This window comes from Patagioenas fasciata, chromosome 8 (assembly GCF_037038585.1).
Source record: "Patagioenas fasciata isolate bPatFas1 chromosome 8, bPatFas1.hap1, whole genome shotgun sequence".
Classification (NCBI taxonomy): Eukaryota; Metazoa; Chordata; class Aves; order Columbiformes; family Columbidae; genus Patagioenas; species Patagioenas fasciata.
Window position 1 is genome coordinate 2483488 of NC_092527.1, and position 70407 is coordinate 2553894.

Genomic DNA, 70407 nt, shown 5'->3' on the forward strand with positions numbered 1-70407 from the left:
AGGCTCCCCCTCCCCTAGCGGGCGCTCGGCTGCCACACCCAGCTGACATAGAACCTTTGTCACAATGCCCGCTACCGTGGTGAGGATGCGGGCACTCTGCAGGTGACAGGGACCCAGCAGGACTTGCTGTCAGCTCAGCAATTGCTCAGTTCCCCAAAGAAGCCGAATTCTGCAAATTGCTGCTTTTGCTCTTGAAATGATGTCATCAGGTGGGTGTTTTGGTGTAATACACTGAAAACCAGAGCAGAAATGCTGAACTATTCCCATGATATGCATGGTCTCTGCACCAAACACCATGACTCAGCCTAAGTACATCTGCCGCTTGTTCTTCTGTACTGCCAGAAGATTGTGGAAGTACAGTATAAAAACCATCTTTATGGAGAGATCTTTGTGGTTTAGGCTTAGTCTAAGTGTCTCAAGTAGCCGGGGCTTTTGTTTGGGCCTAATCCATAAGGTCTGATGGCTTTCCTCCTCATCTCCAGATGAATGTGGTAGAAAATATAAATCAAAGAAACGTCCTTTGGCCTAGCCTTGCCTTATTTCCTTCTCATCCTGTTCTCTGTCCCAGCCTCTCTCACTAAGCCCTCGTCTGGCTGCATGTCTCTTCTTTCCTCTCTCCTTTTCTCAAACTCTCCTGCTTCCTGGCTTTCGTCTTTCAATTCCTCCGTTTCAGTCCTGCAGCCCCGCACTAGTTTTTCCTCTTACCTGCCTTTGGCCTGCTCCCGTGCCTGTCTCCCTCTGTTCCATATCCTTCTTCCCGACTTGTCTCTTGGAGACTTTTGGCCACTTTGGAGCCAAGTCTGGGGATGTTTTGGAAACTTTTCAGAGGCCTCGCTGGTGACAGGGGGGACAGCAGGCAGTGACAGGCCCGGGGCTGACAGGCTCCCCCTCCCCTAGCGGGCGCTCGGCTGCCACACCCAGCTGACATAGAACCTTTGTCACAATGCCCGCTACCGTGGTGAGGATGCGGGCACTCTGCAGGTGACAGGGACCCAGCAGGACGTGGTGTCAGCTCAGCAATTGCTCAGTTCCCCAAAGAAGCCGAATTCTGCAAATTGCTGCTTTTGCTTTTGAAATGATGTCATCAGGTGGGTGTTTTGGTGTAATACACTGAAAAGCAGAGCAGAAATGCTGAACTATTCCCATGATATGCATGGTCTCTGCACCAAACCACCATGACTCAGCCTAAGTACATCTGCCGCTTGTTCTTCTGTACTGCCAGAAGATTGTGGAAGTACAGTATAAAAACCATCTTTATGGAGAGATCTTTGTGGTTTAGGCTTAGTCTAAGTGTCTCAAGTAGCCGGGGCTTTTGTTTGGGCCTAATCCATAAGGTCTGATGGCTTTCCTCCTCATCTCCAGATGAATGTGGTAGAAAATATAAATCAAAGAAACGTCCTTTGGCCTAGCCTTGCCTTATTTCCTTCTCATCCTGTTCTCTGTCCCAGCCTCTCTCACTAAGCCCTCGTCTGGCTGCATGTCTCTTCTTTCCTCTCTCCTTTTCTCAAACTCTCCTGCTTCCTGGCTTTCGTCTTTCAATTCCTCCGTTTCAGTCCTGCAGCCCCGCACTAGTTTTTCCTCTTACCTCCCTTTGGCCTGCTCCCGTGCCTGTCTCCCTCTGTTCCATATCCTTCTTCCCGACTTGTCTCTTGGAGACTTTTGGCCACTTTGGAGCCAAGTCTGGGGATGTTTTGGAAACTTTTCAGAGGCCTCGCTGGTGACAGGGGGGACAGCAGGCAGTGACAGGCCCGGGGCTGACAGGCTCCCCCTCCCCTAGCGGGTGCTCGGCTGCCACACCCAGCTGACATAGAACCTTTGTCACAATGCCCGCTACCGTGGTGAGGATGCGGGCACTCTGCAGGTGACAGGGACCCAGCAGGACTTGCTGTCAGCTCAGCAATTGCTCAGTTCCCCAAAGAAGCCGAATTCTGCAAATTGCTGCTTTTGCTCTTGAAATGATGTCATCAGGTGGGTGTTTTGGTGTAATACACTGAAAACCAGAGCAGAAATGCTGAACTATTCCCATGATATGCATGGTCTCTGCACCAAACACCATGACTCAGCCTAAGTACATCTGCCGCTTGTTCTTCTGTACTGCCAGAAGATTGTGGAAGTACAGTATAAAAACCATCTTTATGGAGAGATCTTTGTGGTTTAGGCTTAGTCTAAGTGTCTCAAGTAGCCGGGGCTTTTGTTTGGGCCTAATCCATAAGGTCTGATGGCTTTCCTCCTCATCTCAAGATGAATGTGGTAGAAAATATAAATCAAAGAAACGTCCTTTGGCCTAGCCTTGCCTTATTTCCTTCTCATCCTGTTCTCTGTCCCAGCCTCTCTCACTAAGCCCTCGTCTGGCTGCATGTCTCTTCTTTCCTCTCTCCTTTTCTCAAACTCTCCTGCTTCCTGGCTTTCGTCTTTCAATTCCTCCGTTTCAGTCCTGCAGCCCCGCACTAGTTTTTCCTCTTACCTGCCTTTGGCCTGCTCCCGTGCCTGTCTCCCTCTGTTCCATATCCTTCTTCCCGACTTGTCTCTTGGAGACTTTTGGCCACTTTGGAGCCAAGTCTGGGGATGTTTTGGAAACTTTTCAGAGGCCTCGCTGGTGACAGGGGGGACAGCAGGCAGTGACAGGCCCGGGGCTGACAGGCTCCCCCTCCCCTAGCGGGCGCTCGGCTGCCACACCCAGCTGACATAGAACCTTTGTCACAATGCCCGCTACCGTGGTGAGGATGCGGGCACTCTGCAGGTGACAGGGACCCAGCAGGACGTGGTGTCAGCTCAGCAATTGCTCAGTTCCCCAAAGAAGCCGAATTCTGCAAATTGCTGCTTTTGCTCTTGAAATGATGTCATCAGGTGGGTGTTTTGGTGTAATACACTGAAAAGCAGAGCAGAAATGCTGAACTATTCCCATGATATGCATGGTCTCTGCACCAAACCACCATGACTCAGCCTAAGTACATCTGCCGCTTGTTCTTCTGTACTGCCAGAAGATTGTGGAAGTACAGTATAAAAACCATCTTTATGGAGAGATCTTTGTGGTTTAGGCTTAGTCTAAGTGTCTCAAGTAGCCGGGGCTTTTGTTTGGGCCTAATCCATAAGGTCTGATGGCTTTCCTCCTCATCTCCAGATGAATGTGGTAGAAAATATAAATCAAAGAAACGTCCTTTGGCCTAGCCTTGCCTTATTTCCTTCTCATCCTGTTCTCTGTCCCAGCCTCTCTCACTAAGCCCTCGTCTGGCTGCATGTCTCTTCTTTCCTCTCTCCTTTTCTCAAACTCTCCTGCTTCCTGGCTTTCATCTTTCAATTCCTCCGTTTCAGTCCTGCAGCCCCGCACTAGTTTTTCCTCTTACCTCCCTTTGGCCTGCTCCCGTGCCTGTCTCCCTCTGTTCCATATCCTTATTCCCGACTTGTCTCTTGGAGACTTTTGGCCACTTTGGAGCCAAGTCTGGGGATGTTTTGGAAACTTTTCAGAGGCCTCGCTGGTGACAGGGGGGACAGCAGGCAGTGACAGGCCCGGGGCTGACAAGCTCCCCCTCCCCTAGCGGGCGCTCGGCTGCCACACCCAGCTGACATAGAACCTTTGTCACAATGCCCGCTACCGTGGTGAGGATGCGGGCACTCTGCAGGTGACAGGGACCCAGCAGGACTTGCTGTCAGCTCAGCAATTGCTCAGTTCCCCAAAGAAGCCGAATTCTGCAAATTGCTGCTTTTGCTCTTGAAATGATGTCATCAGGTGGGTGTTTTGGTGTAATACACTGAAAACCAGAGCAGAAATGCTGAACTATTCCCATGATATGCATGGTCTCTGCACCAAACCACCATGACTCAGCCTAAGTACATCTGCCGCTTGTTCTTCTGTACTGCCAGAAAATTGTGGAAGTACAGTATAAAAACCATCTTTATGGAGAGATCTTTGTGGTTTAGGCTTAGTCTAAGTGTCTCAAGTAGCCGGGGCTTTTGTTTGGGCCTAATCCATAAGGTCTGATGGCTTTCCTCCTCATCTCCAGATGAATGTGGTAGAAAATATAAATCAAAGAAACGTCCTTTGGCCTAGCCTTGCCTTATTTCCTTCTCATCCTGTTCTCTGTCCCAGCCTCTCTCACTAAGCCCTCGTCTGGCTGCATGTCTCTTCTTTCCTCTCTCCTTTTCTCAAACTCTCCTGCTTCCTGGCTTTCGTCTTTCAATTCCTCCGTTTCAGTCCTGCAGCCCCGCACTAGTTTTTCCTCTTACCTCCCTTTGGCCTGCTCCCGTGCCTGTCTCCCTCTGTTCCATATCCTTCTTCCCGACTTGTCTCTTGGAGACTTTTGGCCACTTTGGAGCCAAGTCTGGGGATGTTTTGGAAACTTTTCAGAGGCCTCGCTGGTGACAGGGGGGACAGCAGGCAGTGACAGGCCCGGGGCTGACAGGCTCCCCCTCCCCTAGCGGGCGCTCGGCTGCCACACCCAGCTGACATAGAACCTTTGTCACAATGCCCGCTACCGTGGTGAGGATGCGGGCACTCTGCAGGTGACAGGGACCCAGCAGGACTTGCTGTCAGCTCAGCAATTGCTCAGTTCCCCAAAGAAGCCGAATTCTGCAAATTGCTGCTTTTGCTCTTGAAATGATGTCATCAGGTGGGTGTTTTGGTGTAATACACTGAAAACCAGAGCAGAAATGCTGAACTATTCCCATGATATGCATGGTCTCTGCACCAAACACCATGACTCAGCCTAAGTACATCTGCCGCTTGTTCTTCTGTACTGCCAGAAGATTGTGGAAGTACAGTATAAAAACCATCTTTATGGAGAGATCTTTGTGGTTTAGGCTTAGTCTAAGTGTCTCAAGTAGCCGGGGCTTTTGTTTGGGCCTAATCCATAAGGTCTGATGGCTTTCCTCCTCATCTCAAGATGAATGTGGTAGAAAATATAAATCAAAGAAACGTCCTTTGGCCTAGCCTTGCCTTATTTCCTTCTCATCCTGTTCTCTGTCCCAGCCTCTCTCACTAAGCCCTCGTCTGGCTGCATGTCTCTTCTTTCCTCTCTCCTTTTCTCAAACTCTCCTGCTTCCTGGCTTTCGTCTTTCAATTCCTCCGTTTCAGTCCTGCAGCCCCGCACTAGTTTTTCCTCTTACCTGCCTTTGGCCTGCTCCCGTGCCTGTCTCCCTCTGTTCCATATCCTTCTTCCCGACTTGTCTCTTGGAGACTTTTGGCCACTTTGGAGCCAAGTCTGGGGATGTTTTGGAAACTTTTCAGAGGCCTCGCTGGTGACAGGGGGGACAGCAGGCAGTGACAGGCCCGGGGCTGACAGGCTCCCCCTCCCCTAGCGGGCGCTCGGCTGCCACACCCAGCTGACATAGAACCTTTGTCACAATGCCCGCTACCGTGGTGAGGATGCGGGCACTCTGCAGGTGACAGGGACCCAGCAGGACGTGGTGTCAGCTCAGCAATTGCTCAGGTCCCCAAAGAAGCCGAATTCTGCAAATTGCTGCTTTTGCTCTTGAAATGATGTCATCAGGTGGGTGTTTTGGTGTAATACACTGAAAACCAGAGCAGAAATGCTGAACTATTCCCATGATATGCATGGTCTCTGCACCAAACACCATGACTCAGCCTAAGTACATCTGCCGCTTGTTCTTCTGTACTGCCAGAAGATTGTGGAAGTACAGTATAAAAACCATCTTTATGGAGAGATCTTTGTGGTTTAGGCTTAGTCTAAGTGTCTCAAGTAGCCGGGGCTTTTGTTTGGGCCTAATCCATAAGGTCTGATGGCTTTCCTCCTCATCTCCAGATGAATGTGGTAGAAAATATAAATCAAAGAAACGTCCTTTGGCCTAGCCTTGCCTTATTTCCTTCTCATCCTGTTCTCTGTCCCAGCCTCTCTCACTAAGCCCTCGTCTGGCTGCATGTCTCTTCTTTCCTCTCTCCTTTTCTCAAACTCTCCTGCTTCCTGGCTTTCGTCTTTCAATTCCTCCATTTCAGTCCTGCAGCCCCGCACTAGTTTTTCCTCTTACCTGCCTTTGGCCTGCTCCCGTGCCTGTCTCCCTCTGTTCCATATCCTTCTTCCCGACTTGTCTCTTGGAGACTTTTGGCCACTTTGGAGCCAAGTCTGGGGATGTTTTGGAAACTTTTCAGAGGCCTCGCTGGTGACAGGGGGGACAGCAGGCAGTGACAGGCCCGGGGCTGACAGGCTCCCCCTCCCCTAGCGGGCGCTCGGCTGCCACACCCAGCTGACATAGAACCTTTGTCACAATGCCCGCTACCGTGGTGAGGATGCGGGCACTCTGCAGGTGACAGGGACCCAGCAGGACTTGCTGTCAGCTCAGCAATTGCTCAGTTCCCCAAAGAAGCCGAATTCTGCAAATTGCTGCTTTTGCTCTTGAAATGATGTCATCAGGTGGGTGTTTTGGTGTAATACACTGAAAAGCAGAGCAGAAATGCTGAACTATTCCCATGATATGCATGGTCTCTGCACCAAACCACCATGACTCAGCCTAAGTACATCTGCCGCTTGTTCTTCTGTACTGCCAGAAGATTGTGGAAGTACAGTATAAAAACCATCTTTATGGAGAGATCTTTGTGGTTTAGGCTTAGTCTAAGTGTCTCAAGTAGCCGGGGCTTTTGTTTGGGCCTAATCCATAAGGTCTGATGGCTTTCCTCCTCATCTCCAGATGAATGTGGTAGAAAATATAAATCAAAGAAACGTCCTTTGGCCTAGCCTTGCCTTATTTCCTTCTCATCCTGTTCTCTGTCCCAGCCTCTCTCACTAAGCCCTCGTCTGGCTGCATGTCTCTTCTTTCCTCTCTCCTTTTCTCAAACTCTCCTGCTTCCTGGCTTTCGTCTTTCAATTCCTCCGTTTCAGTCCTGCAGCCCCGCACTAGTTTTTCCTCTTACCTGCCTTTGGCCTGCTCCCGTGCCTGTCTCCCTCTGTTCCATATCCTTCTTCCCGACTTGTCTCTTGGAGACTTTTGGCCACTTTGGAGCCAAGTCTGGGGATGTTTTGGAAACTTTTCAGAGGCCTCGCTGGTGACAGGGGGGACAGCAGGCAGTGACAGGCCCGGGGCTGACAGGCTCCCCCTCCCCTAGCGGGCGCTCGGCTACCACACCCAGCTGACATAGAACCTTTGTCACAATGCCCGCTACCGTGGTGAGGATGCGGGCACTCTGCAGGTGACAGGGACCCAGCAGGACGTGGTGTCAGCTCAGCAATTGCTCAGTTCCCCAAAGAAGCCGAATTCTGCAAATTGCTGCTTTTGCTCTTGAAATGATGTCATCAGGTGGGTGTTTTGGTGTAATACACTGAAAAGCAGAGCAGAAATGCTGAACTATTCCCATGATATGCATGGTCTCTGCACCAAACCACCATGACTCAGCCTAAGTACATCTGCCGCTTGTTCTTCTGTACTGCCAGAAGATTGTGGAAGTACAGTATAAAAACCATCTTTATGGAGAGATCTTTGTGGTTTAGGCTTAGTCTAAGTGTCTCAAGTAGCCGGGGCTTTTGTTTGGGCCTAATCCATAAGGTCTGATGGCTTTCCTCCTCATCTCCAGATGAATGTGGTAGAAAATATAAATCAAAGAAACGTCCTTTGGCCTAGCCTTGCCTTATTTCCTTCTCATCCTGTTCTCTGTCCCAGCCTCTCTCACTAAGCCCTCGTCTGGCTGCATGTCTCTTCTTTCCTCTCTCCTTTTCTCAAACTCTCCTGCTTCCTGGCTTTCATCTTTCAATTCCTCCGTTTCAGTCCTGCAGCCCCGCACTAGTTTTTCCTCTTACCTCCCTTTGGCCTGCTCCCGTGCCTGTCTCCCTCTGTTCCATATCCTTCTTCCCGACTTGTCTCTTGGAGACTTTTGGCCACTTTGGAGCCAAGTCTGGGGATGTTTTGGAAACTTTTCAGAGGCCTCGCTGGTGACAGGGGGGACAGCAGGCAGTGACAGGCCCGGGGCTGACAAGCTCCCCCTCCCCTAGCGGGCGATCGGCTGCCACACCCAGCTGACATAGAACCTTTGTCACAATGCCCGCTACCGTGGTGAGGATGCGGGCACTCTGCAGGTGACAGGGACCCAGCAGGACTTGCTGTCAGCTCAGCAATTGCTCAGTTCTCCAAAGAAGCCGAATTCTGCAAATTGCTGCTTTTGCTCTTGAAATGATGTAATCAGGTGGGTGTTTTGGTGTAATACACTGAAAACCAGAGCAGAAATGCTGAACTATTCCCATGATATGCATGGTCTCTGCACCAAACCACCATGACTCAGCCTAAGTACATCTGCCGCTTGTTCTTCTGTACTGCCAGAAAATTGTGGAAGTACAGTATAAAAACCATCTTTATGGAGAGATCTTTGTGGTTTAGGCTTAGTCTAAGTGTCTCAAGTAGCCGGGGCTTTTGTTTGGGCCTAATCCATAAGGTCTGATGGCTGTCCTCCTCATCTCCAGATGAATGTGGTAGAAAATATAAATCAAAGAAACGTCCTTTGGCCTAGCCTTGCCTTATTTCCTTCTCATCCTGTTCTCTGTCCCAGCCTCTCTCACTAAGCCCTCGTCTGGCTGCATGTCTCTTCTTTCCTCTCTCCTTTTCTCAAACTCTCCTGCTTCCTGGCTTTCATCTTTCAATTCCTCCGTTTCAGTCCTGCAGCCCCGCACTAGTTTTTCCTCTTACCTCCCTTTGGCCTGCTCCCGTGCCTGTCTCCCTCTGTTCCATATCCTTCTTCCCGACTTGTCTCTTGGAGACTTTTGGCCACTTTGGAGCCAAGTCTGGGGATGTTTTGGAAACTTTTCAGAGGCCTCGCTGGTGACAGGGGGGACAGCAGGCAGTGACAGGCCCGGGGCTGACAGGCTCCCCCTCCCCTAGCGGGCGCTCGGCTGCCACACCCAGCTGACATAGAACCTTTGTCACAATGCCCGCTACCGTGGTGAGGATGCGGGCACTCTGCAGGTGACAGGGACCCAGCAGGACTTGCTGTCAGCTCAGCAATTGCTCAGTTCCCCAAAGAAGCCGAATTCTGCAAATTGCTGCTTTTGCTCTTGAAATGATGTCATCAGGTGGGTGTTTTGGTGTAATACACTGAAAACCAGAGCAGAAATGCTGAACTATTCCCATGATATGCATGGTCTCTGCACCAAACACCATGACTCAGCCTAAGTACATCTGCCGCTTGTTCTTCTGTACTGCCAGAAGATTGTGGAAGTACAGTATAAAAACCATCTTTATGGAGAGATCTTTGTGGTTTAGGCTTAGTCTAAGTGTCTCAAGTAGCCGGGGCTTTTGTTTGGGCCTAATCCATAAGGTCTGATGGCTTTCCTCCTCATCTCAAGATGAATGTGGTAGAAAATATAAATCAAAGAAACGTCCTTTGGCCTAGCCTTGCCTTATTTCCTTCTCATCCTGTTCTCTGTCCCAGCCTCTCTCACTAAGCCCTCGTCTGGCTGCATGTCTCTTCTTTCCTCTCTCCTTTTCTCAAACTCTCCTGCTTCCTGGCTTTCGTCTTTCAATTCCTCCGTTTCAGTCCTGCAGCCCCGCACTAGTTTTTCCTCTTACCTGCCTTTGGCCTGCTCCCGTGCCTGTCTCCCTCTGTTCCATATCCTTCTTCCCGACTTGTCTCTTGGAGACTTTTGGCCACTTTGGAGCCAAGTCTGGGGATGTTTTGGAAACTTTTCAGAGGCCTCGCTGGTGACAGGGGGGACAGCAGGCAGTGACAGGCCCGGGGCTGACAGGCTCCCCCTCCCCTAGCGGGCGCTCGGCTGCCACACCCAGCTGACATAGAACCTTTGTCACAATGCCCGCTACCGTGGTGAGGATGCGGGCACTCTGCAGGTGACAGGGACCCAGCAGGACGTGGTGTCAGCTCAGCAATTGCTCAGTTCCCCAAAGAAGCCGAATTCTGCAAATTGCTGCTTTTGCTCTTGAAATGATGTCATCAGGTGGGTGTTTTGGTGTAATACACTGAAAAGCAGAGCAGAAATGCTGAACTATTCCCATGATATGCATGGTCTCTGCACCAAACCACCATGACTCAGCCTAAGTACATCTGCCGCTTGTTCTTCTGTACTGCCAGAAGATTGTGGAAGTACAGTATAAAAACCATCTTTATGGAGAGATCTTTGTGGTTTAGGCTTAGTCTAAGTGTCTCAAGTAGCCGGGGCTTTTGTTTGGGCCTAATCCATAAGGTCTGATGGCTTTCCTCCTCATCTCCAGATGAATGTGGTAGAAAATATAAATCAAAGAAACGTCCTTTGGCCTAGCCTTGCCTTATTTCCTTCTCATCCTGTTCTCTGTCCCAGCCTCTCTCACTAAGCCCTCGTCTGGCTGCATGTCTCTTCTTTCCTCTCTCCTTTTCTCAAACTCTCCTGCTTCCTGGCTTTCGTCTTTCAATTCCTCCGTTTCAGTCCTGCAGCCCCGCACTAGTTTTTCCTCTTACCTCCCTTTGGCCTGCTCCCGTGCCTGTCTCCCTCTGTTCCATATCCTTCTTCCCGACTTGTCTCTTGGAGACTTTTGGCCACTTTGGAGCCAAGTCTGGGGATGTTTTGGAAACTTTTCAGAGGCCTCGCTGGTGACAGGGGGGACAGCAGGCAGTGACAGGCCCGGGGCTGACAGGCTCCCCCTCCCCTAGCGGGCGCTCGGCTGCCACACCCAGCTGACATAGAACCTTTGTCACAATGCCCGCTACCGTGGTGAGGATGCGGGCACTCTGCAGGTGACAGGGACCCAGCAGGACTTGCTGTCAGCTCAGCAATTGCTCAGTTCCCCAAAGAAGCCGAATTCTGCAAATTGCTGCTTTTGCTCTTGAAATGATGTCATCAGGTGGGTGTTTTGGTGTAATACACTGAAAAGCAGAGCAGAAATGCTGAACTATTCCCATGATATGCATGGTCTCTGCACCAAACCACCATGACTCAGCCTAAGTACATCTGCCGCTTGTTCTTCTGTACTGCCAGAAGATTGTGGAAGTACAGTATAAAAACCATCTTTATGGAGAGATCTTTGTGGTTTAGGCTTAGTCTAAGTGTCTCAAGTAGCCGGGGCTTTTGTTTGGGCCTAATCCATAAGGTCTGATGGCTTTCCTCCTCATCTCCAGATGAATGTGGTAGAAAATATAAATCAAAGAAACGTCCTTTGGCCTAGCCTTGCCTTATTTCCTTCTCATCCTGTTCTCTGTCCCAGCCTCTCTCACTAAGCCCTCGTCTGGCTGCATGTCTCTTCTTTCCTCTCTCCTTTTCTCAAACTCTCCTGCTTCCTGGCTTTCGTCTTTCAATTCCTCCGTTTCAGTCCTGCAGCCCCGCACTAGTTTTTCCTCTTACCTCCCTTTGGCCTGCTCCCGTGCCTGTCTCCCTCTGTTCCATATCCTTCTTCCCGACTTGTCTCTTGGAGACTTTTGGCCACTTTGGAGCCAAGTCTGGGGATGTTTTGGAAACTTTTCAGAGGCCTCGCTGGTGACAGGGGGGACAGCAGGCAGTGACAGGCCCGGGGCTGACAGGCTCCCCCTCCCCTAGCGGGCGCTCGGCTGCCACACCCAGCTGACATAGAACCTTTGTCACAATGCCCGCTACCGTGGTGAGGATGCGGGCACTCTGCAGGTGACAGGGACCCAGCAGGACTTGCTGTCAGCTCAGCAATTGCTCAGTTCCCCAAAGAAGCCGAATTCTGCAAATTGCTGCTTTTGCTCTTGAAATGATGTCATCAGGTGGGTGTTTTGGTGTAATACACTGAAAACCAGAGCAGAAATGCTGAACTATTCCCATGATATGCATGGTCTCTGCACCAAACCACCATGACTCAGCCTAAGTACATCTGCCGCTTGTTCTTCTGTACTGCCAGAAGATTGTGGAAGTACAGTATAAAAACCATCTTTATGGAGAGATCTTTGTGGTTTAGGCTTAGTCTAAGTGTCTCAAGTAGCCGGGGCTTTTGTTTGGGCCTAATCCATAAGGTCTGATGGCTTTCCTCCTCATCTCCAGATGAATGTGGTAGAAAATATAAATCAAAGAAACGTCCTTTGGCCTAGCCTTGCCTTATTTCCTTCTCATCCTGTTCTCTGTCCCAGCCTCTCTCACTAAGCCCTCGTCTGGCTGCATGTCTCTTCTTTCCTCTCTCCTTTTCTCAAACTCTCCTGCTTCCTGGCTTTCGTCTTTCAATTCCTCCGTTTCAGTCCTGCAGCCCCGCACTAGTTTTTCCTCTTACCTGCCTTTGGCCTGCTCCCGTGCCTGTCTCCCTCTGTTCCATATCCTTCTTCCCGACTTGTCTCTTGGAGACTTTTGGCCACTTTGGAGCCAAGTCTGGGGATGTTTTGGAAACTTTTCAGAGGCCTCGCTGGTGACAGGGGGGACAGCAGGCAGTGACAGGCCCGGGGCTGACAGGCTCCCCCTCCCCTAGCGGGCGCTCGGCTGCCACACCCAGCTGACATAGAACCTTTGTCACAATGCCCGCTACCGTGGTGAGGATGCGGGCACTCTGCAGGTGACAGGGACCCAGCAGGACTTGCTGTCAGCTCAGCAATTGCTCAGTTCCCCAAAGAAGCCGAATTCTGCAAATTGCTGCTTTTGCTCTTGAAATGATGTCATCAGGTGGGTGTTTTGGTGTAATACACTGAAAACCAGAGCAGAAATGCTGAACTATTCCCATGATATGCATGGTCTCTGCACCAAACCACCATGACTCAGCCTAAGTACATCTGCCGCTTGTTCTTCTGTACTGCCAGAAGATTGTGGAAGTACAGTATAAAAACCATCTTTATGGAGAGATCTTTGTGGTTTAGGCTTAGTCTAAGTGTCTCAAGTAGCCGGGGCTTTTGTTTGGGCCTAATCCATAAGGTCTGATGGCTTTCCTCCTCATCTCCAGATGAATGTGGTAGAAAATATAAATCAAAGAAACGTCCTTTGGCCTAGCCTTGCCTTATTTCCTTCTCATCCTGTTCTCTGTCCCAGCCTCTCTCACTAAGCCCTCGTCTGGCTGCATGTCTCTTCTTTCCTCTCTCCTTTTCTCAAACTCTCCTGCTTCCTGGCTTTCGTCTTTCAATTCCTCCGTTTCAGTCCTGCAGCCCCGCACTAGTTTTTCCTCTTACCTGCCTTTGGCCTGCTCCCGTGCCTGTCTCCCTCTGTTCCATATCCTTCTTCCCGACTTGTCTCTTGGAGACTTTTGGCCACTTTGGAGCCAAGTCTGGGGATGTTTTGGAAACTTTTCAGAGGCCTCGCTGGTGACAGGGGGGACAGCAGGCAGTGACAGGCCCGGGGCTGACAGGCTCCCCCTCCCCTAGCGGGCGCTCGGCTGCCACACCCAGCTGACATAGAACCTTTGTCACAATGCCCGCTACCGTGGTGAGGATGCGGGCACTCTGCAGGTGACAGGGACCCAGCAGGACGTGGTGTCAGCTCAGCAATTGCTCAGTTCCCCAAAGAAGCCGAATTCTGCAAATTGCTGCTTTTGCTCTTGAAATGATGTCATCAGGTGGGTGTTTTGGTGTAATACACTGAAAAGCAGAGCAGAAATGCTGAACTATTCCCATGATATGCATGGTCTCTGCACCAAACCACCATGACTCAGCCTAAGTACATCTGCCGCTTGTTCTTCTGTACTGCCAGAAGATTGTGGAAGTACAGTATAAAAACCATCTTTATGGAGAGATCTTTGTGGTTTAGGCTTAGTCTAAGTGTCTCAAGTAGCCGGGGCTTTTGTTTGGGCCTAATCCATAAGGTCTGATGGCTTTCCTCCTCATCTCAAGATGAATGTGGTAGAAAATATAAATCAAAGAAACGTCCTTTGGCCTAGCCTTGCCTTATTTCCTTCTCATCCTGTTCTCTGTCCCAGCCTCTCTCACTAAGCCCTCGTCTGGCTGCATGTCTCTTCTTTCCTCTCTCCTTTTCTCAAACTCTCCTGCTTCCTGGCTTTCATCTTTCAATTCCTCCGTTTCAGTCCTGCAGCCCCGCACTAGTTTTTCCTCTTACCTCCCTTTGGCCTGCTCCCGTGCCTGTCTTCCTCTGTTCCATATCCTTCTTCCCGACTTGTCTCTTGGAGACTTTTGGCCACTTTGGAGCCAAGTCTGGGGATGTTTTGGAAACTTTTCAGAGGCCTCGCTGGTGACAGGGGGGACAGCAGGCAGTGACAGGCCCGGGGCTGACAAGCTCCCCCTCCCCTAGCGGGCGATCGGCTGCCACACCCAGCTGACATAGAACCTTTGTCACAATGCCCGCTACCGTGGTGAGGATGCGGGCACTCTGCAGGTGACAGGGACCCAGCAGGACTTGCTGTCAGCTCAGCAATTGCTCAGTTCTCCAAAGAAGCCGAATTCTGCAAATTGCTGCTTTTGCTCTTGAAATGATGTCATCAGGTGGGTGTTTTGGTGTAATACACTGAAAACCAGAGCAGAAATGCTGAACTATTCCCATGATATGCATGGTCTCTGCACCAAACCACCATGACTCAGCCTAAGTACATCTGCCGCTTGTTCTTCTGTACTGCCAGAAAATTGTGGAAGTACAGTATAAAAACCATCTTTATGGAGAGATCTTTGTGGTTTAGGCTTAGTCTAAGTGTCTCAAGTAGCCGGGGCTTTTGTTTGGGCCTAATCCATAAGGTCTGATGGCTGTCCTCCTCATCTCCAGATGAATGTGGTAGAAAATATAAATCAAAGAAACGTCCTTTGGCCTAGCCTTGCCTTATTTCCTTCTCATCCTGTTCTCTGTCCCAGCCTCTCTCACTAAGCCCTCGTCTGGCTGCATGTCTCTTCTTTCCTCTCTCCTTTTCTCAAACTCTCCTGCTTCCTGGCTTTCATCTTTCAATTCCTCCGTTTCAGTCCTGCAGCCCCGCACTAGTTTTTCCTCTTACCTCCCTTTGGCCTGCTCCCATGCCTGTCTCCCTCTGTTCCATATCCTTCTTCCCGACTTGTCTCTTGGAGACTTTTGGCCACTTTGGAGCCAAGTCTGGGGATGTTTTGGAAACTTTTCAGAGGCCTCGCTGGTGACAGGGGGGACAGCAGGCAGTGACAGGCCCGGGGCTGACAGGCTCCTCCTCCCCTAGCGGGCGCTCGGCTGCCACACCCAGCTGACATAGAACCTTTGTCACAATGCCCGCTACCGTGGTGAGGATGCGGGCACTCTGCAGGTGACAGGGACCCAGCAGGACTTGCTGTCAGCTCAGCAATTGCTCAGTTCCCCAAAGAAGCCGAATTCTGCAAATTGCTGCTTTTGCTCTTGAAATGATGTCATCAGGTGGGTGTTTTGGTGTAATACACTGAAAACCAGAGCAGAAATGCTGAACTATTCCCATGATATGCATGGTCTCTGCACCAAACACCATGACTCAGCCTAAGTACATCTGCCGCTTGTTCTTCTCTACTGCCAGAAGATTGTGGAAGTACAGTATAAAAACCATCTTTATGGAGAGATCTTTGTGGTTTAGGCTTAGTCTAAGTGTCTCAAGTAGCCGGGGCTTTTGTTTGGGCCTAATCCATAAGGTCTGATGGCTTTCCTCCTCATCTCCAGATGAATGTGGTAGAAAATATAAATCAAAGAAACGTCCTTTGGCCTAGCCTTGCCTTATTTCCTTCTCATCCTGTTCTCTGTCCCAGCCTCTCTCACTAAGCCCTCGTCTGGCTGCATGTCTCTTCTTTCCTCTCTCCTTTTCTCAAACTCTCCTGCTTCCTGGCTTTCGTCTTTCAATTCCTCCGTTTCAGTCCTGCAGCCCCGCACTAGTTTTTCCTCTTACCTGCCTTTGGCCTGCTCCCGTGCCTGTCTCCCTCTGTTCCATATCCTTCTTCCCGACTTGTCTCTTGGAGACTTTTGGCCACTTTGGAGCCAAGTCTGGGGATGTTTTGGAAACTTTTCAGAGGCCTCGCTGGTGACAGGGGGGACAGCAGGCAGTGACAGGCCCGGGGCTGACAGGCTCCCCCTCCCCTAGCGGGCGCTCGGCTACCACACCCAGCTGACATAGAACCTTTGTCACAATGCCCGCTACCGTGGTGAGGATGCGGGCACTCTGCAGGTGACAGGGACCCAGCAGGACGTGGTGTCAGCTCAGCAATTGCTCAGTTCCCCAAAGAAGCCGAATTCTGCAAATTGCTGCTTTTGCTCTTGAAATGATGTCATCAGGTGGGTGTTTTGGTGTAATACACTGAAAAGCAGAGCAGAAATGCTGAACTATTCCCATGATATGCATGGTCTCTGCACCAAACCACCATGACTCAGCCTAAGTACATCTGCCGCTTGTTCTTCTGTACTGCCAGAAGATTGTGGAAGTACAGTATAAAAACCATCTTTATGGAGAGATCTTTGTGGTTTAGGCTTAGTCTAAGTGTCTCAAGTAGCCGGGGCTTTTGTTTGGGCCTAATCCATAAGGTCTGATGGCTTTCCTCCTCATCTCCAGATGAATGTGGTAGAAAATATAAATCAAAGAAACGTCCTTTGGCCTAGCCTTGCCTTATTTCCTTCTCATCCTGTTCTCTGTCCCAGCCTCTCTCACTAAGCCCTCGTCTGGCTGCATGTCTCTTCTTTCCTCTCTCCTTTTCTCAAACTCTCCTGCTTCCTGGCTTTCATCTTTCAATTCCTCCGTTTCAGTCCTGCAGCCCCGCACTAGTTTTTCCTCTTACCTCCCTTTGGCCTGCTCCCGTGCCTGTCTCCCTCTGTTCCATATCCTTCTTCCCGACTTGTCTCTTGGAGACTTTTGGCCACTTTGGAGCCAAGTCTGGGGATGTTTTGGAAACTTTTCAGAGGCCTCGCTGGTGACAGGGGGGACAGCAGGCAGTGACAGGCCCGGGGCTGACAAGCTCCCCCTCCCCTAGCGGGCGATCGGCTGCCACACCCAGCTGACATAGAACCTTTGTCACAATGCCCGCTACCGTGGTGAGGATGCGGGCACTCTGCAGGTGACAGGGACCCAGCAGGACTTGCTGTCAGCTCAGCAATTGCTCAGTTCTCCAAAGAAGCCGAATTCTGCAAATTGCTGCTTTTGCTCTTGAAATGATGTCATCAGGTGGGTGTTTTGGTGTAATACACTGAAAACCAGAGCAGAAATGCTGAACTATTCCCATGATATGCATGGTCTCTGCACCAAACCACCATGACTCAGCCTAAGTACATCTGCCGCTTGTTCTTCTGTACTGCCAGAAAATTGTGGAAGTACAGTATAAAAACCATCTTTATGGAGAGATCTTTGTGGTTTAGGCTTAGTCTAAGTGTCTCAAGTAGCCGGGGCTTTTGTTTGGGCCTAATCCATAAGGTCTGATGGCTGTCCTCCTCATCTCCAGATGAATGTGGTAGAAAATATAAATCAAAGAAACGTCCTTTGGCCTAGCCTTGCCTTATTTCCTTCTCATCCTGTTCTCTGTCCCAGCCTCTCTCACTAAGCCCTCGTCTGGCTGCATGTCTCTTCTTTCCTCTCTCCTTTTCTCAAACTCTCCTGCTTCCTGGCTTTCATCTTTCAATTCCTCCGTTTCAGTCCTGCAGCCCCGCACTAGTTTTTCCTCTTACCTCCCTTTGGCCTGCTCCCGTGCCTGTCTCCCTCTGTTCCATATCCTTCTTCCCGACTTGTCTCTTGGAGACTTTTGGCCACTTTGGAGCCAAGTCTGGGGATGTTTTGGAAACTTTTCAGAGGCCTCGCTGGTGACAGGGGGGACAGCAGGCAGTGACAGGCCCGGGGCTGACAGGCTCCCCCTCCCCTAGCGGGCGCTCGGCTGCCACACCCAGCTGACATAGAACCTTTGTCACAATGCCCGCTACCGTGGTGAGGATGCGGGCACTCTGCAGGTGACAGGGACCCAGCAGGACTTGCTGTCAGCTCAGCAATTGCTCAGTTCCCCAAAGAAGCCGAATTCTGCAAATTGCTGCTTTTGCTCTTGAAATGATGTCATCAGGTGGGTGTTTTGGTGTAATACACTGAAAACCAGAGCAGAAATGCTGAACTATTCCCATGATATGCATGGTCTCTGCACCAAACACCATGACTCAGCCTAAGTACATCTGCCGCTTGTTCTTCTGTACTGCCAGAAGATTGTGGAAGTACAGTATAAAAACCATCTTTATGGAGAGATCTTTGTGGTTTAGGCTTAGTCTAAGTGTCTCAAGTAGCCGGGGCTTTTGTTTGGGCCTAATCCATAAGGTCTGATGGCTTTCCTCCTCATCTCAAGATGAATGTGGTAGAAAATATAAATCAAAGAAACGTCCTTTGGCCTAGCCTTGCCTTATTTCCTTCTCATCCTGTTCTCTGTCCCAGCCTCTCTCACTAAGCCCTCGTCTGGCTGCATGTCTCTTCTTTCCTCTCTCCTTTTCTCAAACTCTCCTGCTTCCTGGCTTTCGTCTTTCAATTCCTCCGTTTCAGTCCTGCAGCCCCGCACTAGTTTTTCCTCTTACCTGCCTTTGGCCTGCTCCTGTGCCTGTCTCCCTCTGTTCCATATCCTTCTTCCCGACTTGTCTCTTGGAGACTTTTGGCCACTTTGGAGCCAAGTCTGGGGATGTTTTGGAAACTTTTCAGAGGCCTCGCTGGTGACAGGGGGGACAGCAGGCAGTGACAGGCCCGGGGCTGACAGGCTCCCCCTCCCCTAGCGGGCGCTCGGCTGCCACACCCAGCTGACATAGAACCTTTGTCACAATGCCCGCTACCGTGGTGAGGATGCGGGCACTCTGCAGGTGACAGGGACCCAGCAGGACGTGGTGTCAGCTCAGCAATTGCTCAGTTCCCCAAAGAAGCCGAATTCTGCAAATTGCTGCTTTTGCTCTTGAAATGATGTCATCAGGTGGGTGTTTTGGTGTAATACACTGAAAAGCAGAGCAGAAATGCTGAACTATTCCCATGATATGCATGGTCTCTGCACCAAACCACCATGACTCAGCCTAAGTACATCTGCCGCTTGTTCTTCTGTACTGCCAGAAGATTGTGGAAGTACAGTATAAAAACCATCTTTATGGAGAGATCTTTGTGGTTTAGGCTTAGTCTAAGTGTCTCAAGTAGCCGGGGCTTTTGTTTGGGCCTAATCCATAAGGTCTGATGGCTTTCCTCCTCATCTCCAGATGAATGTGGTAGAAAATATAAATCAAAGAAACGTCCTTTGGCCTAGCCTTGCCTTATTTCCTTCTCATCCTGTTCTCTGTCCCAGCCTCTCTCACTAAGCCCTCGTCTGGCTGCATGTCTCTTCTTTCCTCTCTCCTTTTCTCAAACTCTCCTGCTTCCTGGCTTTCGTCTTTCAATTCCTCCGTTTCAGTCCTGCAGCCCCGCACTAGTTTTTCCTCTTACCTCCCTTTGGCCTGCTCCCGTGCCTGTCTCCCTCTGTTCCATATCCTTCTTCCCGACTTGTCTCTTGGAGACTTTTGGCCACTTTGGAGCCAAGTCTGGGGATGTTTTGGAAACTTTTCAGAGGCCTCGCTGGTGACAGGGGGGACAGCAGGCAGTGACAGGCCCGGGGCTGACAGGCTCCCCCTCCCCTAGCGGGCGCTCGGCTGCCACACCCAGCTGACATAGAACCTTTGTCACAATGCCCGCTACCGTGGTGAGGATGCGGGCACTCTGCAGGTGACAGGGACCCAGCAGGACTTGCTGTCAGCTCAGCAATTGCTCAGTTCCCCAAAGAAGCCGAATTCTGCAAATTGCTGCTTTTGCTCTTGAAATGATGTCATCAGGTGGGTGTTTTGGTGTAATACACTGAAAACCAGAGCAGAAATGCTGAACTATTCCCATGATATGCATGGTCTCTGCACCAAACCACCATGACTCAGCCTAAGTACATCTGCCGCTTGTTCTTCTGTACTGCCAGAAGATTGTGGAAGTACAGTATAAAAACCATCTTTATGGAGAGATCTTTGTGGTTTAGGCTTAGTCTAAGTGTCTCAAGTAGCCGGGGCTTTTGTTTGGGCCTAATCCATAAGGTCTGATGGCTTTCCTCCTCATCTCCAGATGAATGTGGTAGAAAATATAAATCAAAGAAACGTCCTTTGGCCTAGCCTTGCCTTATTTCCTTCTCATCCTGTTCTCTGTCCCAGCCTCTCTCACTAAGCCCTCGTCTGGCTGCATGTCTCTTCTTTCCTCTCTCCTTTTCTCAAACTCTCCTGCTTCCTGGCTTTCGTCTTTCAATTCCTCCGTTTCAGTCCTGCAGCCCCGCACTAGTTTTTCCTCTTACCTCCCTTTGGCCTGCTCCCGTGCCTGTCTCCCTCTGTTCCATATCCTTCTTCCCGACTTGTCTCTTGGAGACTTTTGGCCACTTTGGAGCCAAGTCTGGGGATGTTTTGGAAACTTTTCAGAGGCCTCGCTGGTGACAGGGGGGACAGCAGGCAGTGACAGGCCCGGGGCTGACAGGCTCCCCCTCCCCTAGCGGGCGCTCGGCTGCCACACCCAGCTGACATAGAACCTTTGTCACAATGCCCGCTACCGTGGTGAGGATGCGGGCACTCTGCAGGTGACAGGGACCCAGCAGGACTTGCTGTCAGCTCAGCAATTGCTCAGTTCCCCAAAGAAGCCGAATTCTGCAAATTGCTGCTTTTGCTCTTGAAATGATGTCATCAGGTGGGTGTTTTGGTGTAATACACTGAAAACCAGAGCAGAAATGCTGAACTATTCCCATGATATGCATGGTCTCTGCACCAAACACCATGACTCAGCCTAAGTACATCTGCCGCTTGTTCTTCTCTACTGCCAGAAGATTGTGGAAGTACAGTATAAAAACCATCTTTATGGAGAGATCTTTGTGGTTTAGGCTTAGTCTAAGTGTCTCAAGTAGCCGGGGCTTTTGTTTGGGCCTAATCCATAAGGTCTGATGGCTTTCCTCCTCATCTCCAGATGAATGTGGTAGAAAATATAAATCAAAGAAACGTCCTTTGGCCTAGCCTTGCCTTATTTCCTTCTCATCCTGTTCTCTGTCCCAGCCTCTCTCACTAAGCCCTCGTCTGGCTGCATGTCTCTTCTTTCCTCTCTCCTTTTCTCAAACTCTCCTGCTTCCTGGCTTTCGTCTTTCAATTCCTCCGTTTCAGTCCTGCAGCCCCGCACTAGTTTTTCCTCTTACCTGCCTTTGGCCTGCTCCCGTGCCTGTCTCCCTCTGTTCCATATCCTTCTTCCCGACTTGTCTCTTGGAGACTTTTGGCCACTTTGGAGCCAAGTCTGGGGATGTTTTGGAAACTTTTCAGAGGCCTCGCTGGTGACAGGGGGGACAGCAGGCAGTGACAGGCCCGGGGCTGACAGGCTCCCCCTCCCCTAGCGGGCGCTCGGCTGCCACACCCAGCTGACATAGAACCTTTGTCACAATGCCCGCTACCGTGGTGAGGATGCGGGCACTCTGCAGGTGACAGGGACCCAGCAGGACGTGGTGTCAGCTCAGCAATTGCTCAGTTCCCCAAAGAAGCCGAATTCTGCAAATTGCTGCTTTTGCTCTTGAAATGATGTCATCAGGTGGGTGTTTTGGTGTAATACACTGAAAAGCAGAGCAGAAATGCTGAACTATTCCCATGATATGCATGGTCTCTGCACCAAACCACCATGACTCAGCCTAAGTACATCTGCCGCTTGTTCTTCTGTACTGCCAGAAGATTGTGGAAGTACAGTATAAAAACCATCTTTATGGAGAGATCTTTGTGGTTTAGGCTTAGTCTAAGTGTCTCAAGTAGCCGGGGCTTTTGTTTGGGCCTAATCCATAAGGTCTGATGGCTTTCCTCCTCATCTCCAGATGAATGTGGTAGAAAATATAAATCAAAGAAACGTCCTTTGGCCTAGCCTTGCCTTATTTCCTTCTCATCCTGTTCTCTGTCCCAGCCTCTCTCACTAAGCCCTCGTCTGGCTGCATGTCTCTTCTTTCCTCTCTCCTTTTCTCAAACTCTCCTGCTTCCTGGCTTTCATCTTTCAATTCCTCCGTTTCAGTCCTGCAGCCCCGCACTAGTTTTTCCTCTTACCTCCCTTTGGCCTGCTCCCGTGCCTGTCTCCCTCTGTTCCATATCCTTCTTCCCGACTTGTCTCTTGGAGACTTTTGGCCACTTTGGAGCCAAGTCTGGGGGTGTTTTGGAAACTTTTCAGAGGCCTCGCTGGTGACAGGGGGGACAGCAGGCAGTGACAGGCCCGGGGCTGACAAGCTCCCCCTCCCCTAGCGGGCGATCGGCTGCCACACCCAGCTGACATAGAACCTTTGTCACAATGCCCGCTACCGTGGTGAGGATGCGGGCACTCTGCAGGTGACAGGGACCCAGCAGGACTTGCTGTCAGCTCAGCAATTGCTCAGTTCTCCAAAGAAGCCGAATTCTGCAAATTGCTGCTTTTGCTCTTGAAATGATGTCATCAGGTGGGTGTTTTGGTGTAATACACTGAAAACCAGAGCAGAAATGCTGAACTATTCCCATGATATGCATGGTCTCTGCAACAAACCACCATGACTCAGCCTAAGTACATCTGCCGCTTGTTCTTCTGTACTGCCAGAAAATTGTGGAAGTACAGTATAAAAACCATCTTTATGGAGAGATCTTTGTGGTTTAGGCTTAGTCTAAGTGTCTCAAGTAGCCGGGGCTTTTGTTTGGGCCTAATCCATAAGGTCTGATGGCTGTCCTCCTCATCTCCAGATGAATGTGGTAGAAAATATAAATCAAAGAAACGTCCTTTGGCCTAGCCTTGCCTTATTTCCTTCTCATCCTGTTCTCTGTCCCAGCCTCTCTCACTAAGCCCTCGTCTGGCTGCATGTCTCTTCTTTCCTCTCTCCTTTTCTCAAACTCTCCTGCTTCCTGGCTTTCATCTTTCAATTCCTCCGTTTCAGTCCTGCAGCCCCGCACTAGTTTTTCCTCTTACCTCCCTTTGGCCTGCTCCCGTGCCTGTCTCCCTCTGTTCCATATCCTTCTTCCCGACTTGTCTCTTGGAGACTTTTGGCCACTTTGGAGCCAAGTCTGGGGATGTTTTGGAAACTTTTCAGAGGCCTCGCTGGTGACAGGGGGGACAGCAGGCAGTGACAGGCCCGGGGCTGACAAGCTCCCCCTCCCCTAGCGGGCGATCGGCTGCCACACCCAGCTGACATAGAACCTTTGTCACAATGCCCGCTACCCTGGTGAGGATGCGGGCACTCTGCAGGTGACAGGGACCCAGCAGGACTTGCTGTCAGCTCAGCAATTGCTCAGTTCCCCAAAGAAGCCGAATTCTGCAAATTGCTGCTTTTGCTCTTGAAATGATGTCATCAGGTGGGTGTTTTGGTGTAATACACTGAAAACCAGAGCAGAAATGCTGAACTATTCCCATGATATGCATGGTCTCTGCACCAAACCACCATGACTCAGCCTAAGTACATCTGCCGCTTGTTCTTCTGTACTGCCAGAAAATTGTGGAAGTACAGTATAAAAACCATCTTTATGGAGAGATCTTTGTGGTTTAGGCTTAGTCTAAGTGTCTCAAGTAGCCGGGGCTTTTGTTTGGGCCTAATCCATAAGGTCTGATGGCTTTCCTCCTCATCTCCAGATGAATGTGGTAGAAAATATAAATCAAAGAAACGTCCTTTGGCCTAGCCTTGCCTTATTTCCTTCTCATCCTGTTCTCTGTCCCAGCCTCTCTCACTAAGCCCTCGTCTGGCTGCATGTCTCTTCTTTCCTCTCTCCTTTTCTCAAACTCTCCTGCTTCCTGGCTTTCGTCTTTCAATTCCTCCGTTTCAGTCCTGCAGCCCCGCACTAGTTTTTCCTCTTACCTCCCTTTGGCCTGCTCCCGTGCCTGTCTCCCTCTGTTCCATATCCTTCTTCCCGACTTGTCTCTTGGAGACTTTTGGCCACTTTGGAGCCAAGTCTGGGGATGTTTTGGAAACTTTTCAGAGGCCTCGCTGGTGACAGGGGGGACAGCAGGCAGTGACAGGCCCGGGGCTGACAGGCTCCCCCTCCCCTAGCGGGCGCTCGGCTGCCACACCCAGCTGACATAGAACCTTTGTCACAATGCCCGCTACCGTGGTGAGGATGCGGGCACTCTGCAGGTGACAGGGACCCAGCAGGACTTGCTGTCAGCTCAGCAATTGCTCAGTTCCCCAAAGAAGCCGAATTCTGCAAATTGCTGCTTTTGCTCTTGAAATGATGTCATCAGGTGGGTGTTTTGGTGTAATACACTGAAAACCAGAGCAGAAATGCTGAACTATTCCCATGATATGCATGGTCTCTGCACCAAACACCATGACTCAGCCTAAGTACATCTGCCGCTTGTTCTTCTGTACTGCCAGAAGATTGTGGAAGTACAGTATAAAAACCATCTTTATGGAGAGATCTTTGTGGTTTAGGCTTAGTCTAAGTGTCTCAAGTAGCCGGGGCTTTTGTTTGGGCCTAATCCATAAGGTCTGATGGCTTTCCTCCTCATCTCAAGATGAATGTGGTAGAAAATATAAATCAAAGAAACGTCCTTTGGCCTAGTCTTGCCTTATTTCCTTCTCATCCTGTTCTCTGTCCCAGCCTCTCTCACTAAGCCCTCGTCTGGCTGCATGTCTCTTCTTTCCTCTCTCCTTTTCTCAAACTCTCCTGCTTCCTGGCTTTCGTCTTTCAATTCCTCCGTTTCAGTCCTGCAGCCCCGCACTAGTTTTTCCTCTTACCTGCCTTTGGCCTGCTCCCGTGCCTGTCTCCCTCTGTTCCATATCCTTCTTCCCGACTTGTCTCTTGGAGACTTTTGGCCACTTTGGAGCCAAGTCTGGGGATGTTTTGGAAACTTTTCAGAGGCCTCGCTGGTGACAGGGGGGACAGCAGGCAGTGACAGGCCCGGGGCTGACAGGCTCCCCCTCCCCTAGCGGGCGCTCGGCTGCCACACCCAGCTGACATAGAACCTTTGTCACAATGCCCGCTACCGTGGTGAGGATGCGGGCACTCTGCAGGTGACAGGGACCCAGCAGGACGTGGTGTCAGCTCAGCAATTGCTCAGTTCCCCAAAGAAGCCGAATTCTGCAAATTGCTGCTTTTGCTCTTGAAATGATGTCATCAGGTGGGTGTTTTGGTGTAATACACTGAAAAGCAGAGCAGAAATGCTGAACTATTCCCATGATATGCATGGTCTCTGCACCAAACCACCATGACTCAGCCTAAGTACATCTGCCGCTTGTTCTTCTGTACTGCCAGAAGATTGTGGAAGTACAGTATAAAAACCATCTTTATGGAGAGATCTTTGTGGTTTAGGCTTAGTCTAAGTGTCTGAAGTAGCCGGGGCTTTTGTTTGGGCCTAATCCATAAGGTCTGATGGCTTTCCTCCTCATCTCCAGATGAATGTGGTAGAAAATATAAATCAAAGAAACGTCCTTTGGCCTAGCCTTGCCTTATTTCCTTCTCATCCTGTTCTCTGTCCCAGCCTCTCTCACTAAGCCCTCGTCTGGCTGCATGTCTCTTCTTTCCTCTCTCCTTTTCTCAAACTCTCCTGCTTCCTGGCTTTCATCTTTCAATTCCTCCGTTTCAGTCCTGCAGCCCCGCACTAGTTTTTCCTCTTACCTCCCTTTGGCCTGCTCCCGTGCCTGTCTCCCTCTGTTCCATATCCTTCTTCCCGACTTGTCTCTTGGAGACTTTTGGCCACTTTGGAGCCAAGTCTGGGGATGTTTTGGAAACTTTTCAGAGGCCTCGCTGGTGACAGGGGGGACAGCAGGCAGTGACAGGCCCGGGGCTGACAAGCTCCCCCTCCCCTAGCGGGCGATCGGCTGCCACACCCAGCTGACATAGAACCTTTGTCACAATGCCCGCTACCGTGGTGAGGATGCGGGCACTCTGCAGGTGACAGGGACCCAGCAGGACTTGCTGTCAGCTCAGCAATTGCTCAGTTCTCCAAAGAAGCCGAATTCTGCAAATTGCTGCTTTTGCTCTTGAAATGATGTCATCAGGTGGGTGTTTTGGTGTAATACACTGAAAACCAGAGCAGAAATGCTGAACTATTCCCATGATATGCATGGTCTCTGCACCAAACCACCATGACTCAGCCTAAGTACATCTGCCGCTTGTTCTTCTGTACTGCCAGAAAATTGTGGAAGTACAGTATAAAAACCATCTTTATGGAGAGATCTTTGTGGTTTAGGCTTAGTCTAAGTGTCTCAAGTAGCCGGGGCTTTTGTTTGGGCCTAATCCATAAGGTCTGATGGCTGTCCTCCTCATCTCCAGATGAATGTGGTAGAAAATATAAATCAAAGAAACGTCCTTTGGCCTAGCCTTGCCTTATTTCCTTCTCATCCTGTTCTCTGTCCCAGCCTCTCTCACTAAGCCCTCGTCTGGCTGCATGTCTCTTCTTTCCTCTCTCCTTTTCTCAAACTCTCCTGCTTCCTGGCTTTCATCTTTCAATTCCTCCGTTTCAGTCCTGCAGCCCCGCACTAGTTTTTCCTCTTACCTCCCTTTGGCCTGCTCCCGTGCCTGTCTCCCTCTGTTCCATATCCTTCTTCCCGACTTGTCTCTTGGAGACTTTTGGCCACTTTGGAGCCAAGTCTGGGGATGTTTTGGAAACTTTTCAGAGGCCTCGCTGGTGACAGGGGGGACAGCAGGCAGTGACAGGCCCGGGGCTGACAAGCTCCCCCTCCCCTAGCGGGCGCTCGGCTGCCACACCCAGCTGACATAGAACCTTTGTCACAATGCCCGCTACCGTGGTGAGGATGCGGGCACTCTGCAGGTGACAGGGACCCAGCAGGACTTGCTGTCAGCTCAGCAATTGCTCAGTTCCCCAAAGAAGCCGAATTCTGCAAATTGCTGCTTTTGCTCTTGAAATGATGTCATCAGGTGGGTGTTTTGGTGTAATACACTGAAAACCAGAGCAGAAATGCTGAACTATTCCCATGATATGCATGGTCTCTGCACCAAACCACCATGACTCAGCCTAAGTACATCTGCCGCTTGTTCTTCTGTACTGCCAGAAAATTGTGGAAGTACAGTATAAAAACCATCTTTATGGAGAGATCTTTGTGGTTTAGGCTTAGTCTAAGTGTCTCAAGTAGCCGGGGCTTTTGTTTGGGCCTAATCCATAAGGTCTGATGGCTTTCCTCCTCATCTCCAGATGAATGTGGTAGAAAATATAAATCAAAGAAACGTCCTTTGGCCTAGCCTTGCCTTATTTCCTTCTCATCCTGTTCTCTGTCCCAGCCTCTCTCACTAAGCCCTCGTCTGGCTGCATGTCTCTTCTTTCCTCTCTCCTTTTCTCAAACTCTCCTGCTTCCTGGCTTTCGTCTTTCAATTCCTCCGTTTCAGTCCTGCAGCCCCGCACTAGTTTTTCCTCTTACCTGCCTTTGGCCTGCTCCCGTGCCTGTCTCCCTCTGTTCCATATCCTTCTTCCCGACTTGTCTCTTGGAGACTTTTGGCCACTTTGGAGCCAAGTCTGGGGATGTTTTGGAAACTTTTCAGAGGCCTCGCTGGTGACAGGGGGGACAGCTGGCAGTGACAGGCCCGGGGCTGACAGGCTCCCCCTCCCCTAGCGGGCGCTCGGCTGCCACACCCAGCTGACATAGAACCTTTGTCACAATGCCCGCTACCGTGGTGAGGATGCGGGCACTCTGCAGGTGACAGGGACCCAGCAGGACGTGGTGTCAGCTCAGCAATTGCTCAGTTCCCCAAAGAAGCCGAATTCTGCAAATTGCTGCTTTTGCTCTTGAAATGATGTCATCAGGTGGGTGTTTTGGTGTAATACACTGAAAACCAGAGCAGAAATGCTGAACTATTCCCATGATATGCATGGTCTCTGCACCAAACCACCATGACTCAGCCTAAGTACATCTGCCGCTTGTTCTTCTGTACTGCCAGAAGATTGTGGAAGTACAGTATAAAAACCATCTTTATGGAGAGATCTTTGTGGTTTAGGCTTAGTCTAAGTGTCTCAAGTAGCCGGGGCTTTTGTTTGGGCCTAATCCATAAGGTCTGATGGCTTTCCTCCTCATCTCCAGATGAATGTGGTAGAAAATATAAATCAAAGAAACGTCCTTTGGCCTAGCCTTGCCTTATTTCCTTCTCATCCTGTTCTCTGTCCCAGCCTCTCTCACTAAGCCCTCGTCTGGCTGCATGTCTCTTCTTTCCTCTCTCCTTTTCTCAAACTCTCCTGCTTCCTGGCTTTCATCTTTCAATTCCTCCGTTTCAGTCCTGCAGCCCCGCACTAGTTTTTCCTCTTACCTGCCTTTGGCCTGCTCCCGTGCCTGTCTCCCTCTGTTCCATATCCTTCTTCCCGACTTGTCTCTTGGAGACTTTTGGCCACTTTGGAGCCAAGTCTGGGGATGTTTTGGAAACTTTTCAGAGGCCTCGCTGGTGACAGGGGGGACAGCAGGCAGTGACAGGCCCGGGGCTGACAGGCTCCCCCTCCCCTAGCGGGCGCTCGGCTGCCACACCCAGCTGACATAGAACCTTTGTCACAATGCCCGCTACCGTGGTGAGGATGCGGGCACTCTGCAGGTGACAGGGACCCAGCAGGACTTGCTGTCAGCTCAGCAATTGCTCAGTTCCCCAAAGAAGCCGAATTCTGCAAATTGCTGCTTTTGCTCTTGAAATGATGTCATCAGGTGGGTGTTTTGGTGTAATACACTGAAAACCAGAGCAGAAATGCTGAACTATTCCCATGATATGCATGGTCTCTGCACCAAACCACCATGACTCAGCCTAAGTACATCTGCCGCTTGTTCTTCTGTACTGCCAGAAAATTGTGGAAGTACAGTATAAAAACCATCTTTATGGAGAGATCTTTGTGGTTTAGGCTTAGTCTAAGTGTCTCAAGTAGCCGGGGCTTTTGTTTGGGCCTAATCCATAAGGTCTGATGGCTTTCCTCCTCATCTCCAGATGAATGTGGTAGAAAATATAAATCAAAGAAACGTCCTTTGGCCTAGCCTTGCCTTATTTCCTTCTCATCCTGTTCTCTGTCCCAGCCTCTCTCACTAAGCCCTCGTCTGGCTGCATGTCTCTTCTTTCCTCTCTCCTTTTCTCAAACTCTCCTGCTTCCTGGCTTTCGTCTTTCAATTCCTCCCTTTCAGTCCTGCAGCCCCGCACTAGTTTTTCCTCTTACCTCCCTTTGGCCTGCTCCCGTGCCTGTCTCCCTCTGTTCCATATCCTTCTTCCCGACTTGTCTCTTGGAGACTTTTGGCCACTTTGGAGCCAAGTCTGGGGATGTTTTGGAAACTTTTCAGAGGCCTCGCTGGTGACAGGGGGGACAGCAGGCAGTGACAGGCCGAGGGCTGACAGGCTCCCCCTCCCCTAGCGGGCGCTCGGCTGCCACACCCAGCTGACATAGAACCTTTGTCACAATGCCCGCTACCGTGGTGAGGATGCGGGCACTCTGCAGGTGACAGGGACCCAGCAGGACTTGCTGTCAGCTCAGCAATTGCTCAGTTCCCCAAAGAAGCCGAATTCTGCAAATTGCTGCTTTTGCTCTTGAAATGATGTCATCAGGTGGGTGTTTTGGTGTAATACACTGAAAACCAGAGCAGAAATGCTGAACTATTCCCATGATATGCATGGTCTCTGCACCAAACCACCATGACTCAGCCTAAGTACATCTGCCGCTTATTCTTCTGTACTGCCAGAAGATTGTGGAAGTACAGTATAAAAACCATCTTTATGGAGAGATCTTTGTGGTTTAGGCTTAGTCTAAGTGTCTCAAGTAGCCGGGGCTTTTGTTTGGGCCTAATCCATAAGGTCTGATGGCTTTCCTCCTCATCTCCAGATGAATGTGGTAGAAAATATAAATCAAAGAAACGTCCTTTGGCCTAGCCTTGCCTTATTTCCTTCTCATCCTGTTCTCTGTCCCAGCCTCTCTCACTAAGCCCTCGTCTGGCTGCATGTCTCTTCTTTCCTCTCTCCTTTTCTCAAACTCTCCTGCTTCCTGGCTTTCGTCTTTCAATTCCTCCGTTTCAGTCCTGCAGCCCCGCACTAGTTTTTCCTCTTACCTCCCTTTGGCCTGCTCCCGTGCCTGTCTCCCTCTGTTCCATATCCTTCTTCCCGACTTGTCTTTTGGAGACTTTTGGCCACTTTGGAGCCAAGTCTGGGGATGTTTTGGAAACTTTTCAGAGGCCTCGCTGGTGACAGGGGGGACAGCAGCCAGTGACAGGCCGAGGGCTGACAGGCTCCCCCTCCCCTAGCGGGCGCTCGGCTGCCACACCCAGCTGACATAGAACCTTTGTCACAATGCCCGCTACCGTGGTGAGGATGCGGGCACTATGCAGGTGACAGGGACCCAGCAGGACTTGCTGTCAGCTCAGCAATTGCTCAGTTCCCCAAAGAAGCCGAATTCTGCAAATTGCTGCTTTTGCTCTTGAAATGATGTCATCAGGTGGGTGTTTTGGTGTAATACACTGAAAAGCAGAGCAGAAATGCTGAACTATTCCCATGATATGCATGGTCTCTGCACCAAACCACCATGACTCAGCCTAAGTACATCTGCCGCTTGTTCTTCTGTACTGCCAGAAGATTGTGGAAGTACAGTATAAAAACCATCTTTATGGAGAGATCTTTGTGGTTTAGGCTTAGTCTAAGTGTCTCAAGTAGCCGGGGCTTTTGTTTGGGCCTAATCCATAAGGTCTGATGGCTTTCCTCCTCATCTCCAGATGAATGTGGTAGAAAATATAAATCAAAGAAACGTCCTTTGGCCTAGCCTTGCCTTATTTCCTTCTCATCCTGTTCTCTGTCCCAGCCTCTCTCACTAAGCCCTCGTCTGGCTGCATGTCTCTTCTTTCCTCTCTCCTTTTCTCAAACTCTCCTGCTTCCTGGCTTTCGTCTTTCAATTCCTCCGTTTCAGTCCTGCAGCCCCGCACTAGTTTTTCCTCTTACCTCCCTTTGGCCTGCTCCCGTGCCTGTCTCCCTCTGTTCCATATCCTTCTTCCCGACTTGTCTCTTGGAGACTTTTGGCCACTTTGGAGCCAAGTCTGGGGATGTTTTGGAAACTTTTCAGAGGCCTCGCTGGTGACAGGGGGGACAGCAGGCAGTGACAGGCCCGGGGCTGACAGGCTCCCCCTCCCCTAGCGGGCGCTCGGCTGCCACACCCAGCTGACATAGAACCTTTGTCACAATGCCCGCTACCGTGGTGAGGATGCGGGCACTCTGCAGGTGACAGGGACCCAGCAGGACTTGGTGTCAGCTCAGCAATTGTTCAGTTCCCCAAAGAAGCCGAATTCTGCAAATTGCTGCTTTTGCTCTTGAAATGATGTCATCAGGTGGGTGTTTTGGTGTAATACACTGAAAACCAGAGCAGAAATGCTGAACTATTCCCATGATATGCATGGTCTCTGCACCAAACCACCATGACTCAGCCTAAGTACATCTGCCGCTTATTCTTCTGTACTGCCAGAAAATTGTGGAAGTACAGTATAAAAACCATCTTTATGGAGAGATCTTTGTGGTTTAGGCTTAGTCTAAGTGTCTCAAGTAGCCGGGGCTTTTGTTTGGGCCTAATCCATAAGGTCTGATGGCTGTCCTCCTCATCTCCAGATGAATGTGGTAGAAAATATAAATCAAAGAAACGTCCTTTGGCCTAGCCTTGCCTTATTTCCTTCTCATCCTGTTCTCTGTCCCAGCCTCTCTCACTAAGCCCTCGTCTGGCTGCATGTCTCTTCTTTCCTCTCTCCTTTTCTCAAACTCTCCTGCTTCCTGGCTTTCGTCTTTCAATTCCTCCGTTTCAGTCCTGCAGCCCCGCACTAGTTTTTCCTCTTACCTCCCTTTGGCCTGCTCCCGTGCCTGTCTCCCTCTGTTCCATATCCTTCTTCCCGACTTGTCTCTTGGAGACTTTTGGCCACTTTGGAGCCAAGTCTGGGGATGTTTTGGAAACTTTTCAGAGGCCTCGCTGCTGACAGGGGGGACAGCAGGCAGTGACAGGCCCGGGGCTGACAGGCTCCCCCTCCACTAGCGGGCGCTCGGCTGCCACACCCAGCTGACATAGAACCTTTGTCACAATGCCCGCTACCGTGGTGAGGATGCGGGCACTCTGCAGGTGACAGGGACCCAGCAGGACGTGGTGTCAGCTCAGCAATTGCTCAGTTCCCCAAAGAAGCTGAATTCTGCAAATTGCTGCTTTTGCTCTTGAAATGATGTCATCAGGTGGGTGTTTTGGTGTAATACACTGAAAACCAGAGCAGAAATGCTGAACTATTCCCATGATATGCATGGTCTCTGCACCAAACCACCATGACTCAGCCTAAGTACATCTGCCGCTTGTTCTTCTGTACTGCCAGAAGATTGTGGAAGTACAGTATAAAAACCATCTTTATGGAGAGATCTTTGTGGTTTAGGCTTAGTCTAAGTGTCTCAAGTAGCCGGGGCTTTTGTTTGGGCCTAATCCATAAGGTCTGATGGCTTTCCTCCTCATCTCCAGATGAATGTGGTAGAAAATATAAATCAAAGAAACGTCCTTTGGCCTAGCCTTGCCTTATTTCCTTCTCATCCTGTTCTCTGTCCCAGCCTCTCTCACTAAGCCCTCGTCTGGCTGCATGTCTCTTCTTTCCTCTCTCCTTTTCTCAAACTCTCCTGCTTCCTGGCTTTCGTCTTTCAATTCCTCCGTTTCAGTCCTGCAGCCCCGCACTAGTTTTTCCTCTTACCTCCCTTTGGCCTGCTCCCGTGCCTGTCTCCCTCTGTTCCATATCCTTCTTCCCGACTTGTCTCTTGGAGACTTTTGGCCACTTTGGAGCCAAGTCTGGGGATGTTTTGGAAACTTTTCAGAGGCCTCGCTGGTGACAGGGGGGACAGCAGGCAGTGACAGGCCCGGGGCTGACAGGCTCCCCCTCCCCTAGCGGGCGCTCGGCTGCCACACCCAGCTGACATAGAACCTTTGTCACAATGCCCGCTACCGTGGTGAGGATGCGGGCACTCTGCAGGTGACAGGGACCCAGCAGGACGTGGTGTCAGCTCAGCAATTGCTCAGTTCCCCAAAGAAGCCGAATTCTGCAAATTGCTGCTTTTGCTCTTGAAATGATGTCATCAGGTGGGTGTTTTGGTGTAATACACTGAAAACCAGAGCAGAAATGCTGAACTATTCCCATGATATGCATGGTCTCTGCACCAAACCACCATGACTCAGCCTAAGTACATCTGCCGCTTGTTCTTCTGTACTGCCAGAAGATTGTGGAAGTACAGTATAAAAACCATCTTTATGGAGAGATCTTTGTGGTTTAGGCTTAGTCTAAGTGTCTCAAGTAGCCGGGGCTTTTGTTTGGGCCTAATCCATAAGGTCTGATGGCTTTCCTCCTCATCTCCAGATGAATGTGGTAGAAAATATAAATCAAAGAAACGTCCTTTGGCCTAGCCTTGCCTTATTTCCTTCTCATCCTGTTCTCTGTCCCAGCCTCTCTCACTAAGCCCTCGTCTGGCTGCATGTCTCTTCTTTCCTCTCTCCTTTTCTCAAACTCTCCTGCTTCCTGGCTTTCGTCTTTCAATTCCTCCGTTTCAGTCCTGCAGCCCCGCACTAGTTTTTCCTCTTACCTCCCTTTGGCCTGCTCCCGTGCCTGTCTCCCTCTGTTCCATATCCTTCTTCCCGACTTGTCTCTTGGAGACTTTTGGCCACTTTGGAGCCAAGTCTGGGGATGTTTTGGAAACTTTTCAGAGGCCTCGCTGGTGACAGGGGGGACAGCAGGCAGTGACAGGCCCGGGGCTGACAGGCTCCCCCTCCCCTAGCGGGCGCTCGGCTGCCACACCCAGCTGACATAGAACCTTTGTCACAATGCCCGCTACCGTGGTGAGGATGCGGGCACTCTGCAGGTGACAGGGACCCAGCAGGACTTGCTGTCAGCTCAGCAATTGCTCAGTTCCCCAAAGAAGCCGAATTCTGCAAATTGCTGCTTTTGCTCTTGAAATGATGTCATCAGGTGGGTGTTTTGGTGTAATACACTGAAAACCAGAGCAGAAATGCTGAACTATTCCCATGATATGCATGGTCTCTGCACCAAACACCATGACTCAGCCTAAGTACATCTGCCGCTTGTTCTTCTGTACTGCCAGAAGATTGTGGAAGTACAGTATAAAAACCATCTTTATGGAGAGATCTTTGTGGTTTAGGCTTAGTCTAAGTGTCTCAAGTAGCCGGGGCTTTTGTTTGGGCCTAATCCATAAGGTCTGATGGCTTTCCTCCTCATCTCAAGATGAATGTGGTAGAAAATATAAATCAAAGAAACGTCCTTTGGCCTAGCTTTGCCTTATTTCCTTCTCATCCTGTTCTCTGTCCCAGCCTCTCTCACTAAGCCCTCGTCTGGCTGCATGTCTCTTCTTTCCTCTCTCCTTTTCTCAAACTCTCCTGCTTCCTGGCTTTCGTCTTTCAATTCCTCCGTTTCAGTCCTGCAGCCCCGCACTAGTTTTTCCTCTTACCTCCCTTTGGCCTGCTCCCGTGCCTGTCTCCCTCTGTTCCATATCCTTCTTCCCGACTTGTCTCTTGGAGACTTTTGGCCACTTTGCACCCAAGTCTGGGGATGTTTTGGAAACTTTTCAGAGGCCTCGCTGGTGACAGGGGGGACAGCAGGCAGTGACAGGCCCGGGGCTGACAGGCTCCCCCTCCCCTAGCGGGCGCTCGGCTGCCACACCCAGCTGACATAGAACCTTTGTCACAATGCCCGCTACCGTGGTGAGGATGCGGGCACTCTGCAGGTGACAGGGACCCAGCAGGACTTGCTGTCAGCTCAGCAATTGCTCAGTTCCCCAAAGAAGCCGAATTCTGCAAATTGCTGCTTTTGCTCTTGAAATGATGTCATCAGGTGGGTGTTTTGGTGTAATACACTGAAAAGCAGAGCAGAAATGCTGAACTATTCCCATGATATGCATGGTCTCTGCACCAAACCACCATGACTCAGCCTAAGTACATCTGCCGCTTGTTCTTCTGTACTGCCAGAAGACTGTGGAAGTACAGTATAAAAACCATCTTTAAGGAGAGATCTTTGTGGTTTAGGCTTAGTCTAAGTGTCTCAAGTAGCCGGGGCTTTTGTTTGGGCCTAATCCATAAGGTCTGATGGCTTTCCTCCTCATCTCCAGATGAATGTGGGAGAAAATATAAATCAAAGAAACGTCCTTTGGCCTAGCCTTGCCTTATTTCCTTCTCATCCTGTTCTCTGTCCCAGCCTCTCTCACTAAGCCCTCGTCTGGCTGCATGTCTCTTCTTTCCTCTCTCCTTTTCTCAAACTCTCCTGCTTCCTGGCTTTCGTCTTTCAATTCCTCCGTTTCAGTCCTGCAGCCCCGCACTAGTTTTTCCTCTTACCTCCCTTTGGCCTGCTCCCGTGCCTGTCTCCCTCTGTTCCATATCCTTCTTCCCGACTTGTCTCTTGGAGACTTTTGGCCACTTTGGAGCCAAGTCTGGGGATGTTTTGGAAACTTTTCAGAGGCCTCGCTGGTGACAGGGGGGACAGCAGGCAGTGACAGGCCGAGGGCTGACAGGCTCCCCCTCCCCTAGCGGGCGCTCGGCTGCCACACCCAGCTGACATAGAACCTTTGTCACAATGCCCGCTACCGTGGTGAGGATGCGGGCACTCTGCAGGTGACAGGGACCCAGCAGGACTTGCTGTCAGCTCAGCAATTGCTCAGTTCCCCAAAGAAGCCGAATTCTGCAAATTGCTGCTTTTGCTCTTGAAATGATGTCATCAGGTGGGTGTTTTGGTGTAATACACTGAAAACCAGAGCAGAAATGCTGAACTATTTCCATGATATGCATGGTCTCTGCACCAAACCACCATGACTCAGCCTAAGTACATCTGCCGCTTGTTCTTCTGTACTGCCAGAAGATTGTGGAAGTACAGTATAAAAACCATCTTTATGGAGAGATCTTTGTGGTTTAGGCTTAGTCTAAGTGTCTCAAGTAGCCGGGGCTTTTGTTTGGGCCTAATCCATAAGGTCTGATGGCTTTCCTCCTCATCTCCAGATGAATGTGGTAGAAAATATAAATCAAAGAAACGTCCTTTGGCTTAGCCTTGCCTTATTTCCTTCTCATCCTGTTCTCTGTCCCAGCCTCTCTCACTAAGCCCTCGTCTGGCTGCATGTCTCTTCTTTCCTCTCTCCTTTTCTCAAACTCTCCTGCTTCCTGGCTTTCGTCTTTCAATTCCTCCGTTTCAGTCCTGCAGCCCCGCACTAGTTTTTCCTCTTACCTCCCTTTGGCCTGCTCCCGTGCCTGTCTCCCTCTGTTCCATATCCTTCTTCCCGACTTGTCTCTTGGAGACTTTTGGCCACTTTGGAGCCAAGTCTGGGGATGTTTTGGAAACTTTTCAGAGGCCTCGCTGGTGACAGGGGGGACAGCAGGCAGTGACAGGCCCGGGGCTGACAGGCTCCCCCTCCCCTAGCGGGCGCTCGGCTGCCACACCCAGCTGACATAGAACCTTTGTCACAATGCCCGCTACCGTGGTGAGGATGCGGGCACTCTGCAGGTGACAGGGACCCAGCAGGACGTGGTGTCAGCTCAGCAATTGCTCAGTTCCCCAAAGAAGCCGAATTCTGCAAATTGCTGCTTTTGCTCTTGAAATGATGTCATCAGGTGGGTGTTTTGGTGTAATACACTGAAAAGCAGAGCAGAAATGCTGAACTATTCCCATGATATGCATGGTCTCTGCACCAAACCACCATGACTCAGCCTAAGTACATCTGCCGCTTGTTCTTCTGTACTGCCAGAAGATTGTGGAAGTACAGTATAAAAACCATCTTTATGGAGAGATCTTTGTGGTTTAGGCTTAGTCTAAGTGTCTCAAGTAGCCGGGGCTTTTGTTTGGGCCTAATCCATAAGGTCTGATGGCTTTCCTCCTCATCTCCAGATGAATGTGGTAGAAAATATAAATCAAAGAAACGTCCTTTGGCCTAGCCTTGCCTTATTTCCTTCTCATCCTGTTCTCTGTCCCAGCCTCTCTCACTAAGCCCTCGTCTGGCTGCATGTCTCTTCTTTCCTCTCTCCTTTTCTCAAACTCTCCTGCTTCCTGGCTTTCGTCTTTCAATTCCTCCGTTTCAGTCCTGCAGCCCCGCACTAGTTTTTCCTCTTACCTCCCTTTGGCCTGCTCCCGTGCCTGTCTCCCTCTGTTCCATATCCTTCTTCCCGACTTGTCTCTTGGAGACTTTTGGCCACTTTGGAGCCAAGTCTGGGGATGTTTTGGAAACTTTTCAGAGGCCTCGCTGGTGACAGGGGGGACAGCAGGCAGTGACAGGCCCGGGGCTGACAGGCTCCCCCTCCCCTAGCGGGCGCTCGGCTGCCACACCCAGCTGACATAGAACCTTTGTCACAATGCCCGCTACCGTGGTGAGGATGCGGGCACTCTGCAGGTGACAGGGACCCAGCAGGACGTGGTGTCAGCTCAGCAATTGCTCAGTTCCCCAAAGAAGCCGAATTCTGCAAATTGCTGCTTTTGCTCTTGAAATGATGTCATCAGGTGGGTGTTTTGGTGTAATACACTGAAAACCAGAGCAGAAATGCTGAACTATTCCCATGATATGCATGGTCTCTGCACCAAACCACCATGACTCAGCCTAAGTACATCTGCCGCTTGTTCTTCTGTACTGCCAGAAGATTGTGGAAGTACAGTATAAAAACCATCTTTATGGAGAGATCTTTGTGGTTTAGGCTTAGTCTAAGTGTCTCAAGTAGCCGGGGCTTTTGTTTGGGCCTAATCCATAAGGTCTGATGGCTTTCCTCCTCATCTCCAGATGAATGTGGTAGAAAATATAAATCAAAGAAACGTCCTTTGGCCTAGCCTTGCCTTATTTCCTTCTCATCCTGTTCTCTGTCCCAGCCTCTCTCACTAAGCCCTCGTCTGGCTGCATGTCTCTTCTTTCCTCTCTCCTTTTCTCAAACTCTCCTGCTTCCTGGCTTTCGTCTTTCAATTCCTCCGTTTCAGTCCTGCAGCCCCGCACTAGTTTTTCCTCTTACCTCCCTTTGGCCTGCTCCCGTGCCTGTCTCCCTCTGTTCCATATCCTTCTTCCCGACTTGTCTCTTGGAGACTTTTGGCCACTTTGGAGCCAAGTCTGGGGATGTTTTGGAAACTTTTCAGAGGCCTCGCTGGTGACAGGGGGGACAGCAGGCAGTGACAGGCCGAGGGCTGACAGGCTCCCCCTCCCCTAGCGGGCGCTCGGCTGCCACACCCAGCTGACATAGAACCTTTGTCACAATGCCCGCTACCGTGGTGAGGATGCGGGCACTCTGCAGGTGACAGGGACCCAGCAGGACTTGCTGTCAGCTCAGCAATTGCTCAGTTCCCCAAAGAAGCCGAATTCTGCAAATTGCTGCTTTTGCTCTTGAAATGATGTCATCAGGTGGGTGTTTTGGTGTAATACACTGAAAACCAGAGCAGAAATGCTGAACTATTTCCATGATATGCATGGTCTCTGCACCAAACCACCATGACTCAGCCTAAGTACATCTGCCGCTTGTTCTTCTGTACTGCCAGAAGATTGTGGAAGTACAGTATAAAAACCATCTTTATGGAGAGATCTTTGTGGTTTAGGCTTAGTCTAAGTGTCTCAAGTAGCCGGGGCTTTTGTTTGGGCCTAATCCATAAGGTCTGATGGCTTTCCTCCTCATCTCCAGATGAATGTGGTAGAAAATATAAATCAAAGAAACGTCCTTTGGCTTAGCCTTGCCTTATTTCCTTCTCATCCTGTTCTCTGTCCCAGCCTCTCTCACTAAGCCCTCGTCTGGCTGCATGTCTCTTCTTTCCTCTCTCCTTTTCTCAAACTCTCCTGCTTCCTGGCTTTCGTCTTTCAATTCCTCCGTTTCAGTCCTGCAGCCCCGCACTAGTTTTTCCTCTTACCTCCCTTTGGCCTGCTCCCGTGCCTGTCTCCCTCTGTTCCATATCCTTCTTCCCGACTTGTCTCTTGGAGACTTTTGGCCACTTTGGAGCCAAGTCTGGGGATGTTTTGGAAACTTTTCAGAGGCCTCGCTGGTGACAGGGGGGACAGCAGGCAGTGACAGGCCCGGGGCTGACAGGCTCCCCCTCCCCTAGCGGGCGCTCGGCTGCCACACCCAGCTGACATAGAACCTTTGTCACAATGCCCGCTACCGTGGTGAGGATGCGGGCACTCTGCAGGTGACAGGGACCCAGCAGGACGTGGTGTCAGCTCAGCAATTGCTCAGTTCCCCAAAGAAGCCGAATTCTGCAAATTGCTGCTTTTGCTCTTGAAATGATGTCATCAGGTGGGTGTTTTGGTGTAATACACTGAAAAGCAGAGCAGAAATGCTGAACTATTCCCATGATATGCATGGTCTCTGCACCAAACCACCATGACTCAGCCTAAGTACATCTGCCGCTTGTTCTTCTGTACTGCCAGAAGATTGTGGAAGTACAGTATAAAAACCATCTTTATGGAGAGATCTTTGTGGTTTAGGCTTAGTCTAAGTGTCTCAAGTAGCCGGGGCTTTTGTTTGGGCCTAATCCATAAGGTCTGATGGCTTTCCTCCTCATCTCCAGATGAATGTGGTAGAAAATATAAATCAAAGAAACGTCCTTTGGCCTAGCCTTGCCTTATTTCCTTCTCATCCTGTTCTCTGTCCCAGCCTCTCTCACTAAGCCCTCGTCTGGCTGCATGTCTCTTCTTTCCTCTCTCCTTTTCTCAAACTCTCCTGCTTCCTGGCTTTCGTCTTTCAATTCCTCCGTTTCAGTCCTGCAGCCCCGCACTAGTTTTTCCTCTTACCTCCCTTTGGCCTGCTCCCGTGCCTGTCTCCCTCTGTTCCATATCCTTCTTCCCGACTTGTCTCTTGGAGACTTTTGGCCACTTTGGAGCCAAGTCTGGGGATGTTTTGGAAACTTTTCAGAGGCCTCGCTGGTGACAGGGGGGACAGCAGGCAGTGACAGGCCCGGGGCTGACAGGCTCCCCCTCCCCTAGCGGGCGCTCGGCTGCCACACCCAGCTGACATAGAACCTTTGTCACAATGCCCGCTACCGTGGTGAGGATGCGGGCACTCTGCAGGTGACAGGGACCCAGCAGGACGTGGTGTCAGCTCAGCAATTGCTCAGTTCCCCAAAGAAGCCGAATTCTGCAAATTGCTGCTTTTGCTCTTGAAATGATGTCATCAGGTGGGTGTTTTGGTGTAATACACTGAAAACCAGAGCAGAAATGCTGAACTATTCCCATGATATGCATGGTCTCTGCACCAAACCACCATGACTCAGCCTAAGTACATCTGCCGCTTGTTCTTCTGTACTGCCAGAAGATTGTGGAAGTACAGTATAAAAACCATCTTTATGGAGAGATCTTTGTGGTTTAGGCTTAGTCTAAGTGTCTCAAGTAGCCGGGGCTTTTGTTTGGGCCTAATCCATAAGGTCTGATGGCTTTCCTCCTCATCTCCAGATGAATGTGGTAGAAAATATAAATCAAAGAAACGTCCTTTGGCCTAGCCTTGCCTTATTTCCTTCTCATCCTGTTCTCTGTCCCAGCCTCTCTCACTAAGCCCTCGTCTGGCTGCATGTCTCTTCTTTCCTCTCTCCTTTTCTCAAACTCTCCTGCTTCCTGGCTTTCGTCTTTCAATTCCTCCGTTTCAGTCCTGCAGCCCCGCACTAGTTTTTCCTCTTACCTCCCTTTGGCCTGCTCCCGTGCCTGTCTCCCTCTGTTCCATATCCTTCTTCCCGACTTGTCTCTTGGAGACTTTTGGCCACTTTGGAGCCAAGTCTGGGGATGTTTTGGAAACTTTTCAGAGGCCTCGCTGGTGACAGGGGGGACAGCAGGCAGTGACAGGCCCGGGGCTGACAGGCTCCCCCTCCCCTAGCGGGCGCTCGGCTGCCACACCCAGCTGACATAGAACCTTTGTCACAATGCCCGCTACCGTGGTGAGGATGCGGGCACTCTGCAGGTGACAGGGACCCAGCAGGACTTGCTGTCAGCTCAGCAATTGCTCAGTTCCCCAAAGAAGCCGAATTCTGCAAATTGCTGCTTTTGCTCTTGAAATGATGTCATCAGGTGGGTGTTTTGGTGTAATACACTGAAAACCAGAGCAGAAATGCTGAACTATTCCCATGATATGCATGGTCTCTGCACCAAACACCATGACTCAGCCTAAGTACATCTGCCGCTTGTTCTTCTGTACTGCCAGAAGATTGTGGAAGTACAGTATAAAAACCATCTTTATGGAGAGATCTTTGTGGTTTAGGCTTAGTCTAAGTGTCTCAAGTAGCCGGGGCTTTTGTTTGGGCCTAATCCATAAGGTCTGATGGCTTTCCTCCTCATCTCAAGATGAATGTGGTAGAAAATATAAATCAAAGAAACGTCCTTTGGCCTAGCTTTGCCTTATTTCCTTCTCATCCTGTTCTCTGTCCCAGCCTCTCTCACTAAGCCCTCGTCTGGCTGCATGTCTCTTCTTTCCTCTCTCCTTTTCTCAAACTCTCCTGCTTCCTGGCTTTCGTCTTTCAATTCCTCCGTTTCAGTCCTGCAGCCCCGCACTAGTTTTTCCTCTTACCTGCCTTTGGCCTGCTCCCGTGCCTGTCTCCCTCTGTTCCATATCCTTCTTCCCGACTTGTCTCTTGGAGACTTTTGGCCACTTTGCACCCAAGTCTGGGGATGTTTTGGAAACTTTTCAGAGGCCTCGCTGGTGACAGGGGGGACAGCAGGCAGTGACAGGCCCGGGGCTGACAGGCTCCCCCTCCCCTAGCGGGCGCTCGGCTGCCACACCCAGCTGACATAGAACCTTTGTCACAATGCCCGCTACCGTGGTGAGGATGCGGGCACTCTGCAGGTGACAGGGACCCAGCAGGACGTGGTGTCAGCTCAGCAATTGCTCAGTTCCCCAAAGAAGCCGAATTCTGCAAATTGCTGCTTTTGCTCTTGAAATGATGTCATCAGGTGGGTGTTTTGGTGTAATACACTGAAAAGCAGAGCAGAAATGCTGAACTATTCCCATGATATGCATGGTCTCTGCACCAAACCACCATGACTCAGCCTAAGTACATCTGCCGCTTGTTCTTCTGTACTGCCAGAAGACTGTGGAAGTACAGTATAAAAACCATCTTTAAGGAGAGATCTTTGTGGTTTAGGCTTAGTCTAAGTGTCTCAAGTAGCCGGGGCTTTTGTTTGGGCCTAATCCATAAGGTCTGATGGCTTTCCTCCTCATCTCCAGATGAATGTGGGAGAAAATATAAATCAAAGAAACGTCCTTTGGCCTAGCCTTGCCTTATTTCCTTCTCATCCTGTTCTCTGTCCCAGCCTCTCTCACTAAGCCCTCGTCTGGCTGCATGTCTCTTCTTTCCTCTCTCCTTTTCTCAAACTCTCCTGCTTCCTGGCTTTCGTCTTTCAATTCCTCCGTTTCAGTCCTGCAGCCCCGCACTAGTTTTTCCTCTTACCTCCCTTTGGCCTGCTCCCGTGCCTGTCTCCCTCTGTTCCATATCCTTCTTCCCGACTTGTCTCTTGGAGACTTTTGGCCACTTTGGAGCCAAGTCTGGGGATGTTTTGGAAACTTTTCAGAGGCCTCGCTGGTGACAGGGGGGACAGCAGGCAGTGACAGGCCGAGGGCTGACAGGCTCCCCCTCCCCTAGCGGGCGCTCGGCTGCCACACCCAGCTGACATAGAACCTTTGTCACAATGCCCGCTACCGTGGTGAGGATGCGGGCACTCTGCAGGTGACAGGGACCCAGCAGGACTTGCTGTCAGCTCAGCAATTGCTCAGTTCCCCAAAGAAGCCGAATTCTGCAAATTGCTGCTTTTGCTCTTGAAATGATGTCATCAGGTGGGTGTTTTGGTGTAATACACTGAAAACCAGAGCAGAAATGCTGAACTATTTCCATGATATGCATGGTCTCTGCACCAAACCACCATGACTCAGCCTAAGTACATCTGCCGCTTGTTCTTCTGTACTGCCAGAAGATTGTGGAAGTACAGTATAAAAACCATCTTTATGGAGAGATCTTTGTGGTTTAGGCTTAGTCTAAGTGTCTCAAGTAGCCGGGGCTTTTGTTTGGGCCTAATCCATAAGGTCTGATGGCTTTCCTCCTCATCTCCAGATGAATGTGGTAGAAAATATAAATCAAAGAAACGTCCTTTGGCTTAGCCTTGCCTTATTTCCTTCTCATCCTGTTCTCTGTCCCAGCCTCTCTCACTAAGCCCTCGTCTGGCTGCATGTCTCTTCTTTCCTCTCTCCTTTTCTCAAACTCTCCTGCTTCCTGGCTTTCGTCTTTCAATTCCTCCGTTTCAGTCCTGCAGCCCCGCACTAGTTTTTCCTCTTACCTCCCTTTGGCCTGCTCCCGTGCCTGTCTCCCTCTGTTCCATATCCTTCTTCCCGACTTGTCTCTTGGAGACTTTTGGCCACTTTGGAGCCAAGTCTGGGGATGTTTTGGAAACTTTTCAGAGGCCTCGCTGGTGACAGGGGGGACAGCAGGCAGTGACAGGCCCGGGGCTGACAGGCTCCCCCTCCCCTAGCGGGCGCTCGGCTGCCACACCCAGCTGACATAGAACCTTTGTCACAATGCCCGCTGCCGTGGTGAGGATGCGGGCACTCTGCAGGTGACAGGGACCCAGCAGGACGTGGTGTCAGCTCAGCAATTGCTCAGTTCCCCAAAGAAGCCGAATTCTGCAAATTGCTGCTTTTGCTCTTGAAATGATGTCATCAGGTGGGTGTTTTGGTGTAATACACTGAAAAGCAGAGCAGAAATGCTGAACTATTCCCATGATATGCATGGTCTCTGCACCAAACCACCATGACTCAGCCTAAGTACATCTGCCGCTTGTTCTTCTGTACTGCCAGAAGATTGTGGAAGTACAGTATAAAAACCATCTTTATGGAGAGATCTTTGTGGTTTAGGCTTAGTCTAAGTGTCTCAAGTAGCCGGGGCTTTTGTTTGGGCCTAATCCATAAGGTCTGATGGCTTTCCTCCTCATCTCCAGATGAATGTGGTAGAAAATATAAATCAAAGAAACGTCCTTTGGCCTAGCCTTGCCTTATTTCCTTCTCATCCTGTTCTCTGTCCCAGCCTCTCTCACTAAGCCCTCGTCTGGCTGCATGTCTCTTCTTTCCTCTCTCCTTTTCTCAAACTCTCCTGCTTCCTGGCTTTCGTCTTTCAATTCCTCCGTTTCAGTCCTGCAGCCCCGCACTAGTTTTTCCTCTTACCTCCCTTTGGCCTGCTCCCGTGCCTGTCTCCCTCTGTTCCATATCCTTCTTCCCGACTTGTCTCTTGGAGACTTTTGGCCACTTTGGAGCCAAGTCTGGGGATGTTTTGGAAACTTTTCAGAGGCCTCGCTGGTGACAGGGGGGACAGCAGGCAGTGACAGGCCCGGGGCTGACAGGCTCCCCCTCCCCTAGCGGGCGCTCGGCTGCCACACCCAGCTGACATAGAACCTTTGTCACAATGCCCGCTACCGTGGTGAGGATGCGGGCACTCTGCAGGTGACAGGGACCCAGCAGGACTTGCTGTCAGCTCAGCAATTGCTCAGTTCCCCAAAGAAGCCGAATTCTGCAAATTGCTGCTTTTGCTCTTGAAATGATGTCATCAGGTGGGTGTTTTGGTGTAATACACTGAAAACCAGAGCAGAAATGCTGAACTATTCCCATGATATGCATGGTCTCTGCACCAAACCACCATGACTCAGCCTAAGTACATCTGCCGCTTATTCTTCTGTACTGCCAGAAGATTGTGGAAGTACAGTATAAAAACCATCTTTATGGAGAGATCTTTGTGGTTTAGGCTTAGTCTAAGTGTCTCAAGTAGCCGGGGCTTTTGTTTGGGCCTAATCCATAAGGTCTGATGGCTTTCCTCCTCATCTCCAGATGAATGTGGTAGAAAATATAAATCAAAGAAACGTCCTTTGGCCTAGCCTTGCCTTATTTCCTTCTCATCCTGTTCTCTGTCCCAGCCTCTCTCACTAAGCCCTCGTCTGGCTGCATGTCTCTTCTTTCCTCTCTCCTTTTCTCAAACTCTCCTGCTTCCTGGCTTTCGTCTTTCAATTCCTCCGTTTCAGTCCTGCAGCCCCGCACTAGTTTTTCCTCTTACCTCCCTTTGGCCTGCTCCCGTGCCTGTCTCCCTCTGTTCCATATCCTTCTTCCCGACTTGTCTCTTGGAGACTTTTGGCCACTTTGGAGCCAAGTCTGGGGATGTTTTGGAAACTTTTCAGAGGCCTCGCTGGTGACAGGGGGGACAGCAGGCAGTGACAGGCCCGGGGCTGACAGGCTCCCCCTCCCCTAGCGGGCGCTCGGCTGCCACACCCAGCTGACATAGAACCTTTGTCACAATGCCCGCTACCGTGGTGAGGATGCGGGCACTCTGCAGGTGACAGGGACCCAGCAGGACTTGGTGTCAGCTCAGCAATTGTTCAGTTCCCCAAAGAAGCCGAATTCTGCAAATTGCTGCTTTTGCTCTTGAAATGATGTCATCAGGTGGGTGTTTTGGTGTAATACACTGAAAACCAGAGCAGAAATGCTGAACTATTCCCATGATATGCATGGTCTCTGCACCAAACCACCATGACTCAGCCTAAGTACATCTGCCGCTTATTCTTCTGTACTGCCAGAAAATTGTGGAAGTACAGTATAAAAACCATCTTTATGGAGAGATCTTTGTGGTTTAGGCTTAGTCTAAGTGTCTCAAGTAGCCGGGGCTTTTGTTTGGGCCTAATCCATAAGGTCTGATGGCTGTCCTCCTCATCTCCAGATGAATGTGGTAGAAAATATAAATCAAAGAAACGTCCTTTGGCCTAGCCTTGCCTTATTTCCTTCTCATCCTGTTCTCTGTCCCAGCCTCTCTCACTAAGCCCTCGTCTGGCTGCATGTCTCTTCTTTCCTCTCTCCTTTTCTCAAACTCTCCTGCTTCCTGGCTTTCGTCTTTCAATTCCTCCCTTTCAGTCCTGCAGCCCCGCACTAGTTTTTCCTCTTACCTCCCTTTGGCCTGCTCCCGTGCCTGTCTCCCTCTGTTCCATATCCTTCTTCCCGACTTGTCTCTTGGAGACTTTTGGCCACTTTGGAGCCAAGTCTGGGGATGTTTTGGAAACTTTTCAGAGGCCTCGCTGGTGACAGGGGGGACAGCAGGCAGTGACAGGCCGAGGGCTGACAGGCTCCCCCTCCCCTAGCGGGCGCTCGGCTGCCACACCCAGCTGACATAGAACCTTTGTCACAATGCCCGCTACCGTGGTGAGGATGCGGGCACTCTGCAGGTGACAGGGACCCAGCAGGACTTGCTGTCAGCTCAGCAATTGCTCAGTTCCCCAAAGAAGCCGAATTCTGCAAATTGCTGCTTTTGCTCTTGAAATGATGTCATCAGGTGGGTGTTTTGGTGTAATACACTGAAAACCAGAGCAGAAATGCTGAACTATTCCCATGATATGCATGGTCTCTGCACCAAACCACCATGACTCAGCCTAAGTACATCTGCCGCTTATTCTTCTGTACTGCCAGAAGATTGTGGAAGTACAGTATAAAAACCATCTTTATGGAGAGATCTTTGTGGTTTAGGCTTAGTCTAAGTGTCTCAAGTAGCCGGGGCTTTTGTTTGGGCCTAATCCATAAGGTCTGATGGCTTTCCTCCTCATCTCCAGATGAATGTGGTAGAAAATATAAATCAAAGAAACGTCCTTTGGCCTAGCCTTGCCTTATTTCCTTCTCATCCTGTTCTCTGTCCCAGCCTCTCTCACTAAGCCCTCGTCTGGCTGCATGTCTCTTCTTTCCTCTCTCCTTTTCTCAAACTCTCCTGCTTCCTGGCTTTCGTCTTTCAATTCCTCCGTTTCAGTCCTGCAGCCCCGCACTAGTTTTTCCTCTTACCTCCCTTTGGCCTGCTCCCGTGCCTGTCTCCCTCTGTTCCATATCCTTCTTCCCGACTTGTCTTTTGGAGACTTTTGGCCACTTTGGAGCCAAGTCTGGGGATGTTTTGGAAACTTTTCAGAGGCCTCGCTGGTGACAGGGGGGACAGCAGCCAGTGACAGGCCGAGGGCTGACAGGCTCCCCCTCCCCTAGCGGGCGCTCGGCTGCCACACCCAGCTGACATAGAACCTTTGTCACAATGCCCGCTACCGTGGTGAGGATGCGGGCACTATGCAGGTGACAGGGACCCAGCAGGACTTGCTGTCAGCTCAGCAATTGCTCAGTTCCCCAAAGAAGCCGAATTCTGCAAATTGCTGCTTTTGCTCTTGAAATGATGTCATCAGGTGGGTGTTTTGGTGTAATACACTGAAAACCAGAGCAGAAATGCTGAACTATTCCCATGATATGCATGGTCTCTGCACCCAACCACCATGACTCAGCCTAAGTACATCTGCCGCTTGTTCTTCTGTACTGCCAGAAGATTGTGGAAGTACAGTATAAAAACCATCTTTATGGAGAGATCTTTGTGGTTTAGGCTTAGTCTAAGTGTCTCAAGTAGCCGGGGCTTTTGTTTGGGCCTAATCCATAAGGTCTGATGGCTTTCCTCCTCATCTCCAGATGAATGTGGTAGAAAATATAAATCAAAGAAACGTCCTTTGGCCTAGCCTTGCCTTATTTCCTTCTCATCCTGTTCTCTGTCCCAGCCTCTCTCACTAAGCCCTCGTCTGGCTGCATGTCTCTTCTTTCCTCTCTCCTTTTCTCAAACTCTCCTGCTTCCTGGCTTTCGTCTTTCAATTCCTCCGTTTCAGTCCTGCAGCCCCGCACTAGTTTTTCCTCTTACCTGCCTTTGGCCTGCTCCCGTGCCTGTCTCCCTCTGTTCCATATCCTTCTTCCCGACTTGTCTCTTGGAGACTTTTGGCCACTTTGGAGCCAAGTCTGGGGATGTTTTGGAAACTTTTCAGAGGCCTCGCTGGTGACAGGGGGGACAGCAGGCAGTGACAGGCCCGGGGCTGACAAGCTCCCCCTCCCCTAGCGGGCGCTCGGCTGCCACACCCAGCTGACATAGAACCTTTGTCACAATGCCCGCTACCGTGGTGAGGATGCGGGCACTCTGCAGGTGACAGGGACCCAGCAGGACTTGGTGTCAGCTCAGCAATTGTTCAGTTCCCCAAAGAAGCCGAATTCTGCAAATTGCTGCTTTTGCTCTTGAAATGATGTCATCAGGTGGGTGTTTTGGTGTAATACACTGAAAACCAGAGCAGAAATGCTGAACTATTCCCATGATATGCATGGTCTCTGCACCAAACCACCATGACTCAGCCTAAGTACATCTGCCGCTTATTCTTCTGTACTGCCAGAAAATTGTGGAAGTACAGTATAAAAACCATCTTTATGGAGAGATCTTTGTGGTTTAGGCTTAGTCTAAGTGTCTCAAGTAGCCGGGGCTTTTGTTTGGGCCTAATCCATAAGGTCTGATGGCTGTCCTCCTCATCTCCAGATGAATGTGGTAGAAAATATAAATCAAAGAAACGTCCTTTGGCCTAGCCTTGCCTTATTTCCTTCTCATCCTGTTCTCTGTCCCAGCCTCTCTCACTAAGCCCTCGTCTGGCTGCATGTCTCTTCTTTCCTCTCTCCTTTTCTCAAACTCTCCTGCTTCCTGGCTTTCATCTTTCAATTCCTCCGTTTCAGTCCTGCAGCCCCGCACTAGTTTTTCCTCTTACCTCCCTTTGGCCTGCTCCCGTGCCTGTCTCCCTCTGTTCCATATCCTTCTTCCCGACTTGTCTCTTGGAGACTTTTGGCCACTTTGGAGCCAAGTCTGGGGATGTTTTGGAAACTTTTCAGAGGCCTCGCTGGTGACAGGGGGGACAGCAGGCAGTGACAGGCCCGGGGCTGACAGGCTCCCCCTCCCCTAGCGGGCGCTCGGCTGCCACACCCAGCTGACATAGAACCTTTGTCACAATGCCCGCTACCGTGGTGAGGATGCGGGCACTCTGCAGGTGACAGGGACCCAGCAGGACGTGGTGTCAGCTCAGCAATTGCTCAGTTCCCCAAAGAAGCCGAATTCTGCAAATTGCTGCTTTTGCTCTTGAAATGATGTCATCAGGTGGGTGTTTTGGTGTAATACACTGAAAACCAGAGCAGAAATGCTGAACTATTCCCATGATATGCATGGTCTCTGCACCAAACCACCATGACTCAGCCTAAGTACATCTGCCGCTTGTTCTTCTGTACTGCCAGAAGATTGTGGAAGTACAGTATAAAAACCATCTTTATGGAGAGATCTTTGTGGTTTAGGCTTAGTCTAAGTGTCTCAAGTAGCCGGGGCTTTTGTTTGGGCCTAATCCATAAGGTCTGATGGCTTTCCTCCTCATCTCCAGATGAATGTGGTAGAAAATATAAATCAAAGAAACGTCCTTTGGCCTAGCCTTGCCTTATTTCCTTCTCATCCTGTTCTCTGTCCCAGCCTCTCTCACTAAGCCCTCGTCTGGCTGCATGTCTCTTCTTTCCTCTCTCCTTTTCTCAAACTCTCCTGCTTCCTGGCTTTCGTCTTTCAATTCCTCCGTTTCAGTCCTGCAGCCCCGTACTAGTTTTTCCTCTTACCTCCCTTTGGCCTGCTCCCGTGCCTGTCTCCCTCTGTTCCATATCCTTCTTCCCGACTTGTCTCTTGGAGACTTTTGGCCACTTTGGAGCCAAGTCTGGGTATGTTTTGGAAACTTTTCAGAGGCCTCGCTGGTGACAGGGGGGACAGCAGGCAGTGACAGGCCCGGGGCTGACAAGCTCCCCCTCCCCTAGCGGGCGTTCGGCTGCCACACCCAGCTGACATAGAACCTTTGTCACAATGCCCGCTACCGTGGTGAGGATGTGGGCACTCTGCAGGTGACAGGGACCCAGCAGGACTTGGTGTCAGCTCAGCAATTGTTCAGTTCCCCAAAGAAGCCGAATTCTGCAAATTGCTGCTTTTGCTCTTGAAATGATGTCATCAGGTGGGTGTTTTGGTGTAATACACTGAAAACCAGAGCAGAAATGCTGAACTATTCCCATGATATGCATGGTCTCTGCACCAAACCACCATGACTCAGCCTAAGTACATCTGCCGCTTATTCTTCTGTACTGCCAGAAAATTGTGGAAGTACAGTATAAAAACCATCTTTATTGAGAGATCTTTGTGGTTTAGGCTTAGTCTAAGTGTCTCAAGTAGGCGGGGCTTTTGTTTGGGCCTAATCCATAAGGTCTGATGGCTGTCCTCCTCATCTCCAGATGAATGTGGTAGAAAATATAAATCAAAGAAACGTCCTTTGGCCTAGCCTTGCCTTATTTCCTTCTCATCCTGTTCTCTGTCCCAGCCTCTCTCACTAAGCCCTCGTCTGGCTGCATGTCTCTTCTTTCCTCTCTCCTTTTCTCAAACTCTCCTGCTTCCTGGCTTTCATCTTTCAATTCCTCCGTTTCAGTCCTGCAGCCCCGCACTAGTTTTTCCTCTTACCTCCCTTTGGCCTGCTCCCGTGCCTGTCTCCCTCTGTTCCATATCCTTCTTCCCGACTTGTCTCTTGGAGACTTTTGGCCACTTTGGAGCCAAGTCTGGGGATGTTTTGGAAACTTTTCAGAGGCCTCGCTGGTGACAGGGGGGACAGCAGGCAGTGACAGGCCCGGGGCTGACAGGCTCCCCCTCCCCTAGCGGGCGCTCGGCTGCCACACCCAGCTGACATAGAACCTTTGTCACAATGCCCGCTACCGTGGTGAGGATGCGGGCACTCTGCAGGTGACAGGGACCCAGCAGGACGTGGTGTCAGCTCAGCAATTGCTCAGTTCCCCAAAGAAGCCGAATTCTGCAAATTGCTGCTTTTGCTCTTGAAATGATGTCATCAGGTGGGTGTTTTGGTGTAATACACTGAAAACCAGAGCAGAAATGCTGAACTATTCCCATGATATGCATGGTCTCTGCACCAAACCACCATGACTCAGCCTAAGTACATCTGCCGCTTGTTCTTCTGTACTGCCAGAAGATTGTGGAAGTACAGTATAAAAACCATCTTTATGGAGAGATCTTTGTGGTTTAGGCTTAGTCTAAGTGTCTCAAGTAGCCGGGGCTTTTGTTTGGGCCTAATCCATAAGGTCTGATGGCTTTCCTCCTCATCTCCAGATGAATGTGGTAGAAAATATAAATCAAAGAAACGTCCTTTGGCCTAGCCTTGCCTTATTTCCTTCTCATCCTGTTCTCTGTCCCAGCCTCTCTCACTAAGCCCTCGTCTGGCTGCATGTCTCTTCTTTCCTCTCTCCTTTTCTCAAACTCTCCTGCTTCCTGGCTTTCGTCTTTCAATTCCTCCGTTTCAGTCCTGCAGCCCCGTACTAGTTTTTCCTCTTACCTCCCTTTGGCCTGCTCCCGTGCCTGTCTCCCTCTGTTCCATATCCTTCTTCCCGACTTGTCTCTTGGAGACTTTTGGCCACTTTGGAGCCAAGTCTGGGTATGTTTTGGAAACTTTTCAGAGGCCTCGCTGGTGACAGGGGGGACAGCAGGCAGTGACAGGCCCGGGGCTGACAAGCTCCCCCTCCCCTAGCGGGCGTTCGGCTGCCACACCCAGCTGACATAGAACCTTTGTCACAATGCCCGCTACCGTGGTGAGGATGTGGGCACTCTGCAGGTGACAGGGACCCAGCAGGACTTGGTGTCAGCTCAGCAATTGTTCAGTTCCCCAAAGAAGCCGAATTCTGCAAATTGCTGCTTTTGCTCTTGAAATGATGTCATCAGGTGGGTGTTTTGGTGTAATACACTGAAAACCAGAGCAGAAATGCTGAACTATTCCCATGATATGCATGGTCTCTGCACCAAACCACCATGACTCAGCCTAAGTACATCTGCCGCTTATTCTTCTGTACTGCCAGAAAATTGTGGAAGTACAGTATAAAAACCATCTTTATTGAGAGATCTTTGTGGTTTAGGCTTAGTCTAAGTGTCTCAAGTAGGCGGGGCTTTTGTTTGGGCCTAATCCATAAGGTCTGATGGCTGTCCTCCTCATCTCCAGATGAATGTGGTAGAAAATATAAATCAAAGAAACGTCCTTTGGCCTAGCCTTGCCTTATTTCCTTCTCATCCTGTTCTCTGTCCCAGCCTCTCTCACTAAGCCCTCGTCTGGCTGCATGTCTCTTCTTTCCTCTCTCCTTTTCTCAAACTCTCCTGCTTCCTGGCTTTCATCTTTCAATTCCTCCGTTTCAGTCCTGCAGCCCCGCACTAGTTTTTCCTCTTACCTCCCTTTGGCCTGCTCCCGTGCCTGTCTCCCTCTGTTCCATATCCTTCTTCCCGACTTGTCTCTTGGAGACTTTTGGCCACTTTGGAGCCAAGTCTGGGGATGTTTTGGAAACTTTTCAGAGGCCTCGCTGGTGACAGGGGGGACAGCAGGCAGTGACAGGCCCGGGGCTGACAGGCTCCCCCTCCCCTAGCGGGCGCTCGGCTGCCACACCCAGCTGATATAGAACCTTTGTCACAATGCCCGCTACCGTGGTGAGGATGCGGGCACTCTGCAGGTGACAGGGACCCAGCAGGACTTGCTGTCAGCTCAGCAATTGCTCAGTTCCCCAAAGAAGCCGAATTCTGCAAATTGCTGCTTTTGCTCTTGAAATGATGTCATCAGGTGGGTGTTTTGGTGTAATACACTGAAAACCAGAGCAGAAATGCTGAACTATTCCCATGATATGCATGGTCTCTGCACCAAACCACCATGACTCAGCCTAAGTACATCTGCCGCTTGTTCTTCTGTACTGCCAGAAGATTGTGGAAGTACAGTATAAAAACCATCTTTATGGAGAGATCTTTGTGGTTTAGGCTTAGTCTAAGTGTCTCAAGTAGCCGGGGCTTTTGTTTGGGCCTAATCCATAAGGTCTGATGGCTTTCCTCCTCATCTCCAGATGAATGTGGTAGAAAATATAAATCAAAGAAACGTCCTTTGGCCTAGCCTTGCCTTATTTCCTTCTCATCCTGTTCTCTGTCCCAGCCTCTCTCACTAAGCCCTCGTCTGGCTGCATGTCTCTTCTTTCCTCTCTCCTTTTCTCAAACTCTCCTGCTTCCTGGCTTTCGTCTTTCAATTCCTCCGTTTCAGTCCTGCAGCCCCGTACTAGTTTTTCCTCTTACCTCCCTTTGGCCTGCTCCCGTGCCTGTCTCCCTCTGTTCCATATCCTTCTTCCCGACTTGTCTCTTGGAGACTTTTGGCCACTTTGGAGCCAAGTCTGGGGATGTTTTGGAAACTTTTCAGAGGCCTCGCTGGTGACAGGGGGGACAGCAGGCAGTGACAGGCCCGGGGCTGACAAGCTCCCCCTCCCCTAGCGGGCGCTCGGCTGCCACACCCAGCTGACATAGAACCTTTGTCACAATGCCCGCTACCGTGGTGAGGATGCGGGCACTCTGCAGGTGACAGGGACCCAGCAGGACTTGGTGTCAGCTCAGCAATTGTTCAGTTCCCCAAAGAAGCCGAATTCTGCAAATTGCTGCTTTTGCTCTTGAAATGATGTCATCAGGTGGGTGTTTTGGTGTAATACACTGAAAACCAGAGCAGAAATGCTGAACTATTCCCATGATATGCATGGTCTCTGCACCAAACCACCATGACTCAGCCTAAGTACATCTGCCGCTTATTCTTCTGTACTGCCAGAAAATTGTGGAAGTACAGTATAAAAACCATCTTTATGGAGAGATCTTTGTGGTTTAGGCTTAGTCTAAGTGTCTCAAGTAGCCGGGGCTTTTGTTTGGGCCTAATCCATAAGGTCTGATGGCTGTCCTCCTCATCTCCAGATGAATGTGGTAGAAAATATAAATCAAAGAAACGTCCTTTGGCCTAGCCTTGCCTTATTTCCTTCTCATCCTGTTCTCTGTCCCAGCCTCTCTCACTAAGCCCTCGTCTGGCTGCATGTCTCTTCTTTCCTCTCTCCTTTTCTCAAACTCTCCTGCTTCCTGGCTTTCATCTTTCAATTCCTCCGTTTCAGTCCTGCAGCCCCGCACTAGTTTTTCCTCTTACCTGCCTTTGGCCTGCTCCCGTGCCTGTCTCCCTCTGTTCCATATCCTTCTTCCCGACTTGTCTCTTGGAGACTTTTGGCCACTTTGGAGCCAAGTCTGGGGATGTTTTGGAAACTTTTCAGAGGCCTCGCTGGTGACAGGGGGGACAGCAGGCAGTGACAGGCCCGGGGCTGACAGGCTCCCCCTCCCCTAGCGGGCGCTCGGCTGCCACACCCAGCTGACATAGAACCTTTGTCACAATGCCCGCTACCGTGGTGAGGATGCGGGCACTCTGCAGGTGACAGGGACCCAGCAGGACGTGGTGTCAGCTCAGCAATTGCTCAGTTCCCCAAAGAAGCCGAATTCTGCAAATTGCTGCTTTTGCTCTTGAAATGATGTCATCAGGTGGGTGTTTTGGTGTAATACACTGAAAACCAGAGCAGAAATGCTGAACTATTCCCATGATATGCATGGTCTCTGCACCAAACCACCATGACTCAGCCTAAGTACATCTGCCGCTTATTCTTCTGTACTGCCAGAAGATTGTGGAAGTACAGTATAAAAACCATCTTTATGGAGAGATCTTTGTGGTTTAGGCTTAGTCTAAGTGTCTCAAGTAGCCGGGGCTTTTGTTTGGGCCTAATCCATAAGGTCTGATGGCTTTCCTCCTCATCTCCAGATGAATGTGGTAGAAAATATAAATCAAAGAAACGTCCTTTGGCCTAGCCTTGCCTTATTTCCTTCTCATCCTGTTCTCTGTCCCAGCCTCTCTCACTAAGCCCTCGTCTGGCTGCATGTCTCTTCTTTCCTCTCTCCTTTTCTCAAACTCTCCTGCTTCCTGGCTTCCGTCTTTCAATTCCTCCGTTTCAGTCCTGCAGCCCCGCACTAGTTTTTCCTCTTACCTCCCTTTGGCCTGCTCCCGTGCCTGTCTCCCTCTGTTCCATATCCTTCTTCCCGACTTGTCTCTTGGAGACTTTTGGCCACTTTGGAGCCAAGTCTGGGGATGTTTTGGAAACTTTTCAGAGGCCTCGCTGGTGACAGGGGGGACAGCAGGCAGTGACAGGCCCGGGGCTGACAAGCTCCCCCTCCCCTAGCGGGCGCTCGGCTGCCACACCCAGCTGACATAGAACCTTTGTCACAATGCCCGCTACCGTGGTGAGGATGCGGGCACTCTGCAGGTGACAGGGACCCAGCAGGACGTGGTGTCAGCTCAGCAATTGCTCAGTTCCCCAAAGAAGCCGAATTCTGCAAATTGCTGCTTTTGCTCTTGAAATGATGTCATCAGGTGGGTGTTTTGGTGTAATACACTGAAAACCAGAGCAGAAATGCTGAACTATTCCCATGATATGCATGGTCTCTGCACCAAACCACCATGACTCAGCCTAAGTACATCTGCCGCTTGTTCTTCTGTACTGCCAGAAAATTGTGGAAGTACAGTATAAAAACCATCTTTATGGAGAGATCTTTGTGGTTTAGGCTTAGTCTAAGTGTCTCAAGTAGCCGGGGCTTTTGTTTGGGCCTAATCCATAAGGTCTGATGGCTGTCCTCCTCATCTCCAGATGAATGTGGTAGAAAATATAAATCAAAGAAACGTCCTTTGGCCTAGCCTTGCCTTATTTCCTTCTCATCCTGTTCTCTGTCCCAGCCTCTCTCACTAAGCCCTCGTCTGGCTGCATGTCTCTTCTTTCCTCTCTCCTTTTCTCAAACTCTCCTGCTTCCTGGCTTTCATCTTTCAATTCCTCCGTTTCAGTCCTGCAGCCCCGCACTAGTTTTTCCTCTTACCTGCCTTTGGCCTGCTCCCGTGCCTGTCTCCCTCTGTTCCATATCCTTCTTCCCGACTTGTCTCTTGGAGACTTTTGGCCACTTTGGAGCCAAGTCTGGGGATGTTTTGGAAACTTTTCAGAGGCCTCGCTGGTGACAGGGGGGACAGCAGGCAGTGACAGGCCCGGGGCTGACAGGCTCCCCCTCCCCTAGCGGGCGCTCGGCTGCCACACCCAGCTGACATAGAACCTTTGTCACAATGCCCGCTACCGTGGTGAGGATGCGGGCACTCTGCAGGTGACAGGGACCCAGCAGGACTTGCTGTCAGCTCAGCAATTGCTCAGTTCCCCAAAGAAGCCGAATTCTGCAAATTGCTGCTTTTGCTCTTGAAATGATGTCATCAGGTGGGTGTTTTGGTGTAATACACTGAAAACCAGAGCAGAAATGCTGAACTATTCCCATGATATGCATGGTCTCTGCACCAAACCACCATGACTCAGCCTAAGTACATCTGCCGCTTGTTCTTCTGTACTGCCAGAAGATTGTGGAAGTACAGTATAAAAACCATCTTTATGGAGAGATCTTTGTGGTTTAGGCTTAGTCTAAGTGTCTCAAGTAGCCGGGGCTTTTGTTTGGGCCTAATCCATAAGGTCTGATGGCTTTCCTCCTCATCTCCAGATGAATGTGGTAGAAAATATAAATCAAAGAAACGTCCTTTGGCCTAGCCTTGCCTTATTTCCTTCTCATCCTGTTCTCTGTCCCAGCCTCTCTCACTAAGCCCTCGTCTGGCTGCATGTCTCTTCTTTCCTCTCTCCTTTTCTCAAACTCTCCTGCTTCCTGGCTTTCGTCTTTCAATTCCTCCCTTTCAGTCCTGCAGCCCCGCACTAGTTTTTCCTCTTACCTCCCTTTGGCCTGCTCCCGTGCCTGTCTCCCTCTGTTCCATATCCTTCTTCCCGACTTGTCTCTTGGAGACTTTTGGCCACTTTGGAGCCAAGTCTGGGGATGTTTTGGAAACTTTTCAGAGGCCTCGCTGGTGACAGGGGGGACAGCAGGCAGTGACAGGCCCGGGGCTGACAGGCTCCCCCTCCCCTAGCGGGCGCTCGGCTGCCACACCCAGCTGACATAGAACCTTTGTCACAATGCCCGCTACCGTGGTGAGGATGCGGGCACTCTGCAGGTGACAGGGACCCAGCAGGACGTGGTGTCAGCTCAGCAATTGCTCAGTTCCCCAAAGAAGCCGAATTCTGCAAATTGCTGCTTTTGCTCTTGAAATGATGTCATCAGGTGGGTGTTTTGGTGTAATACACTGAAAACCAGAGCAGAAATGCTGAACTATTCCCATGATATGCATGGTCTCTGCACCAAACCACCATGACTCAGCCTAAGTACATCTGCCGCTTGTTCTTCTGTACTGCCAGAAGATTGTGGAAGTACAGTATAAAAACCATCTTTATGGAGAGATCTTTGTGGTTTAGGCTTAGTCTAAGTGTCTCAAGTAGCCGGGGCTTTTGTTTGGGCCTAATCCATAAGGTCTGATGGCTTTCCTCCTCATCTCCAGATGAATGTGGTAGAAAATATAAATCAAAGAAACGTCCTTTGGCCTAGCCTTGCCTTATTTCCTTCTCATCCTGTTCTCTGTCCCAGCCTCTCTCACTAAGCCCTCGTCTGGCTGCATGTCTCTTCTTTCCTCTCTCCTTTTCTCAAACTCTCCTGCTTCCTGGCTTTCGTCTTTCAATTCCTCCGTTTCAGTCCTGCAGCCCTGCACTAGTTTTTCCTCTTACCTGCCTTTGGCCTGCTCCCGTGCCTGTCTCCCTCTGTTCCATATCCTTCTTCCCGACTTGTCTCTTGGAGACTTTTGGCCACTTTGGAGCCAAGTCTGGGGATGTTTTGGAAACTTTTCAGAGGCCTCGCTGGTGACAGGGGGGACAGCAGGCAGTGACAGGCCCGGGGCTGACAGGCTCCCCCTCCCCTAGCGGGCGCTCGGCTGCCACACCCAGCTGACATAGAACCTTTGTCACAATGCCCGCTACCGTGGTGAGGATGCGGGCACTCTGCAGGTGACAGGGACCCAGCAGGACGTGGTGTCAGCTCAGCAATTGCTCAGTTCCCCAAAGAAGCCGAATTCTGCAAATTGCTGCTTTTGCTCTTGAAATGATGTCATCAGGTGGGTGTTTTGGTGTAATACACTGAAAACCAGAGCAGAAATGCTGAACTATTCCCATGATATGCATGGTCTCTGCACCAAACACCATGACTCAGCCTAAGTACATCTGCCGCTTGTTCTTCTGTACTGCCAGAAGATTGTGGAAGTACAGTATAAAAACCATCTTTATGGAGAGATCTTTGTGGTTTAGGCTTAGTCTAAGTGTCTCAAGTAGTCAGGGCTTTTGTTTGGGCCTAATCCATAAGGTCTGATGGCTTTCCTCCTCATCTCCAGATGAATGTGGTAGAAAATATAAATCAAAGAAACGTCCTTTGGCCTAGCCTTGCCTTGCCTTGCCTTATTTCCTTCTCATCCTGTTCTCTGTCCCAGCCTCTCTCACTAAGCCCTTGTCTGGCTGCATGTCTCTTCTTTCCTCTCTCCTTTTCTCAAACTCTCCTGCTTCCTGGCTTTCGTCTTTCAATTCCTCCGTTTCAGTCCTGCAGCCCCGCACTAGTTTTTCCTCTTACCTGCCTTTGGCCTGCTCCCGTGCCTGTCTCCCTCTGTTCCATATCCTTCTTCCCGACTTGTCTCTTGGAGACTTTTGGCCACTTTGGAGCCAAGTCTGGGGATGTTTTGGAAACTTTTCAGAGGCCTCGCTGGTGACAGGGGGGACAGCAGGCAGTGACAGGCCCGGGGCTGACAGGCTCCCCCTCCCCTAGCGGGCGCTCGGCTGCCACACCCAGCTGACATAGAACCTTTGTCACAATGCCCGCTACCGTGGTGAGGATGCGGGCACTCTGCAGGTGACAGGGACCCAGCAGGACTTGCTGTCAGCTCAGCAATTGCTCAGTTCCCCAAAGAAGCCGAATTCTGCAAATTGCTGCTTTTGCTCTTGAAATGATGTCATCAGGTGGGTGTTTTGGTGTAATACACTGAAAACCAGAGCAGAAATGCTGAACTATTCCCATGATATGCATGGTCTCTGCACCCAACCACCATGACTCAGCCTAAGTACATCTGCCGCTTGTTCTTCTGTACTGCCAGAAGATTGTGGAAGTACAGTATAAAAACCATCTTTATGGAGAGATCTTTGTGGTTTAGGCTTAGTCTAAGTGTCTCAAGTAGCCGGGGCTTTTGTTTGGGCCTAATCCATAAGGTCTGATGGCTTTCCTCCTCATCTCCAGATGAATGTGGTAGAAAATATAAATCAAAGAAACGTCCTTTGGCCTAGCCTTGCCTTATTTCCTTCTCATCCTGTTCTCTGTCCCAGCCTCTCTCACTAAGCCCTCGTCTGGCTGCATGTCTCTTCTTTCCTCTCTCCTTTTCTCAAACTCTCCTGCTTCCTGGCTTTCGTCTTTCAATTCCTCCGTTTCAGTCCTGCAGCCCCGCACTAGTTTTTCCTCTTACCTGCCTTTGGCCTGCTCCCGTGCCTGTCTCCCTCTGTTCCATATCCTTCTTCCCGACTTGTCTCTTGGAGACTTTTGGCCACTTTGGAGCCAAGTCTGGGGATGTTTTGGAAACTTTTCAGAGGCCTCGCTGGTGACAGGGGGGACAGCAGGCAGTGACAGGCCCGGGGCTGACAGGCTCCCCCTCCCCTAGCGGGCGCTCGGCTGCCACACCCAGCTGACATAGAACCTTTGTCACAATGCCCGCTACCGTGGTGAGGATGCGGGCACTCTGCAGGTGACAGGGACCCAGCAGGACGTGGTGTCAGCTCAGCAATTGCTCAGTTCCCCAAAGAAGCCGAATTCTGCAAATTGCTGCTTTTGCTCTTGAAATGATGTCATCAGGTGGGTGTTTTGGTGTAATACACTGAAAACCAGAGCAGAAATGCTGAACTATTCCCATGATATGCATGGTCTCTGCACCAAACCACCATGACTCAGCCTAAGTACATCTGCCGCTTGTTCTTCTGTACTGCCAGAAGATTGTGGAAGTACAGTATAAAAACCATCTTTATGGAGAGATCTTTGTGGTTTAGGCTTAGTCTAAGTGTCTCAAGTAGCCGGGGCTTTTGTTTGGGCCTAATCCATAAGGTCTGATGGCTGTCCTCCTCATCTCCAGATGAATGTGGTAGAAAATATAAATCATAGAAACGTCCTTTGGCCTAGCCTTGCCTTATTTCCTTCGCATCCTGTTCTCTGTCCCAGCCTCTCTCACTAAGCCCTCGTCTGGCTGCATGTCTCTTCTTTCCTCTCTCCTTTTCTCAAACTCTCCTGCTTCCTGGCTTTCATCTTTCAATTCCTCCGTTTCAGTCCTGCAGCCCCGCACTAGTTTTTCCTCTTACCTCCCTTTGGCCTGCTCCCGTGCCTGTCTCCCTCTGTTCCATATCCTTCTTCCCGACTTGTCTCTTGGAGACTTTTGGCCACTTTGGAGCCAAGTCTGGGGATGTTTTGGAAACTTTTCAGAGGCCTCGCTGGTGACAGGGGGGACAGCAGGCAGTGACAGGCCCGGGGCTGACAGGCTCCCCCTCCCCTAGCGGGCGCTCGGCTGCCACACCCAGCTGACATAGAACCTTTGTCACAATGCCCGCTACCGTGGTGAGGATGCGGGCACTCTGCAGGTGACAGGGACCCAGCAGGACTTGCTGTCAGCTCAGCAATTGCTCAGTTCCCCAAAGAAGCCGAATTCTGCAAATTGCTGCTTTTGCTCTTGAAATGATGTCATCAGGTGGGTGTTTTGGTGTAATACACTGAAAACCAGAGCAGAAATGCTGAACTATTCCCATGATATGCATGGTCTCTGCACCAAACACCATGACTCAGCCTAAGTACATCTGCCGCTTGTTCTTCTGTACTGCCAGAAGATTGTGGAAGTACAGTATAAAAACCATCTTTATGGAGAGATCTTTGTAGTTTAGGCTTAGTCTAAGTGTCTCAAGTAGCCGGGGCTTTTGTTTGGGCCTAATCCATAAGGTCTGATGGCTTTCCTCCTCATCTCCAGATGAATGTGGTAGAAAATATAAATCAAAGAAACGTCCTTTGGCCTAGCCTTGCCTTATTTCCTTCTCATCCTGTTCTCTGTCCCAGCCTCTCTCACTAAGCCCTCGTCTGGCTGCATGTCTCTTCTTTCCTCTCTCCTTTTCTCAAACTCTCCTGCTTCCTGGCTTTCGTCTTTCAATTCCTCCGTTTCAGTCCTGCAGCCCCGCACTAGTTTTTCCTCTTACCTCCCTTTGGCCTGCTCCCGTGCCTGTCTCCCTCTGTTCCATATCCTTCTTCCCGACTTGTCTCTTGGAGACTTTTGGCCACTTTGGAGCCAAGTCTGGGGATGTTTTGGAAACTTTTCAGAGGCCTTGCTGGTGACAGGGGGGACAGCAGGCAGTGACAGGCCCGGGGCTGACAGGCTCCCCCTCCCCTAGCGGGCGCTCGGCTGCCACACCCAGCTGACATAGAACCTTTGTCACAATGCCCGCTACCGTGGTGAGGATGCGGGCACTCTGCAGGTGACAGGGACCCAGCAGGACTTGCTGTCAGCTCAGCAATTGCTCAGTTCCCCAAAGAAGCCGAATTCTGCAAATTGCTGCTTTTGCTCTTGAAATGATGTCATCAGGTGGGTGTTTTGGTGTAATACACTGAAAACCAGAGCAGAAATGCTGAACTATTCCCATGATATGCATGGTCTCTGCACCAAACACCATGACTCAGCCTAAGTACATCTGCCGCTTGTTCTTCTGTACTGCCAGAAGATTGTGGAAGTACAGTATAAAAACCATCTTTATGGAGAGATCTTTGTGGTTTAGGCTTAGTCTAAGTGTCTCAAGTAGCCGGGGCTTTTGTTTGGGCCTAATCCATAAGGTCTGATGGCTTTCCTCCTCATCTCCAGATGAATGTGGTAGAAAATATAAATCAAAGAAACGTCCTTTGGCCTAGCCTTGCCTTATTTCCTTCTCATCCTGTTCTCTGTCCCAGCCTCTCTCACTAAGCCCTCGTCTGGCTGCATGTCTCTTCTTTCCTCTCTCCTTTTCTCAAACTCTCCTGCTTCCTGGCTTTCGTCTTTCAATTCCTCCGTTTCAGTCCTGCAGCCCCGCACTAGTTTTTCCTCTTCCCTCCCTTTGGCCTGCTCCCGTGCCTGTCTCCCTCTGTTCCATATCCTTCTTCCCGACTTGTCTCTTGGAGACTTTTGGCCACTTTGGAGCCAAGTCTGGGGATGTTTTGGAAACTTTTCAGAGGCCTCGCTGGTGACAGGGGGGACAGCAGGCAGTGACAGGCCCGGGGCTGACAGGCTCCCCCTCCCCTAGCGGGCGCTCGGCTGCCACACCCAGCTGACATAGAACCTTTGTCACAATGCCCGCTACCGTGGTGAGGATGCGGGCACTCTGCAGGTGACAGGGACCCAGCAGGACTTGCTGTCAGCTCAGCAATTGCTCAGTTCCCCAAAGAAGCCGAATTCTGCAAATTGCTGCTTTTGCTCTTGAAATGATGTCATCAGGTGGGTGTTTTGGTGTAATACACTGAAAACCAGAGCAGAAATGCTGAACTATTCCCATGATATGCATGGTCTCTGCACCCAACCACCATGACTCAGCCTAAGTACATCTGCCGCTTGTTCTTCTGTACTGCCAGAAGATTGTGGAAGTACAGTATAAAAACCATCTTTATGGAGAGATCTTTGTGGTTTAGGCTTAGTCTAAGTGTCTCAAGTAGCCGGGGCTTTTGTTTGGGCCTAATCCATAAGGTCTGATGGCTTTCCTCCTCATCTCCAGATGAATGTGGTAGAAAATATAAATCAAAGAAACGTCCTTTGGCCTAGCCTTGCCTTATTTCCTTCTCATCCTGTTCTCTGTCCCAGCCTCTCTCACTAAGCCCTCGTCTGGCTGCATGTCTCTTCTTTCCTCTCTCCTTTTCTCAAACTCTCCTGCTTCCTGGCTTTCGTCTTTCAATTCCTCCGTTTCAGTCCTGCAGCCCCGCACTAGTTTTTCCTCTTACCTGCCTTTGGCCTGCTCCCGTGCCTGTCTCCCTCTGTTCCATATCCTTCTTCCCGACTTGTCTCTTGGAGACTTTTGGCCACTTTGGAGCCAAGTCTGGGGATGTTTTGGAAACTTTTCAGAGGCCTCGCTGGTGACAGGGGGGACAGCAGGCAGTGACAGGCCCGGGGCTGACAGGCTCCCCCTCCCCTAGCGGGCGCTCGGCTGCCACACCCAGCTGACATAGAACCTTTGTCACAATGCCCGCTACCGTGGTGAGGATGCGGGCACTCTGCAGGTGACAGGGACCCAGCAGGACGTGGTGTCAGCTCAGCAATTGCTCAGTTCCCCAAAGAAGCCGAATTCTGCAAATTGCTGCTTTTGCTCTTGAAATGATGTCATCAGGTGGGTGTTTTGGTGTAATACACTGAAAACCAGAGCAGAAATGCTGAACTATTCCCATGATATGCATGGTCTCTGCACCAAACCACCATGACTCAGCCTAAGTACATCTGCCGCTTGTTCTTCTGTACTGCCAGAAGATTGTGGAAGTACAGTATAAAAACCATCTTTATGGAGAGATCTTTGTGGTTTAGGCTTAGTCTAAGTGTCTCAAGTAGCCGGGGCTTTTGTTTGGGCCTAATCCATAAGGTCTGATGGCTGTCCTCCTCATCTCCAGATGAATGTGGTAGAAAATATAAATCATAGAAACGTCCTTTGGCCTAGCCTTGCCTTATTTCCTTCGCATCCTGTTCTCTGTCCCAGCCTCTCTCACTAAGCCCTCGTCTGGCTGCATGTCTCTTCTTTCCTCTCTCCTTTTCTCAAACTCTCCTGCTTCCTGGCTTTCATCTTTCAATTCCTCCGTTTCAGTCCTGCAGCCCCGCACTAGTTTTTCCTCTTACCTGCCTTTGGCCTGCTCCCGTGCCTGTCTCCCTCTGTTCCATATCCTTCTTCCCGACTTGTCTCTTGGAGACTTTTGGCCACTTTGGAGCCAAGTCTGGGGATGTTTTGGAAACTTTTCAGAGGCCTCGCTGGTGACAGGGGGGACAGCAGGCAGTGACAGGCCCGGGGCTGACAGGCTCCCCCTCCCCTAGCGGGCGCTCGGCTGCCACACCCAGCTGACATAGAACCTTTGTCACAATGCCCGCTACCGTGGTGAGGATGCGGGCACTCTGCAGGTGACAGGGACCCAGCAGGACGTGGTGTCAGCTCAGCAATTGCTCAGTTCCCCAAAGAAGCCGAATTCTGCAAATTGCTGCTTTTGCTCTTGAAATGATGTCATCAGGTGGGTGTTTTGGTGTAATACACTGAAAACCAGAGCAGAAATGCTGAACTATTCCCATGATATGCATGGTCTCTGCACCAAACCACCATGACTCAGCCTAAGTACATCTGCCGCTTGTTCTTCTGTACTGCCAGAAGATTGTGGAAGTACAGTATAAAAACCATCTTTATGGAGAGATCTTTGTGGTTTAGGCTTAGTCTAAGTGTCTCAAGTAGCCGGGGCTTTTGTTTGGGCCTAATCCATAAGGTCTGATGGCTGTCCTCCTCATCTCCAGATGAATGTGGTAGAAAATATAAATCATAGAAACGTCCTTTGGCCTAGCCTTGCCTTATTTCCTTCGCATCCTGTTCTCTGTCCCAGCCTCTCTCACTAAGCCCTCGTCTGGCTGCATGTCTCTTCTTTCCTCTCTCCTTTTCTCAAACTCTCCTGCTTCCTGGCTTTCATCTTTCAATTCCTCCGTTTCAGTCCTGCAGCCCCGCACTAGTTTTTCCTCTTACCTCCCTTTGGCCTGCTCCCGTGCCTGTCTCCCTCTGTTCCATATCCTTCTTCCCGACTTGTCTCTTGGAGACTTTTGGCCACTTTGGAGCCAAGTCTGGGGATGTTTTGGAAACTTTTCAGAGGCCTCGCTGGTGACAGGGGGGACAGCAGGCAGTGACAGGCCCGGGGCTGACAGGCTCCCCCTCCCCTAGCGGGCGCTTGGCTGCCACACCCAGCTGACATAGAACCTTTGTCACAATGCCCGCTACCGTGGTGAGGATGCGGGCACTCTGCAGGTGACAGGGACCCAGCAGGACTTGCTGTCAGCTCAGCAATTGCTCAGTTCCCCAAAGAAGCCGAATTCTGCAAATTGCTGCTTTTGCTCTTGAAATGATGTCATCAGGTGGGTGTTTTGGTGTAATACACTGAAAACCAGAGCAGAAATGCTGAACTATTCCCATGATATGCATGGTCTCTGCACCAAACACCATGACTCAGCCTAAGTACATCTGCCGCTTGTTCTTCTGTACTGCCAGAAGATTGTGGAAGTACAGTATAAAAACCATCTTTATGGAGAGATCTTTGTAGTTTAGGCTTAGTCTAAGTGTCTCAAGTAGCCGGGGCTTTTGTTTGGGCCTAATCCATAAGGTCTGATGGCTTTCCTCCTCATCTCCAGATGAATGTGGTAGAAAATATAAATCAAAGAAACGTCCTTTGGCCTAGCCTTGCCTTATTTCCTTCTCATCCTGTTCTCTGTCCCAGCCTCTCTCACTAAGCCCTCCTCTGGCTGCATGTCTCTTCTTTCCTCTCTCCTTTTCTCAAACTCTCCTGCTTCCTGGCTTTCGTCTTTCAATTCCTCCCTTTCAGTCCTGCAGCCCCGCACTAGTTTTTCCTCTTACCTCCCTTTGGCCTGCTCCCGTGCCTGTCTCCCTCTGTTCCATATCCTTCTTCCCGACTTGTCTCTTGGAGACTTTTGGCCACTTTGGAGCCAAGTCTGGGGATGTTTTGGAAACTTTTCAGAGGCCTTGCTGGTGACAGGGGGGACAGCAGGCAGTGACAGGCCCGGGGCTGACAGGCTCCCCCTCCCCTAGCGGGCGCTCGGCTGCCACACCCAGCTGACATAGAACCTTTGTCACAATGCCCGCTACCGTGGTGAGGATGCGGGCACTCTGCAGGTGACAGGGACCCAGCAGGACTTGCTGTCAGCTCAGCAATTGCTCAGTTCCCCAAAGAAGCCGAATTCTGCAAATTGCTGCTTTTGCTCTTGAAATGATGTCATCAGGTGGGTGTTTTGGTGTAATACACTGAAAACCAGAGCAGAAATGCTGAACTATTCCCATGATATGCATGGTCTCTGCACCAAACACCATGACTCAGCCTAAGTACATCTGCCGCTTGTTCTTCTGTACTGCCAGAAGATTGTGGAAGTACAGTATAAAAACCATCTTTATGGAGAGATCTTTGTGGTTTAGGCTTAGTCTAAGTGTCTCAAGTAGCCGGGGCTTTTGTTTGGGCCTAATCCATAAGGTCTGATGGCTTTCCTCCTCATCTCCAGATGAATGTGGTAGAAAATATAAATCAAAGAAACGTCCTTTGGCCTAGCCTTGCCTTATTTCCTTCTCATCCTGTTCTCTGTCCCAGCCTCTCTCACTAAGCCCTCGTCTGGCTGCATGTCTCTTCTTTCCTCTCTCCTTTTCTCAAACTCTCCTGCTTCCTGGCTTTCGTCTTTCAATTCCTCCGTTTCAGTCCTGCAGCCCCGCACTAGTTTTTCCTCTTCCCTCCCTTTGGCCTGCTCCCGTGCCTGTCTCCCTCTGTTCCATATCCTTCTTCCCGACTTGTCTCTTGGAGACTTTTGGCCACTTTGGAGCCAAGTCTGGGGATGTTTTGGAAACTTTTCAGAGGCCTCGCTGGTGACAGGGGGGACAGCAGGCAGTGACAGGCCCGGGGCTGACAGGCTCCCCCTCCCCTAGCGGGCGCTCGGCTGCCACACCCAGCTGACATAGAACCTTTGTCACAATGCCCGCTACCGTGGTGAGGATGCGGGCACTCTGCAGGTGACAGGGACCCAGCAGGACTTGCTGTCAGCTCAGCAATTGCTCAGTTCCCCAAAGAAGCCGAATTCTGCAAATTGCTGCTTTTGCTCTTGAAATGATGTCATCAGGTGGGTGTTTTGGTGTAATACACTGAAAACCAGAGCAGAAATGCTGAACTATTCCCATGATATGCATGGTCTCTGCACCAAACACCATGACTCAGCCTAAGTACATCTGCCGCTTGTTCTTCTGTACTGCCAGAAGATTGTGGAAGTACAGTATAAAAACCATCTTTATGGAGAGATCTTTGTAGTTTAGGCTTAGTCTAAGTGTCTCAAGTAGCCGGGGCTTTTGTTTGGGCCTAATCCATAAGGTCTGATGGCTTTCCTCCTCATCTCCAGATGAATGTGGTAGAAAATATAAATCAAAGAAACGTCCTTTGGCCTAGCCTTGCCTTATTTCCTTCTCATCCTGTTCTCTGTCCCAGCCTCTCTCACTAAGCCCTCCTCTGGCTGCATGTCTCTTCTTTCCTCTCTCCTTTTCTCAAACTCTCCTGCTTCCTGGCTTTCGTCTTTCAATTCCTCCCTTTCAGTCCTGCAGCCCCGCACTAGTTTTTCCTCTTACCTCCCTTTGGCCTGCTCCCGTGCCTGTCTCCCTCTGTTCCATATCCTTCTTCCCGACTTGTCTCTTGGAGACTTTTGGCCACTTTGGAGCCAAGTCTGGGGATGTTTTGGAAACTTTTCAGAGGCCTTGCTGGTGACAGGGGGGACAGCAGGCAGTGACAGGCCCGGGGCTGACAGGCTCCCCCTCCCCTAGCGGGCGCTCGGCTGCCACACCCAGCTGACATAGAACCTTTGTCACAATGCCCGCTACCGTGGTGAGGATGCGGGCACTCTGCAGGTGACAGGGACCCAGCAGGACTTGCTGTCAGCTCAGCAATTGCTCAGTTCCCCAAAGAAGCCGAATTCTGCAAATTGCTGCTTTTGCTCTTGAAATGATGTCATCAGGTGGGTGTTTTGGTGTAATACACTGAAAACCAGAGCAGAAATGCTGAACTATTCCCATGATATGCATGGTCTCTGCACCAAACACCATGACTCAGCCTAAGTACATCTGCCGCTTGTTCTTCTGTACTGCCAGAAGATTGTGGAAGTACAGTATAAAAACCATCTTTATGGAGAGATCTTTGTGGTTTAGGCTTAGTCTAAGTGTCTCAAGTAGCCGGGGCTTTTGTTTGGGCCTAATCCATAAGGTCTGATGGCTTTCCTCCTCATCTCCAGATGAATGTGGTAGAAAATATAAATCAAAGAAACGTCCTTTGGCCTAGCCTTGCCTTATTTCCTTCTCATCCTGTTCTCTGTCCCAGCCTCTCTCACTAAGCCCTCGTCTGGCTGCATGTCTCTTCTTTCCTCTCTCCTTTTCTCAAACTCTCCTGCTTCCTGGCTTTCGTCTTTCAATTCCTCCGTTTCAGTCCTGCAGCCCCGCACTAGTTTTTCCTCTTCCCTCCCTTTGGCCTGCTCCCGTGCCTGTCTCCCTCTGTTCCATATCCTTCTTCCCGACTTGTCTCTTGGAGACTTTTGGCCACTTTGGAGCCAAGTCTGGGGATGTTTTGGAAACTTTTCAGAGGCCTCGCTGGTGACAGGGGGGACAGCAGGCAGTGACAGGCCCGGGGCTGACAGGCTCCCCCTCCCCTAGCGGGCGCTCGGCTGCCACACCCAGCTGACATAGAACCTTTGTCACAATGCCCGCTACCGTGGTGAGGATGCGGGCACTCTGCAGGTGACAGGGACCCAGCAGGACTTGCTGTCAGCTCAGCAATTGCTCAGTTCCCCAAAGAAGCCGAATTCTGCAAATTGCTGCTTTTGCTCTTGAAATGATGTCATCAGGTGGGTGTTTTGGTGTAATACACTGAAAACCAGAGCAGAAATGCTGAACTATTCCCATGATATGCATGGTCTCTGCACCAAACCACCATGACTCAGCCTAAGTACATCTGCCGCTTGTTCTTCTGTACTGCCAGAAGATTGTGGAAGTACAGTATAAAAACCATCTTTATGGAGAGATCTTTGTGGTTTAGGCTTAGTCTAAGTGTCTCAAGTAGCCGGGGCTTTTGTTTGGGCCTAATCCATAAGGTCTGATGGCTTTCCTCCTCATCTCCAGATGAATGTGGTAGAAAATATAAATCAAAGAAACGTCCTTTGGCCTAGCCTTGCCTTATTTCCTTCTCATCCTGTTCTCTGTCCCAGCCTCTCTCACTAAGCCCTCGTCTGGCTGCATGTCTCTTCTTTCCTCTCTCCTTTTCTCAAACTCTCCTGCTTCCTGGCTTTCGTCTTTCAATTCCTCCGTTTCAGTCCTGCAGCCCCGCACTAGTTTTTCCTCTTACCTCCCTTTGGCCTGCTCCCGTGCCTGTCTCCCTCTGTTCCATATCCTTCTTCCCGACTTGTCTCTTGGAGACTTTTGGCCACTTTGGAGCCAAGTCTGGGGATGTTTTGGAAACTTTTCAGAGGCCTCGCTGGTGACAGGGGGGACAGCAGGCAGTGACAGGCCCGGGGCTGACAGGCTCCCCCTCCCCTAGCGGGCGCTCGGCTGCCACACCCAGCTGACATAGAACCTTTGTCACAATGCCCGCTACCGTGGTGAGGATGCGGGCACTCTGCAGGTGACAGGGACCCAGCAGGACGTGGTGTCAGCTCAGCAATTGCTCAGTTCCCCAAAGAAGCCGAATTCTGCAAATTGCTGCTTTTGCTCTTGAAATGATGTCATCAGGTGGGTGTTTTGGTCTAATACACTGAAAAGCAGAGCAGAAATGCTGAACTATTCCCATGATATGCATGGTCTCTGCACCAAACCACCATGACTCAGCCTAAGTACATCTGCCGCTTGTTCTTCTGTACTGCCAGAAAATTGTGGAAGTACAGTATAAAAACGATCTTTATGGAGAGATCTTTGTGGTTTAGGCTTAGTCTAAGTGTCTCAAGTAGCCGGGGCTTTTGTTTGGGCCTAATCCATAAGGTCTGATGGCTTTCCTCCTCATCTCCAGATGAATGTGGTAGAAAATATAAATCAAAGAAACGTCCTTTGGCCTAGCCTTGCCTTATTTCCTTCTCATCCTGTTCTCTGTCCCAGCCTCTCTCACTAAGCCCTCGTCTGGCTGCATGTCTCTTCTTTCCTCTCTCCTTTTCTCAAACTCTCCTGCTTCCTGGCTTTCGTCTTTCAATTCCTCCCTTTCAGTCCTGCAGCCCCGCACTAGTTTTTCCTCTTACCTCCCTTTGGCCTGCTCCCGTGCCTGTCTCCCTCTGTTCCATATCCTTCTTCCCGACTTGTCTCTTGGAGACTTTTGGCCACTTTGGAGCCAAGTCTGGGGATGTTTTGGAAACTTTTCAGAGGCCTCGCTGGTGACAGGGGGGACAGCAGGCAGTGACAGGCCCGGGGCTGACAGGCTCCCCCTCCCCTAGCGGGCGCTCGGCTGCCACACCCAGCTGACATAGAACCTTTGTCACAATGCCCGCTACCGTGGTGAGGATGCGGGCACTCTGCAGGTGACAGGGACCCAGCAGGACGTGGTGTCAGCTCAGCAATTGCTCAGTTCCCCAAAGAAGCCGAATTCTGCAAATTGCTGCTTTTGCTCTTGAAATGATGTCATCAGGTGGGTGTTTTGGTGTAATACACTGAAAACCAGAGCAGAAATGCTGAACTATTCCCATGATATGCATGGTCTCTGCACCAAACCACCATGACTCAGCCTAAGTACATCTGCCGCTTGTTCTTCTGTACTGCCAGAAGATTGTGGAAGTACAGTATAAAAACCATCTTTATGGAGAGATCTTTGTGGTTTAGGCTTAGTCTAAGTGTCTCAAGTAGCCGGGGCTTTTGTTTGGGCCTAATCCATAAGGTCTGATGGCTTTCCTCCTCATCTCCAGATGAATGTGGTAGAAAATATAAATCAAAGAAACGTCCTTTGGCCTAGCCTTGCCTTATTTCCTTCTCATCCTGTTCTCTGTCCCAGCCTCTCTCACTAAGCCCTCGTCTGGCTGCATGTCTCTTCTTTCCTCTCTCCTTTTCTCAAACTCTCCTGCTTCCTGGCTTTCGTCTTTCAATTCCTCCCTTTCAGTCCTGCAGCCCCGCACTAGTTTTTCCTCTTCCCTCCCTTTGGCCTGCTCCCGTGCCTGTCTCCCTCTGTTCCATATCCTTCTTCCCGACTTGTCTCTTGGAGACTTTTGGCCACTTTGGAGCCAAGTCTGGGGATGTTTTGGAAACTTTTCAGAGGCCTCGCTGGTGACAGGGGGGACAGCAGGCAGTGACAGGCCCGGGGCTGACAGGCTCCCCCTCCCC